Genomic DNA, 71,240 nt, shown 5'->3' on the forward strand with positions numbered 1-71,240 from the left:
CAGTTTGATCCCGGTCAGGGCACATGCCCAGGTTGTAGGCTTGATTCCCAACAGGGGGCATGCAGGAGGCAGCCGATCAATGATGTTTCTATCTCTCCCCCTCCCCCTTCCTCTCTCTGAAATCAATCAAGAAGTATTAAAAAATAAATAAATAAATAAAAGTTAGAGGGTGAAAAGAAGTATAATAGGTGTGCTAATTTAGCCATATTTCAAACAAGTAGTTAATACTGTCTATAAGTAAAAATATGTAGTTTTTAAAAAAGAATGACTTGCAATGCATGCACTTTCCCCCCTTAAGTTTAGAGGTATCTTTTAGGAAACCATACTCCCAGGGATAAAGAGACATGATTACTTCAACAATTTCTTCATTTTAAAATTGAAGTAATCTATACTTGGCATTTTTTAACACACACACTGATATCGAATGATCACCCATTTCCTGGTAGAACACTACTGTTTAATGCTCCCATTTGAAAAAATTAATAGGCAGGGAACTACATACTTGTTTACTTGTATTTTCATAAAACACTTAGCAAGAGTGTTTACCTCTGAAGAGATACTTGGGGTTTGGGGTCAGAGAGTCATATTTACTCCATTTCTTACAAATTTGATTTTTTTCAGATTGTCTGAATACTTCCATCATTTAAAGAAAATGAAGAAAAACCTAGCCCAATAAAGAGGGAAAGGGGTGAGAAAGTAGAAAGTGTACTTGTGTTTCACTATGAAGGGGAACAGAAAACCGAGAGTGTGTTTGGATGCTGATGTGAACCACACCGTAGAGAGCTGGGGAATGGGCCAGGGTCCCCGGAGAGTGAACAGGATGTTTATTAGGAAGTGCCCTTGGGACCAACACCTGTAGAGGGGGGAGGAGGGAGCAGGCTTGGGCAGGGGGAGAAGCACAGCTGTGAGGCAGGCCCAGCGCTCATTGCCAAGCCCACAGGAAGCTCTGGAATGGGCTTGCCCTTCAGAGATGTCTGCAGTTGGCTGGGGTGACCAGGCCTTTCCCCCTGCATCTGTCAGTGGATGGATGAGGCCACCTGGGGACGGAGCCTGAATGTCAGCCCCTGCAGTCGTGGACGGGCTGACAGCTGGGGACTGTGTGCTGACAGCACCCCAGCAGCTGAGCCAGTGTGCCCTTCACCGAAGGGGTCTGGGTGTCACATCACTGTCCACCAGAGGGAGAAGCGATGGCTCAGAATCAAGGGGGTGGGGGAAGAGAGGTCCTTGAGGAGAGAACAGCTGGAATCCTGAGCACAAATGGGGGTCACGATGTGTCCAGCTGGCCTGCAGCTTCCTGCACGGTGACAGCAGGGCAGGAGGAGGGAGCTGGGGCGGGTGCGAGTCAGCCTGGAGGTTTGGTGGAGGGAAGGTGCAGACAGTCCCCTGTCGGCATGTGTGTTCTCAGACAAGCTTTGAGAAATGCTGTGTCTTGTAGGAGAGAAGGTATGAAACACTTGCCTCTGGGATGGGAGAGTGGGCCTTCTGGAGACATTTAAGAGAGTTGCAGAGCACTTTTATTTGCCTATAGGAAGTTTGTGGTGGAAAATTAAGGCAGGGCCAGTCTTTTCTATGGCAGAATTTCCTCCCGCAACCCTGTGGCTCAGGCCAGGAAGGTGAAAGACAGGATTGGCCTTGGAGAGTGTAACAGAGAAGAGGCACTGAAGGCATTGGTAGGAGAGGAGCACAGATGGCGGCTCCGAGGCTCAGAAGGGTTGTGTGACACTTAATGTCGCACAGCCAGTAAGTAGTTGGGGACCAGATGTGGAAGTAATGCAGGCCAGGGCCTGGCAGGAAAGACACGCACGCTCTGACTGGGCGACAGGAGTGCATGGAACAAAAGAACTACTTGCAAAGCCGCCAGTGGAGGAGAGAACACACGGAACATCGCAGGGCCCGCGCTGGTAAGGCCGGCTGTCTTTGCCATCTTAGGCCTGGAGGTGACCGGGTCAGGCACCGCAGAACCTGGTGACGGCAGGGCTGTGTGGAGAAGACATCCTGGGGAGGGCAGCAGCCAGCCTCTGATGACTCAGCCAGGGGGGAACCTGGGTCATAAATTCTACTCAGTCTCCTCGCCGTTTCCTGGGGACACAGGAACCTCTGGCCCAAAGCAGGGGCGCGGTGATGCACAGGAGGGATTTGGAACCAGCCCAGGACGACCTTGACGCCTCAGGACACAAGTCCTCCCCGAACCAAGGCGGGCATCAGACTGCTGTTGTCTGCAGGGTGAGAGCAGCGTCCCCGCGGAGATGTGCCGAGCGCTCCTCCTGCGCGCGTGGGGCCGTGGGTGCCGCTGAGGCTGGCGGGAGCTCGTTCCCGCGGGCGCAGCTGGGGCGCAGCTGGGGCGCAGCGCCGGGCGGTGTCTCTCCTCTGCGCAGCCCTCCAGCCGTCCTTACAAGGCATTGCTAAGCCCCGCGGTGTGTTCGGCCGCCAGGGGCAGCCGCGGGGCCAGTAGCTCCCCACGCTCCGAGTGGTTCCCTCGACTCCCGTGAGTGGCACGGCGACCAGCTAGACATCCCAGAGACTTGGGAGGCCACAGGGGTTCCGGGACGCGCGGGGGCGGGGAGGCGCCGCAGAAGCCCAAGCATACGGGCAAGTTTCCTTCCCTGTGCGCTGCGGTAAACCGCTGACCCCCGCAGCCCGGGTCTCCGCCTCCGGCCCCCTGGCAGCTCTTAGGGCGCCCCCTTGCGGGAGGGCATGGGGCCGCGGTCGGAGGGCGCAGCCCCTGGCAGCTGCTAACCCCCCCACGGGCCGCCTGGCTGGCAGGAGGGGCTGGGGTGGGTGGGTGCTGACGACAGGAACTGGAGCCGGCCACCGGCTCCTGCAGCCCAGGAAATGGGGCCATTGCGCAGGGAGCCGTGGTGAGACAGGGACCGGACACGCAGGGGTCACCAGGCGGAGCTGGGCCTCCGCTCCGGAGCCCAGCATCAGGAACTCCAGGCGGAAAATACCGCCGGGATTGTTCGGCTCAAGTCTCCTATTTTACACTTGGGGAATTTTAGGGTCAGATAGTGGCGCGCCTGGGGGAAGAGTAAAAGGAGACGACCCACCCAGGCGGCCCGGCCCTCTCCACAGGAGCGGGGCTGCCTGCGGATTAGAGCCCCCAAAGGCTCCCGGTGAGCAACCCCATTAGCTAATCCCAAACCAACCAACCAACCTAACCCATGCACCTTGCAGGTGCGCAGGAACTGAAGTCGCTCCTCTCTAGATCTTACGAGTGCAAAGATTTTCAATCAGCTTTTCAAAGCTAAAACTTGCTCCGGGTTTGGGTGGCGGCGCCTTCCTGCTGGCCAGGCTCGGGCGTGGGGGAACCCAGAGGTTGGGGCAGAGGCTGAAACTGTGTCCCCGGGGAGCTCTGTGCAGGGGGCAGCCTGGGGGTCCGTGTCTGCAAGCACGGGACGGAGGGAGTGGAGTTTCTGCCAAGGGCAGAGCCTGCAGCGTCCGCCGCGCGTGGGTATTTCGAGGCTCCGTCTGGGGCTCGAGAGCTCAGCGGGCGGACCAGCCAAGCGCGCCGACGGGCCCGGGCGTCGGGCAGCCGCGCGGTCCTGCTCGGGGCGGCCTCCCGCTCGCCGGGCGCGCTCAAACCCCCGGCGGCCGGCCGACCCCGGTCAGCAGGAGCCGGCGCTGCGGGCCGCGAGCTCGCCCATTGTTCTCGCCGGTGGGGACCGAGGCGCGCGGGGCGGGCGCGGGCGCCGCTGGGCTCGGGGCGCTGGGCTCTGCGCGCCCCCCGGGCGTTTCCGACGCCCACGTCTTCGTTTCCGCTCCTTCCCTCCCTACACCCCCGGAGAAAGGCCTCCTAAATATATCCGGCGGCCTCCATTTGTAATTGCTTCCTTCCCCCCCCTTTTGCATAAGACTTTGCTAACCCTCCAAAGTCCACTTTCATTAGGATTATAACAATATTTTTAAAAACTATAAGGTGCACACCCACCCAGGCCTGAGGTTAGCCAAATGGAAGCTACGATTCTCCCGAACACAGCCCAAATCATAAGCCACGACCGCCCTCTCCCAAACCCCACAAAAGCCCGCACACAGCCGCCTGAAGATGGGCGATCACTTCATTTCCCCAGAAACAACGTGACTTTGAAGACACAGTCTTCGGAGACACTCATGTTTCCCTCTCATATTTCCAAAATCAAGAGTTGGGCTAATGCTCAGAAATATACTCTGTTTCAGAAATTATAACTACACACACACACACACACACACACACACACAAACACACACACACAAACATACAAACACACACAGAAACACACACACAAACACATACACACAAACACATACACACAAACGCACATACAAATACACACATACGCACAGAAACACACACATATACACACACATACACACACAAACACACATACACACAAACATACACACACAGAAACACACACATACACATAAATACACACACATACACATACACACAAACACACATACACATACACACATACATACAAACACACAAAGCGGGGGGGGGGGGGGGGTAAATTCCTTCTCACAAAGAACAAACAACATCCCAGCGACAGGGGTAAAGAAAGACTGGAAAGAAATTCCCTCTGCGAATAGAAACGGGAGGAAAATCCTTTATCCAGCTTGTTTCTCCCTCGGCGGGTCTGTAGGAAAATAGCTACAAAGAGGTGGCCCCGGGCACCGCGGGGCGCGCGCCCCTCGCGCTGGCCGCCGGCTCGGAGCCGCCCGCGTCCCCGCCCCGTCCCGCGCGCTCGAGCCCGAGGTGCTAGCGGCCTGCTGGCTGGCGGGAGGGTCGGGACCTGGGGCTCGTGGGAACATCCACTCAGAAAACAGCGAGTGCGCGGGGCTGGCGGCCGGAGGCCAGCGCGGACGGCGCGGTGAGCGGCCCGGGCTCAGGCCGGCGGGGACGGGGAAATGCCACGTGGGAGGCGGCTCTCGGGGAGTCGCCTCGTGGGCGACACTCAGGCCCGGTTGCAGCCCGGGGGCGGCGTCGGAAGGCACGTCGTGCCCGGGAGCAGCGCGCGGCCGGGCCAGGCCGCCGGCATCTACAACTTTACCTTCAGCACCGGGGCGACCTTGAGCATCCGGCGCCTCGGGATTGCCGGACCTGGGCAAGGACGCCTCGGGGTGCTGCACCCCGCGCCCCGAGTCCCGGGCGGCGGCGAGGGCTCCTCCGCGCCCCTCCCCAGGAGGGTATTTTTCCAGGAGAGACGCGGGAGGGCGGCTTCGAGTGGACTTTGTGAAATAAATGCAACTCAGTGGTCGATTTTTAAAGTTTTGACTTAAAACTTGGTGAGGAAAAAACAGCCCTTAATGATCGGTGTAACAGGTCATCAAACCAAACTGTCTTCTAAACGGAGGCGAACGTCGTCTTTATTATTTTCTCAGGGAAGAGGGAGGGCTGGACACTTTCTCCCACTTAACGTCCCCAACACACTCGTGTCCGGACAAAACTTTCTGCACGTGACCTTCACACTCACTTTCCACCAGGAAACACTTTATCTCCCAGGTAATTTCCCCCTCCCCCTTCACCCCCATCTTCCTCCAGCACTTTGGGGGACAGGGGAAGCTTTTTCCTGAGGACAGTTTGTACCCATCGCAGCTAACCGGCGGAGCTAGAGAGATCAACTCCTGGCAAAGGATTAGGAAGACACTTTTTAAAAGAGTTGACAGCAATTTCCCACTTGAACTTCCTAAACCAGCCCCCCCCCCGTCCCTGGATCTTCGGGAGCTGCACGCACGTCCCGCCCGACTATCGCTTCTGCAAGCCCCTCTCTCCCGCCGCTCACGACACGCGCATCACGAGCCCCCCGAGAGCATCTGGGAGGGGCTCGAGGCCCGGCACAGGGGCAGCTACAGCCAAGACTGGCCCCGGGGAGCGGGCGCGGAAGTGCGCGCGGGCGCCCCAGTGCACCGCTCGGTGGGGTCTGCCCTCCTCCGGCGCCGGGTCAGGCCAGCATCCCTCCTTCCATCTGCTCCTGTCACCAGCCCCTGGCTCCGCCCTCCTGGCCCCTGAGCCAATAGAAACCCCCGACAACTCTCCTCCGCCCCAAACCCTTTCCACACCCCCACGTTCCGGGAGCCGGTTGGCCGCTGAGCCCTGGGCGAGGCGGGCGTACCTGCAGGGTGGTCCCGGCTTCTGGTAAGCGGAGCGAGCCGTCACTCCGGGCGGCCGGGCCCGCCCACTCCTCCCCGTCTCCGACTCTTCCTGCGCAGTTCTCCTCCGCAGCCTCCGCGAGGAAGTGCCGGGGCTGCGCTCGGGCCAGTTCGCCGGGCGGCGCGGAGGCGGCCGTGCGCGCGGTCCCGAGGGGCCAGGCGCGGGAGCGCAGCGTTCCCCTGCCCAGAGAGGGGCGTCGCGCCGCAGGAGCGTCCTCCGGCCAGCGGTTGCCGCCACCCGACTTTCGTTCCAGTTGCGGCTCCTCCTGGGCAACATGTCAAACGCCGCGGCCGCTACAGCTGCCGCCGCCACCTGGAGAAGAGCAGCAGGAGCAGCAGCGGTGGCCCCGGGCGCACGGGTGCAATAAACCCAACCACCTGGCGTCGCGAGGGCCGAGGCACCATCTCCGCGCTCGCGGCTCCGGCGGGACCAGCGCCATGTGCTGAGCCATGCCCCTCGCCGCGCCCGCGGGCAGCGCATGGGGCAGCGCCTGAGCGGCGGCCGACCCTGCCTCCATGTCCCCAGCGGGCTTCTGCCGCAGCCGCAGGCGCCCCCGCCGCCGGTGAGGAGGAAGCTCGCGCTGCTCTTCGCCATGCTTTGCGTCTGGCTCTACATGTTCCTGTACTCGTGCGCCGACTCGTGCGGCGCCGCGCCCGGACTGCTGCTGCTGGGCTCGGGGTCCCGCGCCGACCACGACCCGCCAGCCCCGGCCGACGGTCCCGACGGGGCTTTCCCCAGGTTGCCCTTCCAGGCGGCACCAACCACCCCGTGGGCTGCGGGCGAGGAGAGGGCCGAGGGCGCCGCGAGCGAAGAGGAGCAGAATCCCGAGGCGCCGGACTCCCCCAGCCCCATCTCCACCTTCTTTAGTGGGTCCGGGAGCAAGCAGCTGCCGCAGGCCATCATCATCGGCGTGAAGAAGGGCGGCACGCGGGCGCTGCTGGAGTTCCTGCGCGTGCACCCCGACGTGCGCGCCGTGGGCGCCGAGCCCCACTTCTTCGACCGCAGCTACGACAAGGGCCTCGCGTGGTACCGGTGAGTTTCCCCGTCGGGGCCGGGGCCAGGGCCAGGGGCAGAGGCACCGGCTGCTACCCAGAACGGGAGAGGGAGGGAGGTGTGGCTTGTGCCGGGGAAGTGACAGGGGTAAAGTCTTGGACCGCCGCGGGCGGGGAGGGGCAGGGAACAAATGCTCGGCGCTGGCCCGAGGCGCCCAGAATCCCGCCCCAGCGCGGTACCGAGTGTTTGGGGGGGGGCGGGGGGCGGGGAGCTATTGCCACAACCCGTAGAAACTTCTCGAGGAGCTCTGGCAGGGACCCACGACAAGAAATAATCAGGAGAGCTCTCCGCAAACAGGGGGCACAGCGACTGAGATGGCGCTCAGGGAAGCACGCACACCTCCAACCGTGGCCGTGTCCCAAAGGAATCCATTCAGTGCTGCTCGTATTTTGTTCTCGGAGCCCGGGACGTTCCGCGCCCCGCCGCCCCAGGTCTCCGCCCGAGACCAACTTACAGAACAGCTTCTGCTCCCCAGATGGGGATGTGGGGTGGGAGTGACGGTGTCCTGCGCAGGCCGCGGGGAGTCTGGTCACGTTTTTGTTACAGTCCTACTTTTGCTGGAACCCCAACCCAAAGAGGGTCAAGCTCGCTTCGCTGGAGAGCAGCTGGGGCTGGGAGGGTGGCCGGCGCCTCCGCCTGGCGGGCGAGCGGGCGGCGGGCCGCGCGGCTGGCGGATCGTGGAGCGGTGCTGGTCCCTGTCGGGCAAAGGCGCGCACTGCAGCGGCCCAGCGGCGCGCGGCGGGCGAGGCATTCCGGCGCCCCGGGCGCGGCCCGCCCGTTTCCGCCTCCCCGGCTTGGGTGTTGGGAGACCGAGAGCAGGAACGCGTGTCTCCGCGGGCCCTTTACACGTTGGGGCGCAAAGAATATTGGGGGGCCATTGATTAAGGAATGTGAGTTGGCCGGAGGTCAGGTTTCCGGAAACTCAGTTCTCGAGTCGGGCTGTGGGTCCAGTTCCAAAGGGACAGCGGTCCCCAGGGTTGTAACCACGACCTCTGCCCAGCGCGTCCTCAGCTGCCTCTTTTTGGAGAGGTTGGGTCGGTCGAGCTTCCCGTGAAGCGCGGGCGAGCCGAGGGTCCAGACTCCCGCCTTCGGAAACCTCTTCGCCAACTATCCTCTCCGCACCCCGCCCTTCGCCAGCAAGTCGTCTCCCCGGCACCCCTCTAGGCCCTAAGAGCCTCCCAGAGCCTCGAGACTTCGGAAAACCAAAGGGGAGAGTCGAACCGAACTTCACTCCCTGCGCCCAGCCCCCCTTCAGGCCCCAGCAGAGGGGAGAAGATAAAAGCGGGCTGACCAGCGGATTAAAGCCGGTCGGTTCCCAGCCTCGCCCTCGCCCTCCCCCCTCCCTTTTGCCCTTGATGTTTTTATTGTCAGCAGTTGCCCAAGTCCCGAGGCTTATCCAGCCGTGACAGTCGCCCTTCCCACCGTCCCCGGGTCGTGGACACCGGCTTTTAAGAATGGGGCCTCTGCAGCCGGACACCTGGACTCGCGACCTGGCGTTGGCCGGTCGCTGTGGGGCCGAGGCTCGGTGCTCCCCGAGGTGCAGGGGGTCGTGCGGGGCTGGGAGGCGGGGTGCCGCGCGGGCAGGTGCCGGGCTGGCGCGCGGGGCCTCTCTAATTGTTAGCTATTGTCATCGATTGTAGTGTTGCTGTTACTTCTACCACCACCCCTCCTGGGACGCCGATCCCGGGGCCCGGTGGCGGGCGACCACCCGCGCCCCTCCGGCTGGACCCCCCCCCCCCCCCCCCGAGGCCGGAGGCAGCCCGAAGTTTTCTGAGATCAGAAGTACGGGGCCGGGCTGGGAGGAGCTGGCAGGGAACTACCTGACTCTTGCACGTCTGGCGGCGTTTAAAGCACCCGGGGCAGGCTGTGGAAATCCCCGCAGTCTGAGGCGGCTGCCCTCCACCTGCCGCGTTCCTCTGGATTGACTCAAAAACCTGCGCTAAAGAACCGGGTCGCTCTGCAAACCCTCGCCGCGCGCCCGCGGCGCAGCGCGCAGCCCGGAGGCCGGGGCGGGCGGCCGTGCGGGGCGGCGGCGCGGGGCCCGGACGCCGGAGGCGGGAAGCTCCTCAGCCTCCCCAGCCGCCTCCCTGAACTGCTGAGCGGGGCTGGCGAGGCTCCGAGGCGCAGGGCCCGAGGCGGGGCCCCCGGCCGCGCGCGGGAGGAGCAAACTGCGAGCCCGCGGCTCCCCCAGCGCGGCCCCCGGCTGCGCGGCGCCCCTGGGTTAGTGGGGACTTTTAAGGGGGAAAAACCCCCCTATTTTAAATGCTGTTTAATTAACATATTTTAACTAATGAAGAATATTCTGGGTGTCTGGGCAAAAGTGTAGGCTTAACAATTATTTTGAAAGCGGCCGTTTTAACTTGGACTACTCGGGAGGAGACGTCGGGCCCGGGCGCGTTCGCGCAGATGCCGAGCCGGGGAGCCCCTGGCGCCGGGGGAGGCGCCCCCGGGACGGGTCCGACGCTCGCCGGCCGGGGCGCGTCCCCGCGTCTCCCCGCGGGCCCCTCGGGCAGCAGAGTGGAGGGAGCCCGAGCAGTACTAACCAGGGGGGCTGCCGTCCAGGCACGTGGGTAAAACACGTCTTCCTGGCTAGAGAGTAGGGGAGAGGGGAGACATTTTGAAAGCATTTAGACATTTTGAAGGCATTAAAACCCTATGGGCGTGGGCGGTTGAACCCGCGTGTCAGCGTCGTGATTCGCCGGAGGAAGATCTTGGCTCGGGCTGTGCGAGCCCTCCCTGGGCTCAGCGGCTGGCGCGCGCCCGGCCGGCGGCCTAACCGGTAGCCCTGGGCCTGCGCGGGTTTGCGCGAAGCCTCGGAAACCGATTGCAGTCCCTTCCCCGTGGCCTAAGAAACGCCGTCGGCCCGAACCCGAGGGCCCGTGGTGGGATGGAGCCCACGTGGAAGCGACGCGGGCTGACCCTGCCGTGGGCCGAGGCGCGGCAGCTTTCCCGCCGCTGCCCTGTCGGCTGCAAAAATAAACCTCGGGGGTTCCCGCGGCCCGTCTGCCGGGAACCTGTGCGTTTCAGCCTGGGACTGAGGGTTCCAGGTGGTTCTCCAGCTCCCTTTCTCCAGCCGGCCTCCCGAGCGCCGCCCGTGCGGCGAGCACCCCGTGGGGGACGCCTTCCCCAGGTTGCCACGCTGTTGGGGAAGCGCCTCGCCTGGGCCAGGCCGGGGAGGCGCGCACCCTGTACGTTTCGGCTCCGAATACTGATTTAAACCTAAATGGGTGCATTCTTTAATAAGTCTCTTTCTGATCTGGTGTAAGTTTGGTAGATTTTCACAAATTTTAATGATCTCAGTTTGGGAATTAAGTTAGCCAAATAGTGTGATTAATTAATTTTATAGAGAAATACATCTTAGACCTTCCAAGAACAAAAACTCATTCCCCACCTTGACTGTTCCTTCCATTTTGGGTTGTACAAAATAACCTGACACAAATAATGTGGCCACGTCAAAAAAATGAAGTGTGGGTGTGGGTGTGTATGTGTGTTTTAAAACGTTGTTAGCTAACATCCCTGAATGTTTTCCCAACGTGCCAGGTACTGTTTCAAATGTCACAGGATTAGCGAATTTAATCCGTATTACAATCCTATGAAGCAGGTACTTTTGTGGATGAAAAAACGCAGGCACAGAGAGGTTAAGCAACTTGCCCAAGGCGTCCCAGCTAGAAAGTGGCAAAGCGAAATAATACTAGCCCAGGCAGTCCTGCCCCAGAGGTCACTCTGTGCCATGCTCCCTTGCTTAAGTGACCAAAAACATGATGTCGGTGATATACGATGCGTTCAAACCTGGGTTTGCTTTAAAAGAGCTTGCCTTTTCCAGCACTCGGTGACCTCAGTGTGGGCTGCTCACTTTGTCATTCACTTTAAAAAGAGTATCAGCTCCAGAACAGGCTAGTCGCTGTGACCAAAGCTGGTTTCTGACTAGAGTGAGGATAATCACATCACTAGGGCAGTTTCGTTTCTCCGCCCAGACTGGACAGTTAGAGTCAAAAGAGTCATTAAAATGACAAAAACATCCCTCAAGTATAAAGGCTGAGAAAACAGCAAAAGTCCCCACTGAGAATAGATTCATTCTCTTTCCTTGGCCTGCTCTAAGGCTGGGAGGTGTGAAGGACTTGGGGTTAAAGGAGATGCTCCAGAACTTCTCCAGATGAACTTAATCATTTAAAAGAAGCACGGTGCCCCAGGCCAAGGCCGGAAACGTACTTAACTAGAAGACAAGTGTAACTCAAACTTGGAGCACATTTCCTTAGAATACGGTTTTGAAACCCAGTAACTTCAGAAAGTCTCCCTCCTGAAAACTAGCTGAAAGTAGCAACTTTTCCTACATTTTTAATTTTGTAAATGCTGAGAAGTCTAATTTCTCCCCTATTTTCCTAGTCTGTTTCTGAAAACTTGGTGGCAGACTGTTTCTGTCTTCACTAAGGGGTATTTGAGATAAGATCTGATTGGGGATAATCCTTTTTGAAGTAATTGTACTTTCTCGGTCCTGGAGCTTAAACCAAGAATGTAACTCACTTCAAGCTCCTGGGTGAAGATCAGAATTCTCCATTTATATGCAACAATTTGAAATACGAACCGTCATGTTACAAAGCTGTCAAGATTTATTAGCAAGATGGTGTAGCATGTGTTGAACTCTGTTTTTAATTAGGCACCTAAATTAGACCATAAAATGGTTGATTAATCTTTTACAAGTTGAGGGGAAAATATAACATAAATTAACCTAATCATAATTGTTTTCCCAGATGCTCTCAGTTAATAGTCAAATTTTAATAGCAACCTATTTATTCTAAATAAATAAAGTGATGAAATGTATGAATTACGCTTATCTTCCAAATGATGTGTTGTTATTGAACAGGTTTCTAAAAACTAGTTTGTGCCCATGTTTTAAAAAACATTTATTAAAATAGAATACTACACTTGACTGAGCTGACTGGGATAGATTTTGCCTTTTTAATGGAGCCCGATTATTGAAAATTTACAATTTAATATCGACTAGAATTTATAAAAAGACATTTCCAGCTAAAGTTTTGTTATTTGAAATTTTAATGTGGCCTGTGCCACAGCTTCTGTTTTTCTAGTTTGGCGTTTTATCTTTGTCTGAAGAAAACCTTTTAGTTAATTTGAAAAATCAATTACGTCACACAACCTCATTCCAAATATGTGTGCTGATTTACCTTTTTGTTTAAAGCATGTGGGACATGGGGGTTTTCTGATTATATAAGATGACCCTTAGAATCACTGAAATTATTTAGAATTTGAAAGTGCACCAGGAACTTCAAAAACAAACCCAGCGGTCAGCTCCCGCGATGAATCAGGGAAGCGGCATCTATTTAAAGCTGGGGCTGAAATACTACTTGACTGGACGGCCTGTCTGCTGCTTTCTGTCAGGCGTTTCTGAATACTTTATGTTCTCAGTCTATGAACATGGAAATTAAGTGGGTTGACAGAAGCACAAAATGTCCACTTTAAAGGCAGAGCATAATGAACATTTCTTTTGCTGTGAATAGAGTTAGTTTCCAAAGAGGGTGCTGCGGTCCCTGTGGTGCCCCAGCCTGTGATTCCCGACAGTCAGGGGCATGGCATCTGGCTGGGGGAGTCAGGAACCCCAGCAAAGTGAATTCCCCGAGTGCGCGGCACGTTTTCAAGGGTCATGAATGCAATATGCTGCCTACCTCCAGTGAAACCATGTCCCAGGATCGAAAAGAAAGGAGATTCCGGTATCTTTGAAAACTACTTGTAAGCAGAGCATGAAACTTTCCAAAGTATCTTAAACATTACCTGCTAGAACTCCCGTGTCCTTCTGAGAAACAGTACCAAGGTAAAACCAGCAACAGGAAAAACTCGTGTTCGTGTGTATTGATTTTTCTTTCTGATTTTAGATTTGGGGAGAAGTTGAGGATGCGAGGAGCGATTACCAGCTGAATAACGTGAAAATAAATGATTTTCATCGCAGCCAAGAGGCTCTGTGTTAAAGTACTGCCAATGCGAATAAAAACCCCCGTTAATTTTCTTTGTACCTGGATAAGAGTGATAGTAATTTTCTGTAAGTTATGCCTGTATTTTTAATTCTCCCTTTATTATTTTTTAAATATATCTTTATTGATTTCAGAGAGAGGAAGGGAGAGGGAGAGAGAGAGAGAAACATCAGTGATGAGAGAGTCATTGACCGAGCCCGCAACCCGGGCCTGGGCCCCGACCGGGAATCGCACCTGAGCGCTGGATCCCAGGTCCACGCTCAACCGCTGAGCCACGCCGGCCGGGCTAATTCTCCCTTTAAATGCCCCACTTCTGTGACTTCAAATATATTAAAAATAGCGTAAGTTCCTGGGTCATTAAAAAAATGTGTGTCGTGGGTGAAACCTGTTTAAAGAGCAAAGCGTTTGTGAAGGACGCTGCTTCTGGGAAGCGGCCGGCGGCGAGCGGGCCGAGGCGCGGGCCACCCGCAGGCCGCGCGGCGTCGGAAGGGTGCGCGTTACCCGCGCCGCCCGGAGCCACTGCCGCTCGGTCCACACGTTAGTTACCGCGCGTGAGCTCTGGGAGCAAAACGTTCTTCCTGACACAGCAGCTGTGTTAAAACAGGGCGCCGGGTTAACACCAAGCTGACTGCTTGACGCGAGCTCGGCACCCCGAACCCCCTCGGCCGGGGTGTGCGCGGCCCCACGCGCGGTCGCCGGGCCACGTGGGGGCCCACCGCGCAGGACGCGCCTGCTCCCCGCCCCCGCCCCGCCCCCCACGCGGCCCCACGCGCTTCCGGGGCCCTGAAATGCTGAAAGATCGGCTGGGCAACGCGAGGCGTCGGGAGCGAATGGAGGGGGAGGCATCGGGAAGGGAGGCGGGAGGGGCCGGCCTTTCCCGCCTGGCCCTGATTTACTGACGGGAAGAGGGGTGGCGACGGAGTGTCCAACATGGCCCCGGCGGGCCTCGGCCGGCGCCACGTGGCCGCCGCTCGCGGCAGCGGGACGGGCGCTCGCCTGCACCTTTCATTGTGGAGGCGACAGAGAAAATGGCTCCGCGGCCGGCCGGCTCGGGGACCAGCAGCACAGCCCCGGGTCGCGTGGGGTCGCTGCCTCAGGTCCCCGCGCGCCCGGGTCGCAGCCGGTGCCGCTTCCTCGCGCTGGTGCGCGGGTCGCCGGCCGCAGCCACGTGACCAGCGCCAGCCGCGCGCCCGGCCTCACCTGTTGGGCTGAGCCCGGGGTAGCGGCCCGCGCTCCCAGTGGGCGGGGCCGGCGGGTCTGGCCTCCACTGATTGGCCCCGCGGCTGCCGGTAAGCCAATGGTGTCCCGTCTGCGCGGTAGCCCCGCTGTCTCCGGGCCGAGCCGATTTCCCCGCTGCCCCTCGGCCGTGGACCGAGCCGAGCGGGCTCGGAGCCGAGCGTACCGGGGGTCTGTCGTGCTCCCTCCCTTCCTTTCCCCCGTCTTTTCTGAGCCCCCTGCACTGATGCCCCTGCCCTGCGGCGGGGAGGTGTCTCCTCTGCAAGTTTGCTTCTGTGGGGCAGGGCAGTGAGGACTCAGGTTCCCTTCCGATGCTGGAATCTCCGCTGCGCTGAGACTCAGGGGCCATTTCTCCTCCCGGCACCTCTAGTCTGCACTCCAAGGGCCCTTCCAGGGCACACACTCCCCTGGGCCCTCCTCCCCTCAGCCCCTGGCCCACAGTTTGCAGCTGCCCCCTCCTGGAAGCCCCTTCCTGCTCCCCCAGCCTGCAGGAAGCCTTCTCTGGGTACTGACCAGCTCCCCCTTCTCTAGTCCTGTCAAGGAGGAAGGACAGCCTGAAAAATGCCTCCAGTGGGGATGGGATTCACAGGTCGCACTGAGAATTAATTCTGCTGTTGATTTGCACGAGGCAGTCTTGCTTTCTGGAAGGTTTTGCAGAGGTGCAGGCGATGGCCTGTATTAAAAGGGCAGGAAGCTCCCACAGGACACTGCCTACGGCCGGAGGAGATGTTGCAGCAATGCAGGATTTGGGCCACACAGCCATTAAAGCAGTCTCCCCCAGGAGACGACAGGCTGAGCCAACAATTAGAGAACAGTAATTCACCGCCAGGTCCCCCTGCTCCTGGTACCTTCCCTAGCTGAAAGGGGGCTCCTCCCCCCTCCTTGAGTCTGGCTGCAGACTCACCCTGGTTCAGCCAGCCATTCCTCTGATGTGTGCTGTTCATTGGGTCCCTGGTGCCCTCCTGTCTGTTTCAGAGTCTCCAGGCACTTAGCATATGCTGTGCTGCCAGTTAACACAGATACACAAAAAGTAAACATCCTGTTCCCAGCCAAGAGCTTTTTACAGAAGACCCAAGCCAGTGAGTGGGTGTGGGTGTGGGTATGGGAGGGGGGAGAGAGTAAGGCAGGGAAGCTGGTCATTACTCTGTCATTGGCCTGAAATGCTTAATGGAGGAAGCGAAAGGTGACCGTTTCAAGTCGTTTTCCTATAGTTAGTGAATAATACATTTTTATAAATCACGTTGACCTGTTTTTTCTCTTATCTAAAAAGATTTATTAGCACTTACTCTTTAAAATATATAGACTTTATTTTTTTAGAGTTGTTTTAAGTTCACAGCAAAATTGAGTGAGAGTATAGAACTCCCATATGGGACGACAGCCCTCACAGCTCCCATATAGGCCCTGCCTCACATATGCACAGCCTCCCCCACTATCACATGCAGGATCAGAGTGTAACATTTGTTACCACCCATAAACTTACCGTGCCCTGTCCTTATCATTTAAAGTCTATAGTTTGCATTAAGGTTCACTCTTGATGTTGCATGTTACTGCTTTTGACAATCTATAATGGCAAGTATCCATCACTATGGTCTCATAAAGGACAGTTTCACTGTCCTAAACTTGCCCTGTGTGAGCACTTGTATCATGTGCTCTGCCAGGCAGCGCTTGAGGTGCTAAGGAAGTACAAGAGTCATGATCTTGTCCTTCAGGGGCCTGTTTTAGTCAGTGAACTAAAATCTACAGGCTCAAAGAGGTCTCAAAGCAATTTAAGCACTAATTAAAAAAAAAAAAATCATTAGTCCTGCTGAATCACTAATAAATCTAATGACCATTTGAAGGAGAAGAGGAAGCATATGATACAATGATAAAATGTACACATAAGAAATGTGACTGTATTTTACTTTTCCAGGAGCTTCCAAAGAGAGCTAAGGAAGTAAGATGAGGGAGAGGGGGTCCCAGTTACTCTGTGATGCAGTAGATGAGTGAGGGCCTGCCGTGTGCAGGCTAGTGGGCGCTGCTTATGTCATCTCAGCAGTGGTCTTTTCTGGGTGATTTCTCCCCTTTTGCAGAGCAGCCAAGGGAAGCTCCCAGGGGTTTCCTGGAGTCAGTCAGTCATACAGCTGTATCTACAGGTGCTCAGCCTCTTGAACCTAATACCTCCCCGAGGGCTTTTCTAACTCCACAACTCAGCATAAAAGTATTCCCAAGATTATATTTTTTCTTGTTTTCTGTCATTTCCTTTAGTTCCCCACACTTGGTCTCAGCCCCCTCTGTTGCTATGACATCTGTATTGATGGTGCAGCCTTCATGTGTGTCATCCATGCACCAACCTATCTCTGGCATCATCCCTGTTGCACTCGCTCCAACAATAAGATCTGTATATCTGACGTCCCCGTGGCGATCAATGCCTCCTTCCATTTCCTCATCTGCCAGCCCACCTCTTCTCTCTCACCTGTTCCTTGAAGCCGCCCACCACGCCTATGCTGCCCAGATCTCAGGGTCACACTGAAACCCTCAGCACTCACCCACTGGTGGCTCATGGCTGAGTTAGCTGACTCCTCAACACCCTTGCCCCACCCTGTGGAGACACCCTGTTTTGTACCATCCGGAGCAGTCGTGCAGGAGATCTTGTCATAGAACACAACTGGCCCACCCCAAGTTGTATCTTTGCCCAACAACTTGGCCCTTACTCTGCAACTTAGCCCTGCAGGTCACCACCCTTACCCAGGCCAGGCCACACAGTGTACGTTGGCCCTTCTGAGTGGCATCCTTTGCTTTTAAGCACTGGTTCATAGACCTCCCTCCACACAGGGAGAAACTCTGGCAACATCCAGCATCTCTAAGAATACCACTCTCTTAACTGCTTCTCAACATGGCCCTATTTCTGCTTTTCCCAAGACTTCCTCCCATCATTTCTTAGAAGTTTTGTGTTCTCTCTTTTCTGTATTATTTGAAGAAAATCTCAGACATCATATTTTACTTAAAAATCTGACCTGTGGGTTTGAGCAGGTCACTTTATCTCTTTGGTGTCAACATTCTCAGGTGTACAGTGGAGATGGCCATCAGTGCCTCCTAGATTGGTGCTCAGCAAACTGGTACAGAACCACATTCCGCCCCCTCACGTGTTGTTCTCCTGCGGGTGACTAGGACATACACCGTGCCCTATGCCCCCTGCCACCAAGTTTGCAACACCCACACTCGTCTGTACTCTGACTAGTGAGCTCATTGATCAGAGCCTTGGATGTTGGAACGATGTCAAATTCCTTATGGTAGCTTTAAACGCTTACTCCCGGGCTTTTATTTATCCCCCTGAAGACAGTCTGCAGGTAGTCTGCAGGCCACACCTTGAGAAGCACAGTCTCAAGTTTCTTAAGTGAACAAAATGTTCTAAAAAAATTAATAAGTGATTTGTAAAAAATAAATAAATAAATGGTTCTGTGTTAGCATGATAAAGGCCCCGAGAAGTGCTATAGCTCAAAACAAGGCAAAAAAACCTGCTTAATTTGTTAAAGTTGCCTGTTGAGAACAAAATCCCTTTTCATTCAGCACCTGATGATCCCTGGGGGACCGTGTTCGCCCAGATGCCCGCGTGGGCACGCAGCTGAGCAGTCGCCAAGGCGCCTTGCGGTGGAAGACTTGACCCCGGCCCTGTGCTCCCTCTGTCCCGAGGCCGTGGAGCAGGCCTGAGACATCATCTCGGACCCGCTGTGTCCGCACCCCCTGGGCCTGGGTGATTGCGCAAAAGGAGTAGAGGGAGAAGTCGGGGTGGGCGCCAGGCCGAGGGGCTGCAGGCCCGGGCGTGCAGCAGGCCCCGGGAGGGGGCCCCAGGCAGGCTAATTGCCGGTTCAGCCTTCCCCCCAGAAGCAGTGCCTGTGCAAAGGTGAGAGCTGCGTCTGCAAGCCGTTTACAGAGCAGGATGTCTGGTGCGCTGGAGAGGGCGAAGCTTTGTCGTCCCCCCCCCCAGCGGAGCCCCCAGTCTGTGCGGGTTCATCGCAGCACCCAAGCGACTGCTCCCCGCGTCCACACAGCCGCTGCCTTGAGCCGCACACCAACACCATCACCTTATTTCTTTAAACACGCGCTTTCCCTTTTTGTGTCTGGGGCCAAGGGGCAACACTTAGAGTGTCCTTTAGTCACACAGCACCGGAAACGAAGGAAACTTTTGGATTAGGTGTCGCTGGGAAAGGAGGCTGAGTGGAACCTTTTACAGAGATAGGGGATTCATTTACCTATTTGTACAAAACTTAAGTTACAGGAGTATCTGGGTTTCCCTTCCGAGCTCTCCAAACTTGCTATAATGATCTTATTATATCCTGATACACTTACCGTGGACTCCTCATATTTGGCGAAATTCTAACACCTGTTTCAATGGCCCCTCACCTGCCCTGAGCCCCCACTTGCAGGGCAGGGTTGGCCAGGGCGTTTCACAGGGTCTGGAGGGGAACAGTTTCACACCAGAGTGGGGTCCTGTACTGTGCGTACCTGACTAGCTTTTCTTTCTTATCACACTTCCCTTCCTATAAAGTTACAGATCTTTTAACGGGATATTTAATACTCACCCTCTCTTTCTGTGGGCCTTGTGAAAGTCAGGCAGTAACGATGCAGCCTTATCGCCAAGTCATGACCAGAGCATCCAGTTGGCACTGCCCAGGGGATAATGTAGAGTCTGCCATTCATTCATTCATGACTCGATTTCATCTACCAGTCAGTTGTGGAACACCTGGAATGGGTCAAAGGGTATGAAAGCACTTGGGGAAATAAGATGTTAAGCAGTTATTAGAAGCCTTAAGGAGATCGTTATCTTGGTCAAGGGGCCATGGTGAGAAATAATATAGAACAAAGCAAGAAATGCTGTGGGAGCCGAGAGAAGGGTGCTCGAAGGGGAGGCTTTGAAGTATGGGTAGGAGTTTGTCAGCCGATTGTCCCAGAAAGCAAATAAAGGTGTTCAGGACAGCACTGTGGGAAGAGCCTAGAGAGATGCAGGGCAGAGCACGGGGGTTGGTGGAGAGGAAGTATTGGGATTAAGAGAAGGTGGGCCCAGAGGAGGCCAGCTCAGGTGCAGTGTTAGGTGGAGGGCGTGGCCTTCATCTCACTGTCCGAAGGCAGTTTTTTGGGCCAGTACTGCCTCTTATACCAAAGGAATTCACAGACTTTACATGAATTATGGATTTGAATTCTTTCCATGTATTTTTGAGAAAAAAATGAAATAATTTGGTGTTTTAAGGTAGAGAAAGCAAGAAAATGTGTAGGTGGTTTTCTAAGATGTACGACACAGCCCCACTGGGTGATTTGTATGTGGCTCTCAGAGTTCCAGAACGAGCATTAGTCCCGATGGGCTCACAAGAAGGGAGGACACGCTTCCTCCCTCATCACAGAACCCACGCCACCCTCTCCCTGCCGCCTCTTTGGGTAACTTGGATGATATCCCGAAGGACACAGACTGTCCCTCTGGGCTTTGAAGTTTTGGAGGAGAGAGCCGTTCTTCCCCAATTCCCAACTAGGCTCCAAACACCGGCTTCCCAGCCCAATGCCACAAAGACTCAGATGGTCGAAGCCTGCAGGCTGGGCTCTGCCAGCCTCCTCCTCTCCTAACTACCCCCCCACCGCTGGGGGAGGAACCCTACTGTTCCTCAGGAGGGGCTTCTGAGCAAGCAGAGGAAGCAAGGTGGAGAGGGGACCCCGTGTGACCACCTTCTTCCGGCCCAGCTGGGCAGGGTAGGGAAGACCTTCCCCTCTGTCTCAGAACCTGGAGCCAGTAGAGGGAAACCACGTTTGGTTCATGGTCGCCAGTTTCCCGAAGCGGGCTAGTTTCTTCCCACTGCTCGCTGTGGAGGAACTCAGCTCAGTTCCATGTGGGGATCCTTCCACGAGAGCATGTAACAGTGATCACACTCATTGCTAAAATCTGGCTGAGAACCGCATCAGCCTGCTCCAGAGCCCATTTCTTTTTAGAAGAGACAGAGACAAGAGGCCAAGAGGTGTTGGGCTCAGGAGAGAAGAGCCAGGGGCTCCCAGTTGCGGGCAGCCCCAGAGCAGGGCATGCCCTGTGCGCTGGCCCGTCTCCTCCCCATCTGTCTCGTCTGATGAGACGTCCAGTCACTCACAGTTATTTTCAGGGTTGTGTTTTCTTCCTGACCCAGCTGGGAAGAGAAGCACAGGAAAGGCTCGTGGCGCTTCCTGTGTTCTGTAAAAGAGCATTTGCCAGGAGCACACGTGCCAGCCCCCTCCAGACCTAAGTGTTCATTCATTCTCAGGACCTTGATCAAGGCCAGCTCACCTTACCAAATGGTGTCCTCTGGGGTGTCAGTTTGGGGGATGGGACACAGAGAGGCACGTCACCTATTGGTATGTGTCCTCTGTGGTTGCTCAGCCCCCAGGTGTGGCAAAGAGTTCGTAGGTCCCAGGAGCTCAGGGTGTGGACCCAGCACTAGCAGACAGCTGTGGTCTTGGCTTCAGGTAAAGATACTTCCAAGTGAGTGGACCAGTCAAGGTCAGCAGTGGGTTTAGGTCCTGAAGGTCGGCCCCACTCATGTTTTAACAGGTGAGCCCCGTAAAGCATTTTCCAGCTGCTGGTTGCTTGTCATTTACATTTGCATTTGGATTTGGTGCTGTTTTGCTTTGATTGTAAAATTATTTGGCTTCTCTCTACTCAGTGGAGTGTATTGGGAGGACAGTCAGGAGGAAACGGGCATTAGGGACCTTGGAGATGATAATGTCCATTGGAATTCAGCAACAGGGACAGAGCTCTGGACAGAAATCTAGTTGATTTCATTTAGCTCTTGGTGTCCCCTGTATTAGGATGTCCACTGGTATCAATGTTGTTTCTCGTGGCTTCATACTGATTTTATTAATTTATCAAGCATCTATCCTGTGCCAGGCTCTGTGGATGCAAAGATTTATTCATTTCACAAATATCATTGCCTATTTTATTAGCACTGATCCTGCCCTCATGTTGTTCACATACTACTAGCGAGATGGGCAGGAAACAAATAAACAAGTAAACTATGACAAATAGAAGGCCTCACCGAGTGATGGAGTCATGACTAGAAGTAAAACAGAGGGAGGCATAGGGAGTTACAGGGGAGAGGGTCACGGGAGAAAAGGACTGTATTAGGTAGGAGGTCTTGTTAAAGAGGCGATGTTGAGCAGGAGCCTGAGGAAGAGAGGGATATGTGGAGGGCTGCGAGATGACACTGTGACCGAAATAAAGACCTCAAAGGAGTGGGGCAGAGAGGCAGTCCTGTGTGTTCTTCTGTGAAGGGAGACCAGTGGGGCTCTGACTGCTTTGTGGAGATTGGCTCCAGGGCGTGAGAGTGAAGGCAGGGTTGAGATGGCTGAGTACACAGGGCATGGCACACAACAGAGGGAGTTCAAGGCAGAGATGCTGCGGAGGAAGGAGTGATTAAATGTCTGGGAAGTCTCCCCTGGGAAGGCTTCAGAGAGGAGGTGACACTCAGGTTTTAATTTTTTTTAATCCTCACTTGAGGATATATATGTGTGTGTGTATATATATATTTTTTCCCATTGATTTACAGAGAGAATGGACAGAGGGGGAAGGAGAGAGAGGAAGGGAGAGAGGAGATAGAGAGAAATATCGACTTGGGAGAGACACGTCGATTGCTTGCCTCCCACAGGTGCCCCAACTGGGGCCAGGGGTTGAACCTGCATTCCCAGCTTGACGGGGAATCGAACCTGAGACCCTTTGGTCTGCAGGCCGATGCTCTAAGCACTGAGCCTAGCCGGCCAGGGCCCAAGCAAGGTTTTGGTAGATGAGTAGGAGTTCATGTGAAGACAGGTGGGGAAAGGGGTCTTCCTGGCAGAGGGAATACAGGTGGCAAGGCAAGGAGGTTTGCACGGAGCAGCATGGTGGGTGCCGGGAAGGGCCAGCAGAGAAATGCAGGCGAGGCCGGACAGCATCAGGGGGACTGGTGTGTTTTGTGAGTGAGCCTTGACATCATGACTTCGGAGGGTAGCAGTTTATCCTGCACCTTTTTTCCTCTCAAGTACTTCAACTTGGAAGTGGGATTTACAAGATGCCGTTGAATAGCGTTAAACAGGAATTGCTTTTGCTGGTGATCAGAAAAGATACCACCCAGAAAAAAAGGCAAGTGCTGGAGAGCCTCTCAGGATGTGTTCCGGGCCCGCGTCCTCCAAGCCGATTGCTTTTTGCTTGCCTGGACGGAGCCTTTCATTAGGGTAAAGCCTAAAGCCATGTAATTAGAAATTCCACTTCTCAGCTCTTCGGACCTACAACAAGGAACAGCCCCGTGGACGCTCGTTTCAGCATTCTTAGAAGCTGAGCAGGGCAGGCTGCCAGTGCCAAAATGCCCAACCTGGTAATTAAGCGGTGGCTTTGCAGGCACCCACCTGCTCTGAATGTGCAATTAGTGCCTGCTGCCCTTCTTACTGGGGCTTATGCCTCTGTGCAGACCATTCGCAGGGAGGGCGTGTGTGTGTGTGTGTGTGTGTGTGTGTGTGTGTGTGTGTGCGTGCATCCCTCCCCTTGCTCTTCCTCCTTGTGCAGAGGAGAAACGGCCAAGAAGGGACCAGTGCGGAGGACCAGAGGACGGCTCTTGGGAGGGTGTGCACTTTTTCCCCAGGACTGCTCATCAGATACTTTCCACCCTGCGTTCCTGGTCTACAGCCAGGCTAATTTAATTTCCAGCTGCGAGGCTACTCCCGCTGATGGTAATCTCAAACAGTTAATGAGCTAGAAGAGGAGGCAGCCTGTAGGATTGATTCTTGGGGCTCGGCTCAGTGGCTTCGCAGTGCCAATCTATCAGCCTGTTTGTTCCTTGGTGGAGGCTTGTTCAGCCTGGCACCTCCATGAATCTCCCCTCTTCCAAAGATGGATTGAGCTGTGACTTCTGGCCTCTGCAAATGGAAAACCAGCTCTCTCTTCCTTTTGCACACCTGGCTGATTTAGAGGGAAGAGGGAGAGCTGAGGGGCAGCCGCCTGTCAGCTGTCTGCCCATGATACCTGTATGCACATGATGAAACGGTCTGAGTCCTTCACTCCAGGAAGGACTGTGTGTCACCAGCAGGTTCGCGCTGGGCCTGCCGCGTTGAGCAAGGCTGGTCTATAACATGGGCCCTGGGGCTGGGGGCAGGTGCTTCCTCCTGCAGGAGACTGGCACGGTGGAGACAATGAGGGCTGAAGCGTGCACACAGTAGGGATAGTGACAGAGGAACTAGGGCTGTGGGTGGAGGGCTAACCTGATTATTTCTGTCTTGCGATCGTTTGTTTCCGCAGGGCTGGGTGGAAGATTAGTTCCTGGAATGAAGACCAGAGATTTAGTTCCCACGTGCTAAACTAATCTTTCTCTATATGCACGTTTACATGTTTATATGAAATTTATAAAGTATGTTTATTTCAATGTAATTATACCCCATATAGTTCTCCAAATTAATTAAAACCAAATCTTTTTATTTTTATTGTCAGAAGGGAGAGAAGGTGAAATTTTCCCTGGGAAGGAGGCGGTGGTAAGGGTGGGCTGGTGGGAGGGTTATTGTATTGGAGAATGTGGATCTCCGAGGTTCTTACAGGTGTTGAGAAACAGGATGAACATGAGACTCCATTGAACGTTCTGGAGTCCGAGTCCCTGCTCTGCCATGGCCTCACATTTGATTTGGGGCAGTTCCAGCTAACCTCCCTCAACCTCACTCTCCCCACCGTTAAAATGGAGCAAATACCCCTCGAGGCGGTTGTTACAGTGAGCCAGCGAGATCCTGGGTGCTCAGCACTTTCTCGTGGATAAAGTGCTGGGAGGGTCTTAGAGTCGACCTCCTTACGGCCAAGGAAGAGGGAGAACCACCTTTCGATATGACAAAGCCCTTTGATTCTTTGCCAGAGGCAGACCTCTTTCTGTCGCGTGGACTTGGAGTACTGGTGGGCAGTGGCTTGGTGGCCTCACAAGGCCCCACGCGGACCGGTTACTATGCCGGCTCACTCAGTGTTTCCCAGCATAGTGCCACGTCCTGTTTGTAGCTCAGGCAAGGCGTCTGGAGGTGAGCAAAGCTCGTGGGGCCTCCTTGTGATGCTTTCCCCTCTGTGGATGGAGAAAGCCTGTCTGCTCTGCTCCGACCTCCTGAGGAGCCATCTCGCCAGGCTTCAGGCCAGGACAGCCCGGTGCCTGGTGAGGCTGAGTGCAGCCAGGCTGTGCGCCGGTCAGCTGCATCGAGGGGTCCCCCCTCTTCTCAGACTTCCCACAGTCCCTAAATCCTGCTCTGGGGATTTCATGCCTGTTTGTAGTCGGCGAGGGTATCAGTCTATTATGATATTTAACAAACCCATTTCTGTTCTGAATATGAAGAGAACTGTCTCTCATCAGAGAAAGAGGGGGCCCGGGGAAGGGGTCTTTCCTTGGACAGACACGTATTCATCTCGTATTCATCTCGTAGAGAGAAATCTCGGAATTCCTGGTGGATTCACAGGGACACCAGCTCTACAGCATTTCAATAGCCATTGATTCCATTCCTCAATGTGTTACCTGGTGGTCCTGCTGGCCTCCAGGCTACTGTTGAATCTGTGCATTTAGCACGCCCAGGAAAACTGTCACTGCAGGGTCTGAGCTGATGTCCCCAGTGTGCTCATGGGGCAGCAGAGAGGCACCCCTTGCCCTCTCCTTTAGAGGCTTTTTGCTCAGGGGCTTAGGGCTATGTGTTCCCAGCTCCAGGACTTGGGAGTGGACTCATTTGGGGAAGTAGCAGCTTAAGGTCTTTATTTGGCTTTGTCAGTGAATGGAGAATGCGGCTGAACATCTTTGAGCATCTCCAGGAGAGGCAGCCATTCTTCTGGGCACCCTGCCTCTGATGGCCTCCCACTGCCCCCCCCCCCCACCTCGCACCCTTACCCAGGCTCACCGGGATAGGTTTTCCAGCCCTGGGAACCTTTTCTCACCTAGGATCAGGTGCTCCTCTTCCCCCTGTTTCTGTTTACACTCAGGGACAGGAAAACCTCAATCTTCATTTGTTTCTGACATCTTTTGGATAGGCACCTAAACTCTACCGCTGACCTCCACCCTCAACACCGTGGGAAGCTACAGTTTACGGGGCTGATTTCCGACCACTGGTAGTGTCATGCCCACAATCACCTGGGCTTAGAAACTGAAGCTGGTCCTTGTTCTTCTTTCCTCGCATCTAACCTGTTACCAGCGGTGCTTTTTTCCTTCCTTCAAAGTGTTTTTGAAATGAGCTGTCTGTCATAGCCACTCCCACTCCCCCTCCAGGTCACATCTCCAGAATGGCACTGATTTTGTATCCACCTTTTTGAAAAGGTACCTAGGGTGGTTTTTAAATGCTATCTGAGGGGCCACAAATACATCAAATGTGAGTGTCAAAGGCGAGAATGAATAGTGGAACCGTAAAGCGGAGCCAGGAGTTGGCCTGAGAAATGGCTCTCAGCTGGCCGGCCAGGATCCTCAGCTTCCTGGCAGCCGCCACCAAAAGGCCGACCTCAGTTACACATCGCAGGACTCGCTGTGCGAGCACAACTGCTTGGTCCAGGGGCCGGGCTCGCAGAGAGAGGTGCTGGGGCCACGCCCCTGGTATGGGGAGCACCCTTCCAGGGGACGCAAGGCTATCCAGCCTTTTTGGTACAAAATCGTTTTCTAAAAACAAAAGGTAAAATTATGACTCTCACCCAGATATAATGATGAGGAATGAATTTCCTTAAGGATCACGTGAAGGGTTTCATTTCACTCGTCATTAATGAGAGAACCATTGGTTCAAAGGAGAAGTCAAAAGAACGCAAGTTTACTTGGAATAAAACAATATCGAGATGAAGATAAAAATAGGCAGGAAGCTCGAGAGGGGAGGTGGAGAGCCAGAGCTACAGAGCCTCCACCCAGAAGCACTTATTCCAGTGCCTGTGGTCAAGAATTTTATTGCATTGCTACATTATCTATAATTTACAGAGTTCCAAAATATCTCAAAGGCAGTAAAAGGCTAGAGTCAGAGATCCAGCGAGGTCTGCTTTCCACAGTGCACGGGTTTCCGCTAGAAACACCTAGTAAAATTTCTGTGTATTTTCTTGTGTCAGTCCTCGGTAGGCTCAGGAAGTTTATAATCAGCTAAAAGCCAAATCTGTTTTGTCTGTGGGGCTGGGAAGCAGTGGCTCCCCCGCTCCTAATACATTTTCATGCCTCTCGCCTCCATTCCGATGTGGCTTCTCATTGCCTCTGAGATCAAATTCAAATCCTGTCTTGCTCCATTTATTTGTTCACCCTTCATTCATCCAACAGTCATTTATTTTTGCCACAATGCAAACGAGACCCAATCCAGTCCTCAAAGCCTCCTAGAGCTGTAACAGCGGATAGATAAAGGTGGTGCTAACTCTGTGTGTGTGCGCGTGTGTGCGCGCTCTTGCACGAGATGGGAGCGAGGACTGCCAACGCAGAGTGAGAAAGGGATGAGTGTCATAGAAATCTATTAGATGGAGAAGGGCTGGAAGGATGTTCTAGGAGAAGGGAAGGGGGGCAGGGAACGCCATGACCCATTTGGGCAGTTGCAGGACCTTGTCCACAGCTGGGGCGACGCAGAGCTGGGTGCAGAGGTGGGAACTGAGAATTCCCTCGAACGGCACGCTCAGCGTTAGGAGAGGCGGTGAGGATGTGGCCTGTAGGCTTTGCTTTTGGAACGGTGTCTGGGGAAGCAGCGGGTGGAGGGCTGGGCGCTGTAGATGGAGGGCAACCCCAGCCTGTTTCCCAATCTTCCCAATATTGCCCACCATTCCTAAACAAACAAACAAAACTCCAGCCCTGGCTAAGTGGCTCAGTCACTGCCTTCTATTCATAACCTGAGGTACATTTTGTCCTTGACGCCTTCATTGCCACCTACCCTTGAGACTCGCTCATGGAAGCTTCCGTTGACTCAAAGGACACAGCTCCTGGGTGCTTCTGCTCCACACGGCTCATGTTGAACCAAGTATACGATATCTATTGGTAAACTTCCCACGTGCGGAATTTCTTCCTAAATACACGGTGTCCCGGAGGGCAAGAATTATCCCTGTGCCGATACAGACCTGCCGTGGCGCCGAGTCCATGGTGATCCGTGCTAAAGATGCCATCCACACTTCTAGTCAGCTTTCCCCTCGCTCCCTACGAGCGAGGCATCGGGGTATCTTACCCCATCATCGCTTGACAGATGCCTGTGAATGCAGATAAAGTTTAATAATAATTAAAGCAAAGTAATAAGTAAAATAACAATTAATATAAATCAGCTAATTAAAGTCATTTTCTCATTATTATTAACTGCAAGCACTTATTAGTGTGAATAAGGAAAGTGGTTTGTTACCTGCCACCAGAGGTGGGGCAGTCAAGCTTCATGAGTGAGGTGCCACAGCTTGCTGCTGGCCCACAGGAGAAATGAGAAACACTGGTCTTAGCCATGCTTGTTCTTTGCTTTAGCTCTGAATTCCAGTTCGAGACCTTCTTTATGGGTAGGGCCTCTTAATGTAATTGTGTCACTTAATGTAATGGGTGTGATGAGACATGAATGTTGCTCTAGAATTAACTCATTTGGGCGTCGGGGTACTGAGATCATCACCATTTTCAAAGCTGGCCCAAAAGGCAATTTATTGTTCCAGGTTGCCCCCAATTTTCTTTGCTGTTGCACTGTGATCCCTGGTCATTAGCTTTATGCATTGCTCACGCATTCCCTTTCATTCACTCATTTATGCCTTCATTCGGCAAATGTTTTTAAGTGCTTCCTATGAGTGGTGTTTTGCTGTTTTTCTTGTATTTCTTTCGAAGACAAAAATATTTTAAATTCACAGTGCAAACAGATACAGAACAAAATGTAGAAGATAATACATTTCAGCCAAACGCTTTGTTCTTAGAAATAGTCATTAGGCTTAAAAGTAGTTACAGGGTTAGTTTTTCATTTGGGCTAATGCAGGGTAAAAGGCTAATCTCACTTGTAATTCTTAGCAGCTCTCTCATTAAGCATTTAGTTATTTGATCTCCTTGGTGCTTACAGTTTTGCTCCCTTGGGAGTTGTGGGGTGGGGAGGGAATGCTTTGTCTAAGCACAGAAGACTTGCTGGAAATTTTAAGACTCTCCAGTCAGGTAGCATCACCTACCAAAGAGTTCTCAGAGCATGTAAGAAATAACGACGGGATGTCCTAAAAAAATAACAGAGCATTCTGCCATCGCTTCAGCCCCCAGCACTTTCCATCTCTTCTATCTTTGGAAATGAAATACACAAGGCGAGTACTACTCTGTTGCAAATGCATTGTTTTTATAAAAAATAGTTGACCATACAATGAATGGATGAGAATTTGGGGAAGTTAGTCTCGCTTTTCCCCTGCTGAAAGTAGACTCTGAGAAGCTCCCATTACTTCCCAAGCTGAGAATTCCAAAAAGGGTTTGAGAGGGGGGACTTTGACGGATGTCCTTGGGGTTTCCATTGGCATTGCCGTGTCGCGTATTTTCTCATGACACCTTTTGGTCAGCTTCAAACACTAGGTCAAGCCAACTGGGAAGAAGTAAGTACTGATGACAAAGGAGTGCGAGATAAGAGACAGCAGCTTTTCCAAGTTTACACACCCCCTTGGATGTTCTCTGGGTAGGAAGTACTTCTTTTAGTCTCTAAAATGTTCTTGAACTATTTAAAGCCTGTGATAAGAGACGTTTATTTGCACTCATTTCCCTTTGTTTTAGCTTAACTCAAACTTCTGTCTCAAGATTTTTATTGACCTAATTTACTTTATACTGTTTTCAGTTGATAACCATAAAGTGGGGCTCTGTTTGTTGAGGAGAAGGGAAGCCGAGAGCAGGCCGGAGCCATTATCTTGGACTTAAGTCAAGAGTTGACTGGGAGTTTTCTTTTCCCAAACTCCTACAGGAAGGCAAATGATGATATCAAGTCTTCACTGTGGGTCTGGTTTCAGCAGTTGTGTGGTTTCTTTTCATCAGTCCAGGATGGACCTCTTCCCCTAAACTGTGGGGGTTTTGCTCCTTGTAAACCCCATTCTCTGCCATGTTAAAAAAAAAAAGAAAGAACCTTCCAAAGTAGGTGTGTTTGTACTAAAGATTGCCTCGCTTCCCATCCCTCTTTGGCTTGTAAAGGGGACCACAGTTTTGCAATCCCCAAACTGTGCCTGTTGTGGTATCGATTTTTAGGCTGGTTGTTAAGAAATAAAACACTCAGAAAGAACCTTGAACCCTCCCGCTTTCCTGCCCAAGGGATTCAGATGGAAAGGCCTGTTCCAGGAAGAGACTCTTAACACATTCACCTCGGCATTAAATAGGAAGGCTCCAGGCAGGCCTGGTGGCTAGATTTCTTTCACCACCACCTCTACCATCCCTACCACCTAACCCTCCACCCACTGTGTCCCATTGTTTCTGGGTTGTCTAGCAGGGATTTGCCTTCCACAGGTGTTCTGTTCTTTTCAGCTACCAGTAAATCGCCTATTTTTTCCTTCTGGAATCCCATCACTGTTCCCTTTTCTTTTGTCCATATGGCATATTAAACTTCAATGGCCTGATGCCTCTCTGGGTCTCACATCTTATGACGCCCCTGGCATGTACATCTATCTGTAATAAACTTGGTGTGTTTTCTCGGGTTAATTTGATAGATAGCCCAGCCAGAACTTAGAAGGTGGGAGGACTTAGAAGGTTTTCAGGCCCCATACTTGGATCATCACATACATTCAGTGACATCAACCCAGGAGAGGAGTTCAGTTTTCTTTGTCTCCAGGACCTACCAGGGTACTAAGAAGAAAGGCCCAAATGTGGGAGTCTTCATAGCACAAGTGATGAATTTCAGGAAACCGAGACTCTTTCAAATACTTGTTTTCACATGAAACTTTGAATTCAAGAACGAATTTGGGGTTTCTTTTTCCTAGCAGTGTTTCCCTAGAAATATTCCTTGTATCTAGAACCAGATGGCAAAGGAGATGACAGGGGATATGAGGGTTCATCCCACCTTACTCTCAGGTAGGGTTTTGCTGCTGTAGAAGCTGATTCACCTACAAACTACATTTGAATCTCAATTTTTTTTTCTTTCATAAAATAAGCAGGACAAATATTTCCATTTTACAGATGAAGAAAGACAGCTCAACGATGTTAGGCAACTTGCCCAAGACCACACAGCCTGACCTACCCACTCTTCTTTCTACTCCACCCAGTACCAGGCTATTTAACAAATGGGTGTATGGTTTTAGGGTACACTTGACATTGATCCATATCTGAATTATGCTCTTGGGATTGGTCTATACCAATGCCCCTGAGATATAGTTTGTACACTTTCTTTTTTTTTTAATATGTTTTTATTGATTTTAGAGAGAGAGGGAGAGAGAGAAGCATCAATTAGAGAGAAACTTCAGCATTGATCAGCTGCCTCGTGCACGCTCTTGCTGGGGATTGAGCCCGAAACCTGGGAATGTGCACTTGTTAGAGGCAGAAATATTAGTTATGCTCTGTTAACCAGGATTTTAGCTATAGTTATAGGAAATATTAATCATGTTCAGTTAACCGTAATTGTTCTGTTCTGATTAGATGAAGCACATTCAACCCGACTGAGAGCTGTATGCCTGGGGACATTCAGAATGTGGTCCACTCTCCTTAACAGCCTATGATCATGGAAAGATTAACAACCTTGTTGCCAGAACAAAGGGGTCCCAGAGGTGCCCCACCCTTTTGCAAACCCCAGCCCGAATTTCCCGTAATCTGTAAACCATTATACATTCTGATTCCTTTTGCCCACTTCCCCATGTCATCTTTGTCCTTCTACCCAATATAAGCAGCTGGCTTATGGGGGGAGGGGCAGTTAGAGTAGATTTTAGGTGGATGACCCTGCTGCTCTCCCATATTGCCAGCATTATTGGAATAAACACTCATATATGATTTAACCTTGTCTCTGCTTAACTGGCTCACGTAGTGACAGGCAGCCCAGACCCACTGTATCCGGTTTCACCCTAACCTGGGATCGAACTGGCGACCTCCTAGTGCATGGGTCGATGCTCAACCACTGAGCCACACAGCTAGGCAGTTTGTACATTTTCAATCATCAGATTTTATAAAGGTTCTACTTTAACTCTGCCAACTTGTGTCAAACTACTGCTGGCTGAAGGAGGAGGTGGAATAGGGAAGGTGGGAGAGTGAGATTGTAAAAGTCATAAAATTTTAGAGCCAAAGAACACCCTTTGAACCAATACATTAATTTTTATATGCAGGGAAACTGAGTTCAAAGCTCTGAGTGTTCGTCCGAGGTCTTAGGGCCTTGTCAGTGGCAGGCCAGGAACCAGAGCCCACAGTTTCACCCGCCCAGTGCCCACTGTGCTTTCGCTGAAGGTCAGGGAGCGCCCCTGCGGGTGCTGGCTTCCCTGTAGTGGTTTTCATTCACTCTGCGCTGACTGGCGGTGCTGAGTGGTTCAGAAGCTCTTGGGTGAAGGCCTGTTTACAAACATTTGCACTGAGTTACCCAGGGTGCTGGAGAGAAGGCAGCTTTTCTCAGGCTGAAGCGGGAGCTGGGGGAGAGGACAGGAGCCTGTGAAACAGGGGAGTGCAGCTGTGCAGGGGGAGGGGCGGGCCCTTGGTTGCCAGGGAAGCAACCTACACAGTGGGGGCTCCCACCACCCCCAGGGAGAAGGAGCCTGCTCCTGACCAGAGACCCAGAGAGGCCTGGTCCACACGGGAGAGAATCTGTCCAGGCAGGAGCAGGGGTGCATCACCCGTGGCCCTTCCACAGCTGGAGTTTGGTTCCTGATTCTCCTTATTTCTTGGTCCTCTGCTCCACCCCTCTGGCCTAATGGCAGGGCTGATTTTACTTTCTAAAGTCTGCTTCTCAGAAGACTTTTTTCTTTCTTCCTTTCTTTCTCTCTTTCTTCCTAACGATAAAAAAATTTTTTTTTTTCCAGGAAGCGGACACAGATTACTCTGATTTCACTGATTTGTCCTGGCGCAGTGATGTTCAATAAACATGAGCAATGCCCCAGAGAGCTCATACACAAAAGGCTATTAGCTTTTAATTGAAACCCTCCCTCCATCCTGCCCCCTTCCCCCCCAGCCAGGCTCCTTCCAGGAACAGGAACTCGGGCCTTTGTGAAGCAGGGTCTATAACAGAGGATTCTGCCAAAATGAAAGGAATCTTGAGTTGACCCAGAGGAGCGAGATGCTCTTTTGTGCCCCACCCCTTTATGGCATTCAAAGGCTTTTCACTTTCTGAGCAGTATTGAAATTCTAGGACAATGGAGGCCAAATCTTTGTGTTGGAGGTTGGGGGCTGGGAGTAGAGAAAGAAGGGAGGGCTGGGAGAGGAGGAGGCCTGGGGGAACCCATCCTTTGTTATTTTTCTTCTTTCCTACCCATTACCTTAAAGGGATGGGGGCGACCCTGCAAAGTTTTAATGAATGATGACATCACTTCCTGTGGCCCTACTGCTCCAGCTCCAAGACCAGAAAGACATGGGGAACAGACTATTTAGAATTTCATTTTAAATTATCTTAAACCCTCCCAAAGGAGTTCTTTGATATGCAAACATCTCCCCCAAATGGAGATGATTATTGATGGAGATGTAGCCCTTTGAAGAGGAGCTCAGGACTGGTGAGCTTTAGTCTTCCCACCACAGGAAGGAGGTTCCAGATAAGGAGGGGCTGTCCCGGGACACATTTTCCTCCTGCCTGCCTCCTGCTCCTGCCTCCCGGGGAGGAAAGCTGTTTTAAGGAAGAAACTTCCCAGAGTTACAACTTACAGTTCCAGGGCTGTGTGTCCGCAGCCATGGCCTACAGTCAAGCTTTCCAGGAAAAGTGTCTTGTCCCCGGATGTCTCATCCTGTAGGAGGAGAGAGCAGGCTGTGGCTTTTGTCTTTTTGACTCCCGAAGTCCGCTGTAATTTATAAGGTCATGAGGTAGAAAGACATCAAGGAGCTTTTGGGGTCCCGATTGGGGTGGATATTTAGAGTTGGCAACTGGCTTCCACAGAAGATAAGGGGCTCGTCCACACTTGTCACCACAGAGACTCCTGTGATTGGAACTGAGATGACCGTGGCACCCACTCTTTTTCTTCCCCCGGAATTTTCTTTTGAAATAATTCTGGCCTGGAGTACCGAGTGCCCACTGAAACCTGAAGGAGACGCCCCCTCCCCACAACCTGCCACGTCTTGCCCCTCTAAGACTTGTCTGGCAGTTGCAGAGTTCACCTCTTGGGAGTGTCACCTCCCCTCCACGTCACCTGTCCAACTCACCTTCTTTCCATGCCTCCAGCTGCCCTTTCCACTCCTTCAAGTGTCCACATAAAAAACATACAAACCTGTAGAGAACTTCCATGAGTTTATTTGAGCCACGCTGACGACAGTTGCTGGGAAGCAAATCCCAAGAGGCTAAGAAAACGCTCCTGAGAATGGCAATTTTGCAGCTTATTTTATTCACTGCAATCAACGGAGGACAGTTACATGAAATTCACTGGTGGTAGGTAGGTTAGGGAGGCGGCAGAAAGCAAGAAGGGGAAATTTCTCACATGGATCAAGAGTAAAACAGACACATGCTAGGTACAGATAGTTAACAATGAGCATTTACAGCAAGTGGAGATGGTATTTGGGCAACAAGACAGTGAGGAGGGTCCTGTGGTCTCTTGCTCTAGTGGGAGGCTGTGCCCTGAGGGGTCTGGAAAAAAGGAAATTACCCTGACATTCCAAAGGCATGTTATTATAGATGCAAGAAGACAATAGACAGGCTCAGTTAAGGTAGAGATGGAGCTTTGTCAGGGGAGGTATGGGCCTAGGACGTGATTACCCACCGGACTCGATTTTAGTTGGGAAGGAAGTGTTAGTTCCAGACCGTCCTCTGTGGTTACTGTCGGTCTCTGAGTGTGAAGCCACCATGCAGGCCTCCCCTGAGCTGTGGGGGTTAGTGTGCAGCCCCTTTTTCATCCACACAAGTTAGCCAGCTCAGTGGGTTTCCTGACCTCCTGATGCTGGGGAGACTGAGGCGCTCAGCTAATGCTGAGCCCCAAATATCATCCAGGTCTTGGGTCCCTCGCTTCCTGCCCTGGGGACTCCACAGGGTGGCTCCTGAGGAAGAGAGGCTGAGGGAAAGGTTTGAGTCGCCCCAGTTCTGCCAGATAGAGAGCTTGGTAACCTCTGGGCATCCTTTCATCAAATAAGACTTTTTCTTTACATTTTCAAGGCAGAAAGTTTGGTATTTTGTCCCTTGTCTTGCATGTCCTAGGTTAAGACACGCTACCTTTTACAAATCTCAGTGTCACCCAGCGAGGAGGTTTTCTTTCCTCCGGAGTGGCTGGGGGAAGGGGCCAGTGTGGGTGCCGCGGGGCTGCTGCCCCCAGAGCTGAGCCGAGCTGGAGCCCAGGCCGCAGAGGAAGCCGAGTGCGGAGAGATTGTGCGTGAGAACGGGCCACTTCCTGTGGTGGCCTGGCTAAGGGTGCGAGGCCCATCCATCCCCAAGGAGACACCAGAGTTCATAGAAAAGATTTTATTTTTTAGAGTAGTTTTAGGTTCACAGCAAGATGGAGCAGAGGTTTCCCGAACGCCCTCTGCCCCTCCACAAGCACAACCTCCCCACATCAGCATCCCCCCAAGTGGTGCATGCACTGTGGCTATAGTGCCTACACTGATACACCGTCATCCGCAAGCCCCACGGTTCACGCTAGCGTTCGCTCCTGCTGCTGTGCACTCTGAGGGTTTGGCCCAGTGTGTAATGACCCGTGTCACCGCTTCAGTACTGCCCCCGAGCCCTCTGGGCTCTGCCTGCTGAGCACCCCTCTCACCCAACCCCTCGGGATTCCAGTATCTTTGAGTTTTGCATTTACTGTGATACTTGTCTGGTCAGGTTTATAGGATCCTCAAAAAAATAGCACTTTCTTTGTTTTACACTTTTTAAGGGGGGGTGCTTATTTCCTAAACCATTTTGGGACTGTGGATGCCCGGAACAAGTTTGGTGGCTTTGTTTGTTTGTTTGTTTTCGTGGGTGGGGAGAGATGTAACCCCCTAGAAACCCCCATTCTGCTGTTTGTGAAGACTTTTCCTTGCTGCACTCTGGATTTGGGAATTCTTAGAGGCTGCATTGAGGCTCTGCGCAGAAGCTAAGGGGGACGCTGCACTGACTGGCCTGAGCCCGCGGGTCACCGCCAGAGCAGCCCATCAGAACTGGCAGAGCACGGCCCTCCCCTGCTGAGCCTCAGCGGGCATCTGAGGCAAGGGTCCAGGAGGTGGCCGGGGACACGCCCGTGGGGAGCAGAACTAGAAGTGGGGGACTGACAGAGACTCATGAAAACAACTTGTCCTTTTGTTTTTACACAACAGTAAATAATTCTGCGTCAAAATTTCTAAGTCTGTTCATTGTTTCATTTCAATCATTGTTTTTCCCAAAACAGTGATGCTTTGGGCAGCCTCTGGCCAGTTGTAAGAGCCTCTCCTGTGGAAACAGCTTACTTTAGGATCCTTGTTGGAAGAGCCCAAGGGAGAGGTTTGGGACTGATTGTGATGATTGTTACACAATTCAGTGCATTTATCAAAATTCATAGGACTGGATACCAAAAATGATTACTTACTACGTAGTAGTAAAGTATGTTAAAAAGTAGATTTCTAAAAAGAAAAAAACAATCTTTGTAGTCCAGAAAATATGGGGTCTTTCTGCAACCAAGCAAAGAGGCCATTCTCCCAAAGGGGGAGGGGAAAGGGGCAGAGCCGGCGCTGGGCCTGCCCCAGCCCAGTGTGCCTGCATCTTGGCCTCCTCTGACCTTCACCCCCTCCCTTCGTCAGCTTTGTGTCCCTGTCTCAGCATGTTTGGCTGGGGTGAGTTAGGTTGCACCCATTCCTGCCCTTTTTTGTTCCTGGTTGTGTAATTTTTCGCTTCAGAGTAACAATCCCAGTTGCTGGACCCTGCGAGCAGGCATGTCCGAGGGAAGAAAGCAGCAGAAAGAATTAGGGCAACATTCTCTACTGGAGGACATCAGAATTACAGGGCGTTTTACGTCTTCCCTGGCTCATTTGAATTTCCTGCTCACTTAGGCCTGAAGGTTTGTATCTAACATTCTGCTCCCAGCAGCCACACCTAGGGCCCCTCGGAGACCTGGGAGGTTCAGTTGTACACTGTGCTTCTCTGAAGCCCTGTGACAGCCAGTCCCCAGTGAGAAGTCTGACTCTGTAGGCCATGGGCTCAGGCCATGGGCTCAGTTCCTCAGCTGGTTTCTCCAGTTTGGCAAAAGCACGGGGAGTGAGGTGTGCTCTGGGACCTGAGCTACGGGACCTGAGCTTGGAGGTTCTAAATCCTCAAACCCGATTCTGGCCACTCTCCTTACCTACCTACCTCGAGATGAGGAAGGGCCCAAAGGGCATTTTTGACATCAGTTGATCATAGGTTCATGAGATCTTTTTAAAAAATGAATTGAGTTTCATTTTAAGCCACAGACCTTGGCAAAAGCATAAGTCAGATGGTCTAGTGCTAGTCCGCCCTCCACCTGTGTGTTTTCCTCTCCTCTGTTTACGCTGATGTTATCTAACTTTGATGATGAAAGAATTAGGTGCATCTGGGAGCCTTTCATTATCAGGAGAGCGCAGCTGGCCTTACCTTTCTTCAGGCTCCTTCAGTGAGCCTCCTGTGTTCTGCTGGTAGCTGGATTTGTATTGGATAGCTGTGTGTGTGTGTGTGTGTGTGTGCGCGCGCGCATGCACACACGTGGACTCATTCACACTCCCGTTTAAGGGCAGCACACACCCTCTTCTCACGTTAAACTGGCCGCATTCACAGTTTGCTCTGGTTATTTGTTCTCTGCAGTTTGTGGACCACTGGGCGTCCCCCTCACTCCCTCTGGGACCTGGTCTGCTGTCAGCTGAGAGAGTAAGACCTTTACTCCTTTGACTCAAATAATAAGTCTTGGATTAGCTGAACAATTGTTTTCTCATTTTTTCCCCCACGATGGTCTCCTCTTAGTGGCCATGGATGTCAGCAGAATAAACGCCTTCACTACAGGGCAGATACCACGGGACAGTGGTTTCCAACCCTGGCTGCACATGAGAACCCTCTCAAAGAACCTGTGTGGGGGCCTCACCCACACGGGCCTGGCTCAGTTGGGCTGGGGCAAGGGCCAGGCACATAGTTCAAACGCCCTATGTTCCAGGGTGCACAAAGGGGGGAGGCCGGCTGCGCAGAGGGCCGCCACTTTCGTGAGAATATCCCCAAACACGCTGTCAGCCTGAGCACCCCGCCCGCATGCTCCTGCTCCGTGGCCCTGCTCTTTGAGATCTGGTGTTTCTGGGAGTCACTGGGCTTGTCATCCACAGGCCAAATGGGAGGACAAGTCTGCCTCACCTGTAGGTCTCACTGAAGAAGTGGGAGCTGTCTCACTGTCTGTCATGGTGTCGTCACCTGCATTGCTGGTTAGTCTCTCTGAGGCTTGTCCTAGGGGATGCTTCTCATGGGGGGACTGTGTGTCTTCCTCAGGGTTGCACTAGACGAACTGGCTTCACAAGAACTCATTGGTCATACGTGCCAGGTGTCCCTTTCTGCACACCCGGTAGAAAGGAAGGAGGCCAGGGCCAGCCGCTGAGATGCCAGGCCCCACAGAATGTGGGAGTGTGTGAACCAAGAGGTCTGTTGTTCCGAAGTCCGACTCATTTTCAAACAATTATGATCACAGTCATTTGAGTCTAGCACTGAAATGCCTGTTATTAAGATCCTAATCTGTGAACAGGAGATAAAAATAGAGGTATCTATTTAAAGAGAGGACAAGTATGTGGTGCTGTGTGCTTTTCCTCATATTAAGGAAACCCAGGAGGCTGAGGGGAGGGGCTCGTGGCAAATGGAAGGGGACAGGGGACGCATCCCACAGGTTGGCTCTAGGTCCCGGCTCTTGACATACAGGCCAGTGACCTACCTCTAAGCAAGTCACTCCCTCTTGTTTAGCCTCAGTTTCTTCATGAGCAAGTTGGGGACTGCAATACCCACCTCAAAGGCTTGTTGTGAGGGGTTAAATCAGATAATGTCTGTGAAAAGTCCTCTGCAGGCTCCAAGCACTGCATAATTATTAGGTATGACTATCAGTTTGAGAAATTGGCTTTCCTAATGAGCAGCTCAATTAACCTGCAGCCTCCCTGTTGGCTCGTTCAGGAGGCCCACCTGAGGCTGGATCTGCTGCTGGGATGGGCATGCCAGGGCCTACATGAGTGGTCTCGCCCTCGGCCACATCCTCAAACTTTCTTCTCTGAGTCACTGTTGTGCTCAGACGGATTTTGAATATGAGGACAGGAGAGTGTGGCCAGTGAAAGGAGAGGAAAAAGGAAGTGGGTTCAGGAAGCCAATAAAAAGGGATTTGCTCCAGGCCCGGGTGTTACGGGTAGGGTGGGAGGGGGAGAGAGGGGCTTGTCTGTGACAGTCCAGAAGGTTCTGTGCCAGGAGCTCTCCACATACCTCTCAGTCTGTGCTGTGCTCCCCAGGGGTGTGCTGGGGAGACGCAAGCTCCTCCTGAGCCTAGTCCCTGTGTTAGGGGAGGAAAATAATTTCCTCTTTACCCTGCTGGGTTCTTGACTGAGATTCCCATGTAATAAAAGACAGATTAACAGGAGCACAAACAGACTTTTAATAACAGGTATACCTGCTGTACATATAAGAGGCCCAGGAAAACTGAGCAACTCCCCAAAATGGCCCAAACCAAGTTAAATACCATCTCCAGCTAAAGACAAGAAAGATATAGGCGGGAAGAGAGAGGCCATTTTTGGGAAGTGACCAGGAAAAACAACAAGGGGTAAAGTTGTTATGCAGATTTCAGTCCCTGCCTTCTCTATTGAGGAGATTGCTGAAGATTTATTCATGTCTTCCTGGCACAGCCAGAAGGGTACCCTCACAGATGGATATTTCCCTTCTAAATGTAGATGTCTCTTGCAAAATGACAACTTCTCCTTGGTTTCTCAGAGCTCCTCCCGTGTCTGCTGTTTCTTAAACACAACCAGCCGAAGCTGACCCTGTGCCTAAGAGACAGATTTTGGGGAGGCATATACTCTGCTCCACTTCACCTGCCAGGGAGGTGCCCAGGGAAACCAGCAGAGAGGGCTCAGGAGGCGTTTGCTGAAATGGTGGAAACCTAGTTGTGCACCTCCACGATCATCAGCCACTCATCTGCCACCAAGCATGCCAAGGGGACAGTGGCCGTGGCCTGCAGTGGACAGGGGCTGAAAAGCCTTGGGGTCACACCGTGGTTCCCTGGCTGTTAGAGTGACAATGAAGGAAAGTCTTGAGTCCCCGAGTGCTTTCGGATCTCCGTGTGCAAATGCAAACCATCTTGGGGAGAGGGGTCCCCTGGAGCTAGTATACAGAGTGGCTTGGATGGCGAGCAGGCAGGCAAGCACAGGAGACCTGCCCACAGCTCGGAGAGGCTTGGCTTATGGCTGAAAAGGCGTTGCCTTTCGACTGGAGGCCAGTGAGGCTCTCCCGTGTCCCTTTTACCAAGCCCATGGTGTGGTTCCTTACAGCTGTTCGTGTAGCTATTGTGTGCAGTCCCACCAGACTTTTCCTGACGATGCTGAGGAAACGCAGGCAGCAATGGTCCTGCAGTGGGTCTGGAGCCCAGGCCAGCTGAGGGCAGAGCCAGTGTCCTGCACCTCTGCCTCCCTGGGCGCCAAGCCTGCCCATGGCCCGTGTGTGGGCAGAGCGCACGAGGGACCCGTGTGCATACCTCGCCTCCTTACTTGCTGAGATCCTGCCCGCAGGAGATGACTGAGAATGTTTTCTAGCACCAACTAGCCACCAGGCCTGGTACCAAGGTTAGGTTCACAGTTGTCTCAAAAACACTAAGTGGTGGACACCAAAATTTTTCTCATGGTTCCGATGGAAAATCCATGGTATGGACAGATTAGTGATCTGTGACCAGTGCAGGGTTACACACCTTCATCAATGCTGAGAGTCAAACCAGTGGCTGGGCTTCAAACCCCACGCTGGGTCAGGTGGGCTTTCTGAGGACTGACCCGAACCCACCCCCCAGCAATGGCTCTGAACAACTTTGGGGGTTGGGTTCCTTCAATATGGTGGTAGCACTTTAATTCTGAGTATTAAACTCTTGAAGACTGTCCAGCTGCAGATGGCTTAACATGGGGGAAAAACTTGGACTTTATTTGAATCACCCTGCTTTTGAGTGAAATGAAAAATAAGCTGAGAGCTGGGACTCTCTCTAACCCTCCATCACATTAGCCTGATGCTCCTGCTGCATTAATCTAAGGGGTTAATGGGCAAAGTGGGTCAATCAGCTTTAGCTAAAGCCAGGCGGGCCAGGCAGGGCGCCTTCAGGGCCAGCGCCTTCCGCTGGCTGGGAGGAAGGGACGCCCTCCAGGGAGTTGCCCTAGCTGGTGGGTGTGAGGGTTTTATATCACCATTTCCGTAAATGTGCGCAATACAGGAGTTGGGTCTCAGTAGATTAAGAGGGGCTTGAAGCTGGAAGTTTAGAATGTCCTGCTGAGAGGCAAATATTTGCTCAAAAATGATGTGGAAATTGTCTGTCTCGTCTTTTCCTTCCTTCCTCCCTTCCTCCCTTCCTCCCTTCCTCCCTTCCTCCCTTCCTCCCTTCCTTCCTTCCTTTCTCTTCTTTCTTTTCTTTCTTTTCTTTCTTTCTTTTGAATTCCTGGGCTCAGGTAGGAATCATTCAGAAATATCTATCTCATAGCTAATGGAAAATTGTACATCTGTGACTAAAACTGAGTATCCACTTAGTTAACACATCTCCTTTGGATGTATACACATGAGCCCATTCACACACATGCTCAACTGTGCTCCTACCATGTGCTATAAACTGTGTATTGAACGCTATAATAATGATTATATATTAAATATATACCATATGTCCGGCATGTTCAAAGTACTTTGTGAGCATTAATTGCTTTAATTCTTATTAAACTCACATGAGGTAGGTATTAGCATCTCTATTTTTACAGTTGAGGAAAGGAAGCCCAGAAAGATTGAGTAAGTTCTTCAAGGTAACACAGCTTATAAGTGGCAGCGCTGGGATTTGAACCGAGGCAATCTGACTGCCAAGTCCACATTCCTTAACTGTTAAGCCAAACTGCTTTGGTTTTATAAACCTTAGAACAACTGAATAAAGTAGGTGGAATTATTCCCACATCACAAATTAGGATGCTGAGGCTCAGAGAACATATAAGGTACATACAGTGTTACAGCACCGAGTCTTATTATTTTAGTGCTAATTGCCACCACAAAGCTGGATTTTGGTCCAGCAGTCATGGCCTGTATCTGTTGTAGGCTGTAACAATTTTTTCTACATACTTTCGCTTAAATTAGTGCTGCATTAGATATCACACAAGTCCTTTTTTTTTAATGGAGTCTATAGTGTTTTTGGAAGCTTCTAGACTTGTGTCTTGGAAATTCCTTCTTGGCAAGTTTGTACCAGTTTACTCTTCAGCTGATGTCACCCAGCATTTTGGCTGCTGCGTGCTTTGCTGCCTCAGGTATGCGTTTCACAGAAAAGGTAGACGCTGTCAGTGGCCGCTGTGATGAAGCCAGTGCAACCTGGCTGGGCCAGGGGGACGTGTCCCCGCAGCACGTTTGCCCAGGCGTGTGGAGCACCTGAAGGCAGCCAGTGCAGGCGACGGGCAGAGAAGGCTCTGGAGCCCCAGGTGCTACTACTTAGGAAACTCACATACCCAGAGGCCAACATCCTTCCGTCTGACATCAGATGCTTGGCACCGTGTAAAAACAGGATACCCTGAAAAATAAGGGAGGTGACACCCAGGAGGGGGTCTTGGAGAAACACGCCTCTTCCTCTTTGTACCTTCTAGAAAGCTGCCTTTTCCTTTCCAGTAGATAGTGTCTGGCCCCCAAACTTCAGGTGGGACGTTAATGCACCTTTCAGCTCAAAAATTCTGCTTGCATTTTTTTTTTTTTCTTCATATTTCTACAACTGTTGCCAATGGGGAGGGAGCCGGGGTTAGAAGGGTTGACACTGAGAGGCGTCACCCGCTGACCCGCTCGGTCGGTTCTCTTTGCGCAGGGACCTGATGCCCAGAACCCTGGACGGGCAGATCACCATGGAGAAGACGCCCAGCTACTTCGTGACGCGGGAGGCGCCCGCGCGCATCTCGGCCATGTGCAAGGACACCAAGCTGATCGTGGTGGTGCGCGACCCGGTGACCAGGGCCGTCTCGGACTACACGCAGACGCTGTCCAAGCGGCCCGACATCCCGCCCTTCGAGAGCCTGACGTTCCGCAACCGCAGCGCGGGCCTGGTGGACGCGTCCTGGAGCGCCATCCAGATCGGCCTCTACGCCAAGCACCTGGAGCGCTGGCTGCGCCACTTCCCGCGGCGCCAGCTGCTCTTCGTGAGCGGCGAGCGGCTGGTGGGCGACCCGGCCGGCGAGCTGGGCCGCGTGCAGGACTTCCTGGGGCTCAAGCGCATCATCACCGACAAGCACTTCTACTTCAACAAGACCAAGGGCTTCCCCTGCCTGAAGAAGGCCGAGGGCAGCGGCCGGCCGCACTGCCTGGGCAAGACCAAGGGCCGGCCGCACCCCGACATCGACCGCGCGGTGCTGCAGCGGCTGCGCGACTTCTACCGGCCCTTCAACCGCAAGTTCTACCAGATGACCGGGCACGACTTCGGCTGGGACTGAGGGCGCCGCCGGCCCGCGCCGCGTGGCGTATCTATTGAGACACAGAGAGAGTATATGTATGTAAAATGTACAGAAATATATTTTATAATAATTTATTTTTAATTCATGAGCAATTAATTCACTAAGCTGCCTAGCCACACTCTTTAGGGAGTTAGCTTCACGGTCTGTTAACATTCCAAAGTGTTTAACCCTAATATTCGGTTCTTTTTCTCACAATCGATGGTGCTTCCGTTTCCCCCTCCCTGCCCATTCTATTTAAAAAGAAGAAAAGCACAACTTGAGATTTTTGTTGTTACGGGTACGCAGCCCTCGATCGCTGTCTGAACTCACCTGTCACCTCCCTGTGTGTGGGGCCTCCCACCCCAGCGTCCCTTCTCTTCCCGCCTGTGCCGGGCGGGAGCACTGAGGCCTCCTCGGAGCTGCACCGAGAAAGGCGGCCTCCTGGAGCAGCTTCCCCGTGATGCCACTTCCAAGGATGCAGATGCCAGGCCCCCCGCGCTGGGTTTTCCCGTGTGCTCGGCGCATGGGGCATTCGCTGCCCCGGCAGGGACACCCGCATCCTCTTAGAGCCTGCGTGCCAGGGCCCGTGCACTTCAGATTTTGAGTCTGAAGGATGGCCCTGCATCCTCTCTGCCCTAGTCCCTGGTTCATTAACCAGCTTGAAGTGTATGCAAATGTTTGCCCCCTCTTTCCCAGGCCACGTGTGTGAGATGCTTGGGTGCTGCTTTAGAAATAAAGAAATAAAAACAGTCTCTTCTAATTTGCATGAGCGCACCTCGCTGCGTTCTCCAGGCAGACAGTTCTGCGTTGACACACCAAAGAACCCCCTAGGCTAGCAGAGCCATAGGCACAAACCAAGGGTGCCCGGGTGTCGAGACCCAAAGGGCTCAGGTGCATCCCACGCCATCAGCGTCCACCAAGGTGCTGCCAGGTGCAGAGCCAGCCGTGTGGGGCCCATCCCAGTAGGCCGACAGTCTCGGTGGAAGAAAAGAGAAGGGCCCTCAGAAGGCCAGGTGGCATGGCAGAGGAGGGGAATCCTTGCCCCCCTGCTTGATGTCTGGAACTCCTCTCCTTGGAATTTCTAGCTCATCTCAGATTGAAAGTATGGTCTGTTGTAGACAACAGCCAAACAACGAGAAGCAGGAGTGGCCTTGTAAGGACAGGCGGGGAAAGCCGACCCCGTGTTGCCTGTGAGCACGTGTGCAGCTGCTCCTTGTTTTAGCCAGGTCTTGGCAGGAGGGCTGCTGGAATTGTTGCTGCTGATGCAGAATGCTCTCCCCCTTGCCTCTCTGTTGAGAGAGCAACTGGGGATCTTTTATGATGACTAGTTAATGGTAACTGGGTAACCACATAGCGTTATCACATAATGACATAGTCACGTTATCCTCAATTTTCTAAACCAGAATGCTTCCACTATAAAAGAGTTGTTACTTGAGTTACACATTCTCCAAGGCATACGTGGGAAGATACGCATACTGTCGTAATGGTTCGGTTGTGATATTTACAATGGACATTTTTGTATGTTGTAAGGGATAACTTGCCCGATAGAGTAAGAAAACTTGTACGAAGAGAAAATAATTCATCTTTAGAAACTGATCGGAGATGTCACTGGCCTTTAGGTGATGTCCTGTTCATGACCTAGCCCAGATCTGGCTAGATTATGCTCAACAGCAAAACAGTTATCATGTAGGTGCTGTGTAGGAGGAAGGGGGTTGGGGGCCCTGTGCATTCCTGAGATGTTCTAGTCATTTCCTAGCTTTGACACTGCCTCTACCAAGTAGTGCAGAACCTGCACTTGGTACGCCAGGAGTCTTAGCATGGTATCTGCATCATCAAAGATATCTGCATAGGGTGCTAATTGGTTGTGCATTTTTCTAATCAGAAGACTCATTTGAGGCCTGCCCGGTTAGCCCAGTGGGTTAGAGCGTCGCCCTGATATGCCAAGGTTGTGGGTTCAATCCGTGGTCAGGAAACATACAAGAGTCAACCAATGATGCATAAGTAAGTGGAACAACAAATCGATGTTTCTCTCTGTCTCTCTCTCTCCCTGTCTCTAAAAATCATTAATAAAAAGAGATGGCTCATTTGAAATAAAACTGAGAATTCCTTTCCAGTTAAGGTATCAAGTAAAAGTCAGTATTCACATCTTCCACCTAATTCCGTCCTGTCCAGTTTCTGGCCCCTCCCGTGATCTGACCAGCTCATGACGTAGAATCGCAGGAAAGTTCAGAGGCGGGTCTGCAACAAAGTGGCTTGAAGGCGGGCACAAGCTTTTCTCCAAGTCCCTGCCCTCTTTCCGGCCTCGAGGAGTTTTGATGAAGTTATTTGTTCCCTGCCTTAAAACTGAAACAGGAAATTTTCGGATAGAAGGAGGGTCCTTTAGTCATAAACACTGAAGTGGGTCAAGATTCTATTCTGGGTCAAGTCCTTGAATCCCAACAGATGTGGACAATTAGCACTGAAGGGCTAGAGCAAGTTTTTCTGTGTAAAACAAACAAATCAGACTTCCTGTGCATGTCCTCACAGGGCTCTGCGAGCTCGGGCTCTGACTGGCCCGCAGGGCAGCTGCCCCAAGGCCGCACCCCGCCAGGTGGGAGCTGTCCCCGGGCCTGAGCCTGTCGCCCTCCTGGGGAAGTCAGGCAGCATCCGCTGGGTGTCTTCCCATCCCAGCACTGCGAGGCCACCGCTTCACTTTAGCGGCTAGGAGACAGACACCATTTCACTGTTGGGCAGTTTGTCCTGGCCTGTGTCTTATGTTTGTTCCAGTTTACAGGGAAAACTGAGAGTCATTGGAACACCTTACTCCTCTCAGTTTTGTTTCCTTTCTCATTAAAAACAAAATTGTTAACGAAAAAGTTGGAGGGTTTTATTGCTCTATCTACCCCATGCTTTGTGTTCGTACAGTGGTCTCCTGACCGGGTAGGTGGTGCCTGGTGAGGCGGTGACTTAACTGGACGGTGGAGGAGTTGTCTTCTCATGGGATTCGCCTTGAGTGACAGATACAGTTCAGACCTTTGGAGAAACAGTTTCAGATCCCGCCAGGGTATTTTCATAAGAACAACGGGAAGTTCCATTTTAACATGTACCTGAAATGCTGACGCGAGTCACTGGGTTTTCTTTTTCTTTTCAGTTTATCAAAAAGGATGGTCAATAAAACTTAAAGGTGTGGTTAGATTTTTTTTCACTTTTGTAACGTTAATTTATGACTGAGTTTCATTCAGCCTCGTAATCTGAAATACTGTGCAAATTCGAGCAGCGTATGATGTTATCCCTGGATGTTAGAATAGCCAGTCTGTGCAAAAAATTAAATCGAGTATTTTGTCCTATGTATAACACAAATTAATTTTACACAGAGAAAGATGTTTCTAGGAAAATGAACTTCTGGTAATTGATACTATTTCTTCGTATGAACAAATAAAATATATTTTACCAACTTGGGGGTACTTCTGTGTTTTGTTTTGTGTTGCAGACGGACAAGGAAGTGATGTTTTATTCAGTAACTAATCACATGCGTACACACACATACACGCCACACAAAGGCATTCTGCAGGCAGGTCGGCCTTTCAGATTGTAAAGCGCCCAATCCAGAATCCAACTAATCCATAAACATTTGGGGCACGTTTTTGTAAATGAAGGATACAGGATGGGAGACAAGCCTTCTGCCCCTTGGGGGAGCATAGCTCCCTAGAGGAAGTGCTGTGCACTCACGATTCCAAGAGCACCAGGGCCACCGTGTGGGGCAGCCTTCCGGTGCTCAGGCTCTGGCAGGGCCGTGTACAGCCGGGTGTCACGACAGGCCTGATGTAAGCGAGCACTGTGGCTGTGACCTGGACAGCGGTGGGATACCCTGCTCACGTGTCTGTTATTTAGAGACCCGTATCCTTGAGATAGAGTAGAAAAGGCCTGCACAGCTGTGCATTTCTGTATCTTCAGCCCGCCTCAAACGACCCTCTGTTTTCATGTGTGTGTTTTTCATTTTGCATACCGTCTTCAAGATTATTACTCAATATTTTAACACTCTTTCACTTAATTTTTTAAAAATTTTAATTGAGATTTACTTTAATTTGGTCCATTTCTGGTTGAGTTTTAAAGTAGCTGACACCACATTAATAAATTAATGCTCCGACCCAGGAGTTCTGACTTAAAAACACTTTATTGAGGTATGATTGGCATACAAAAATGTACATATTTAATATATACAACTTGATGAGTTTAGAGAGAGGTATACACCCATGAAACTATCACCATAATCAATACCGTAGTCATATCCATCACCTCCAAAAGTGTCTTCCTGCTTTCTTACTTGTTTTTGTGATAAGAACACTTAACATAAGACTCACCCTTGTAGTAAATTTTTAAGTATAAGATACACTATCCTCAACTACAGGTGCCATGGTGTACAGTAGGTCTCTAGGACTTAATTCATTGTGTATAATTGAAACTTCATTTCAGAAGGAAACATTATAATCTTAGGTGAAAAGCATTATCTCCGGCCAAAAAGAGGAGATGAGCATGAAAAAGTACCATGAAATCAAAGCAATGCTATTACTTTCTAGCTAGATACAGCTTAAGCTGTCAGCCTTGGGCTCACCTGCTGCGCCTGGCGAAGGTCACCCAGCACTGACCTGAGATCTGCCTCTTGCCATGAAGATGGAAGAACTGAAGAGGGAACGCCTTGCCCGGTGCTATTTGGTGTCGAGGCCACCGATGCCCGCGTAGGAGCATCACCTCTGGTAGCACTGTGAGTTTTCTCACATTTAGGGAGACTGTGGTCACATTAAGAAAACATTTTGGGTAGAGACCAAGTTGGAAGTGAGCCTAACGTTTTGGGAAGGCCATAGAGAGAACAGCCTGTGGAAACAGGCCATAGGGAGACCAGGGAGAAACATCTTTGTTAACACTTGGTCTTCAGAAGCCAGCATTATATAGAGACTGTTCCTGCAAACCTCGGAACGTGCCACCAGGTGAAATACCTGTGGGCCCTGAGTGCTGACTTGGTGTTGCTCCCCATCGGTTTGAAGTTTTTTCCACAGAACGGTAATAAAACAAATGTAAAATCTACTTGTCAACCTGATGGCACAGGTTAGAACAGTAGTTCTCAAGCTTGGGCAAGTACTGGAGTGACCGGAGAGGTCTTAAAAAACGCTGAGCCCTAACACACCTCAGACCTTTACATTAGACTCTAGGGGACAAGGCCCAACATTGGTACATGTAAAAAGCTCCCTGAGCATGGACCTGGAGGGCGTTACGCTAAGTGAAATAAGTCAGACAGAGAAAGGCAAATACTGAATGATCTCACTTACATGTGGAAGCTAAAAAGGCAAACTGAGAAACAGAATAAAATGGTGGTTGCCAGGGGCCAGGGAATGGGGAGATATTGGTCAAATATACAAACTTTCAGTCCTAAGATGAGCAAGTTTGGGGATCTAATCTACAGCATGGTGATTATCTCTAATAATTCTGCATCATGTATTTGAATGTTTCTAAGAGATAAATCTTAAATGTTCTCACCACAAAAAAGAAATGTCATTATGTGACAGGATGGGGGTGGTAGCTAATGCTATGAGGACCATCATTTTACAGTTCATACATGTATCCAATCAACTCATTGCACACCTTAAACTTATACAATGTTGTGTGTCAATTATATCTCAATAAAGCTGTAAAAAATTTTGAAAATAAAATAAAAAGCTCCACAAGTGTTTCTAACATGTAGCCAAGACTGAGAAACTTGGTTCTCACAGTGTGGTTTCTGGACCACATCAGCCTCCCTGGGAACCTGATAGACATGCAGATTCTCAGACCTACTGACTTACTGAGCCAGAAACTCAGTTTCACAAGGACTCCAGCTGATGGTGATTCACGCTAAGTAAGGTGCTAATGGACTTTAGAACATTTTCCTCTGTAGCACACTTCACCAACAAAGTCAGGTGCTAAGCAGCCACCCCTCATCACTCTGGGTCTCCTTTAAGGAAACCCAGACACAATCTTAGTGTTTCACACAGTGGCCACTTGCCCCCATCCCTCACTCCGCTGGGCCCTCTTTTTTAAGGCAGCCCCCAAGGCACCATCCGTAATGTGCTCCTGAAACTGCCTGACTGTGGAACGATAGACTTGGATACCACAAGGGATTTTTTGGTAAAGAGCTAAAATCCTTCAAATCCCTAATTTTACCTCACCTTCTAGATTCAATCTTCAACACTATATTTTCAGCACTTTGTATGTGCTTGATAATTATTTTTTATTATCCTTCACAACTGAATACACAATGGACTCCCTAGGGTCCACTGATGGGCCATTCAAGGTTAAAGATTCCATCAGCCATCATTTCCTCAGTTATAATAAGCTCATCTGAACCCACGGTTCCTATCACTAGCTCGTAGTTTATTTTTTCCATTCTCACTCATTCTCATTATTACTAGGCGTGAAAGACAATAAAATTGTTGTGTTATTGCACAATGTCTGTGGGCACAAAGCCTGCATTCCTCCTTTGAGAGTTTGAGATGTTTTTACTCCCATCTATTTTCCTGTGAACTAAGAGTGGCTTAAGGATGCCAGTGCATGGTTCCCGAAGAAGGTAACTAGAAGGAGCCAATTTGTGCTAGCACATCAGAGGCTCCTTATGTCTTCCCTTGTAGTCCCTAGTGTCCCCCTTGCTGTGTAGAAGCTGTTTTAGTTCCTCCACAGAATCCTGACCCAAAACATCTAGGCCTCGCAAGCTTTCTCTTTCAATACATTTAACAAAAGAAGAGATAATAGAGGACTCAGACCTCTGTTGGAAGCAGTAAACACCAGGAAGGCTCCGGAAGTTCTTGAGAAGGGGAGTTGTCTGATGGGAGAGTTCAGAGAAGCTGATTTGGGATATGATATTACATATGAATGGGAGCAAGAAGAGGCCGCAGCCGGAGATCAGTTGAATCATCCAACAAATATTTATCAAGTGCCTACTGTTGCTAGGGACACAGCCCTAAATAAGACACATTCCTGCTTCAAGGTGTTCATATTCTATGGAGGAGCTGAGGATGCCTCCCGAATGAGGTGTGACAAGGGCCATGGCAAGGTGCTGTGGGAAACCAGGACGGCAGCACCTAACCAGGTTTGGGGCAGTGTAGGGTAAGAGTAGGGCCAAACCTACAAGTCTGGGAGAATGTAGCCAGGTGATCAGATGGAGGCTGGTGGGGGGCAGAGGGAGAGAATCACGGGCCAAGATCTAGATGTGAATAAACACGGCGTTCATGTGGATGAGCATGGGGTGCATGGCGGGGGGGTGGGTTCTGGAGGGATAAGCAGGAGATTGTACTGCAGACACATTCACAGCAGCCCAGCTGCTTCTGAGCTCAAGACTCTTCAATCCAGTTACTACCTGACACTCCTATTTGGACATATCCATAAGCATCTCAAATGAAAACATGCCCCAAACTGGATTCTTGGTTCTCTTTACTAAGTCTTCTCCCCTAATCTCACCTGCTCGGGGCTGCTCAAGCTATGAAACTTGGAGTCATGCTTGGCCATCTCTTTTTGTCACATTCTTCATGTCCAATCCGTCACTGAGTCCTGTCAAGACAACTTCTAGAAAGTCTCCCAAGTCCATTCACTTCTTTCTGTCTCCTCTGACACCCCCACCTGGTACAAGCTACCGTCCTGTCTCGCTGGACTCCTGCAGTGGCCTTACCTGGCCTGCCACGCATTTCCTCCTGCTCCTTCCAATCTATTCTGCTCACAATAGTTTGGGGAATCTTTTAAAAACTCAGATTGGATTGCACTTCTCCATCTAAAAGCACTTAAGGAGCCGCCATTATGTTTCAGATAAATCCTAACTCCTTTATTTGTCTTGGAAGTCCGGCCCAATTTTATACGCTCCTCTCCTTGGTCCCCATGCATCAGCCACAATAGTCTTCTTTCAGCTCCTGGGAGGAACTACATTCTCTTTGTGGATGCCTTTCTTCCAGTCCCTTGCCTGGCTAACTTACACTTTTCTTTCAGATCTTAACCTCTCCCTCCCTCAGCCCCCTGCATGAATTCCTCAGTGAGGTCTTCTCTAACTGCCTGTGGTAGATGGTTACTGCAATGAACCACACCTCCTGGGATTTGTACTCTTGGATAGTCCTCTCTCCCAGTGACTTGGTGCTGGGACTGGGACTGCTTTAACCAATAGAATACGACAGAAACAGGGCTGTGGCCATTCCAGAATAAGGCCACTTCTGCTTCCTCTCACTGAGACACTCACTCACTTTTGCGATGCTCCCCCTTGGAACCCAGCTGCGTCCTATGAGTAGCCCAGAACACTTGGAGAGATCATTTTAGCCAACAATCTCAGCTGAGCTCCCAGCAGACAGGCGGCCTCAACTGCCGGCCACATTAGCCGGCTGTCCCGGGTGCGTTTTAGCCGCTCAAGCGCCCAGCCAGCTGCAGCTGCAGCCAGCATCACATGCGACAGAAGAACCACCTAGCTGAGCCGCATCATCCAATGAAACAGAAAGATTAAAACTGCCTTTTGTTTTAAGCCACTAAGTTTCGGGGTGGCTTGATATACAATAATAGATAATTGCAACAATCCCCAATCTAAGTGGACTTTTAGCTCAGAGAATCCAACCCCCTTCTTTCATTGCCCTTGCCACACTTTATACTTAGCCATGTATTTGTGTTTGCTTGTCGCCCTGCTCCACCCCTGGGCCGTCCCCATGAGAGCGGGGACCATGGCTGCTTATCCCCAGCACAGGATCTCCAAGGCAGCTTAATAGTTCTTAAGTGTCTACTGAGTGAAGAACCAGGGGCTTAGATGACGTCCTGAGGGGAAAGGATAATGCTAAACACATGAGTGACAGCACAGTTTTACGTGAGAAAAAAAGGTAATATTTTAAATTCTAGCTTTTAGAGAGGGCGGAAACCTCCTTAAAGAGCTTTTCTTATGGTTAAGAAACAATTAAGACTTTGGGCTTTGAAAAGAGAAAGCTTTGGGCTAAATCTGGGTGAGAGAACATGAAACAAGGGAGTTTAAAAGTTACTGAAAAATAATGTAAAAGGTGACTTCCTTGGACAGAGGAAAAAATAAAGGATTTTAATTTTTTGAGATGGGCTCTAGAGAGGCATTTAAGAAGACGGAAACCTAGACTGGGAGTCAAGGAGGCAAAGTTGGTTCTGAGGATACCTCCAGGGACACGGAGAGGGGCCCGGTCCCGAGGGAGAGGCGTGTGGATTCCTTACGGTGGCGGAGTGGTTAAGATGTGTATCAGCTCCCTGTGGCTGCTGTAACAGTATCACAAACTGGGTGCCTGAAAAAGAACCAGACCAGATGTGCATTGTCTCACATTCTGGAAGCCAGACGTCTGAAGTCTGCTTTTGGTGGAGGACCCTTCCTTGCTTCCTCCAGCTCTGGTAGCCCAGGCGTTCCTTGGCTTGTGGCAGCAAAACTTCAGTCTTTGCCTCTGCCTTCCCATGGCCGCTGCCTTCTGTGTCTGTCTTCTCTTCACATGGCATTCTTCTCTGTGCCCAAATTTCCCTCCTCTTATGAGGACCTCAGTCATATTAGACACCACCCCGAGGACCTCATCTTAACTTGTTTACTTCTGCAAAGACCCTATGTCCCAATATGGTCACATTCACAAGTACCAGAAATTAGGATATCAATATACCTTTTGGGGGACATAGTTCTACCCTTAAATTGTTACCTGATTTAAGTTGTTATTGGGAGGTGCTCTAATTCCTCTCCCATATGCAACCCCAAAGCCTTTCTAAGCACTATGGGCTTTGAGAACCTTTACAATGGAATATCAGAGACCTTGGGGAAAGAGGGAGGGTTTGGGGAACTGAGTAAGAGAGAGAAGGCATGCACCACAATGGGCCCTCAGGATACGCGAGCCTCAGAAATAAGACTTCCTGCAGTTATGTTCTACTTATCTTATTTGGCTATGAAAGAAAAGTGTGAACTTGGAAAGCTATGCAACTTGGAAGAAAATCAAGTTACAATCAGATTAGCACTTTAGAAGATGATGTTGGCTGCTGTGTGGAAAATAGCTTGGAATGAGGCAGAAGGACCAAGCTGCAGTGACTCAGGTGAAAGGTGGTGGTAGCCAAGCCAGGTGATGGACTGGCGGTTGGGGGGAGTCAATGGGAACCACAGAGGGTCCACTGAAGGAATTCAGGGGGTGAGAAGGCATCAAGGATAACAAACAGGCCTATGGCTTAAACCCCCGGGTGGACATTAACGCTAAAGCTGAGCTGGGAAACTAAGAAGGAGGGGCGCTGTGCTGCAGCAACTTAGATGCTGAAGCTGAGGGCCTGGGTGGGTGGTGGCTGGGGCAGGGCTCTGGCTGGCTGACTAACCCCTGCTTTTCCAGTTGGCTGGCTTTCCCAAATGTCACAACCTGGGCAAAGCCAGATTGAATGAGCTCCTTTAGCACCTGAGAGCGTAGAAGGGGGGGCTGAACTGTTGGAAGTCAGAGAAAAATCTTATTGAGTTCTTAATAATTGTTTATTGCTTATAGGATTTTATTTCAATATTATGCCAATTTAGCTATTTTTTCCTTAATGATCCATGGATAGAAATACATGTCCATTGATAACTTGCTCAATAGTTGCCAAACATTTTCACATTTTCTCAGGCTTCTGTGTGTCAAGAAATAAGTGTTTTAAAAATTTTTTATTTTTTAAAATATATCTTTATTGATTTTAGAGAGAGGAAGGGAGAGGGAAAGAGAGAGATAGAAACATCAATGATGAGAGAGTCATTGATTGGCTGCTTCCTGCAGGACCTCCACTGGGGATCAAGCCCACAACCCAGGCATGTGCCCTGATCGGGAATCGAACCTCGTTCTCCTGGATCATAGGTCAATGCTCAACTGCTGAGCCACATCGGATGGGTGAGATAAGTGTTTTAAACTCGTGATTGTGACTTAGTATAGTGCAGTTCATCATTAAGTTAACCCTCATTACAATATGTTAATTGTAAAGCATCTAGTTGGTAACCATTAAAATCTGACAAGCTCATTCAATAGGATGGACTATCATATATCTATATCATCTATATCTATATCTATATCATCTATATCATATCTATATCATCTATATATCTATATCTATATCTATATCACCTATATCCATATAATCTATATATCTATATCTATATCATCTATGTCATATCTATCTATATCACCTATATCCATATCATCTATATATCTATATCATCATCTATATCATCATTTATATCTATATCATCTATATCTATCTCTCTCTATCATCTCTATCTATATCTACCTCTATATCTAGATCTATATATCTATATCATCTATATCTAATCATCTATATCATCCATATCTATGTCTATATCTAGATCTAGATCTATACCTATAGCTATCTCTATCTGTATCACACACCAGGAGTATTGAGCTCTTCAAGACCTACACGTGCCATTTTAATGATCCTGAATATAAAGGTCCATATGGATCTTTGTCTTCTGCCCAGATGACCATTTGCTCACGTCTTGTCTGGGTCTGACCTTTGTTTCCATGAGGAGACAGGAGAAGAGGAACCTAGAGGCTTGTGAGGCTGGGGACTAATGTACAGTCACAGTATCAGATGCTTCTTGCCTCAGTTTCCACAACTGGAGTCTCTTACACCTTCTATCAGTGGGCTCACCCCATTCCACTTCAGGTTTGGAGCTCTGTGGCACTGCTTACTAGCTCTGTTGCCTTGGGGAAATTACTAAGCCTCTCTGAACCCAAGATTCCTCAACAGCTGGAGTGTCTGACACTGGCCTAACAGGTTTATCAGGATTAAAAGAGATTTTATCTGTAATATACTTAGTATACCATCTGGCACAACTAATATTTGACAAATTCTGTTTTCCTTCATTCATGCCTCCTGAGTTAATTTTGGCACGGTGGGTCGAATATCTAAAGCCTCAGGTTCGTTTTTGGTGGCACCAGAAAACAGTCCCCTTTGTGTAAAGCTGGCCTTTTGTGTTCCAGGGTGAGTCCTTTAAATCCAGTGACCTCAGAGCTGTGGGAGGCCCTCCTGCCCCATCGGCCTAGTCTACCTGCGTCCGATTTCGTATTTGCTCTGGCGTTAGAGGCTGCCCTGGACTCCGCTCTGTTCAGGTAACGCTCACACTCGCTCAGCGCTGTTCCTCTCTCGCCTGGGGCCCAAGCCCAGCAGGGTCGCCAGTCTGCTGGAGTCTCATCCTGCTGCTGCGGGGCAGCTTGGGGCTTTTCTGGACGTCTGGTCCCCATGCACTGCCCCTCTTGGGATTAAACCCCCAGGTGAGTTGGTGTGTTCCTGAGTTCTCCCAGCCCCGACCCCGTGCTCAGGCGCCGGGGTGTGAAGAGATGACGTCAATGCTGACTCAGCCTGTGCCTGTGAAAGTGGGAAGATCTGTGTTCAATTTGTGGTCAGAGAGGAAAAACTTACTCAGGTGATGACTGTGAGGCACTCTAATCCGTCACCCTGGGCACTTCAGTTAATCCCTTACCCTCCACAGGAAATGCTCCCTCTCACCCCCTCCCTCACCTGCAGTTTCTTGCCAGCCCACCTGGAACCACAGCCATCCCTACCCCCTTCCTCCCTGCCCCTTCCTCCCTTACAGCCCAGCTCAAATCCCATCTTTTCAAAAATCTACTTTGGAAGATTAAAGTGCACACAGTCAGCTGCTTTCTTTGACCGTCTGCTGCCTACTGTCCCAACAATACACCTTTAGCACTTTTGAATGCGGTCCACTGCTGGTCCTCTGCTCACACCCTTCAGCTACAGCCTCGGGCGGTTTCCCCTTCTAGGGGTCTGTAGCCTCTCCACCTGAGCGAGCCCGCGTCATCGCGCCTTGACTGCGGGATGAGCCTCCCCCGGGGCCTCCGCCCCGTCCCACCTGCCCCAGTGCCCAGCACAGTGCACCTGGTGGAAATTTCAGGTTTTCTGGAGGTTCCCACCATCTGCAGGAAACATCTACATTCTGTCATGCGATGGTGCACAGTTTGTCATGATCTGTCCCCTGCCTGCCTCTTCTCCTCTTTCCTAATGACAAGAAAAACAGTTCTGTGATGTTTAAATTAAAATTACAGCAGCCAGCGAGAGAGAAGCAGACAGAACAGCTGCTTGCTAACAGCCCGGGTGGCTGAGTGTACGCTGGGACTCTGGGTGAGCTTCTGGGCGGCTGTTCTGTGGCTGATCTACAGGAGGAAGGGGCAGGTGCCTTCCACCCCCAGGACCCTCTGCTGATTTAAACATGAACTTCCCGGGCTTGCCCACAGCCCGTCCAAGAGGGAAGCACTCCTTCCTAGGACTCTGGGCCTGTCCCAGAACAAGCTCCTCTCTCCTTCTCTGGCCCCCTTTTTCTGTAGTGATGAAGAGAACTGGGTGGGCAGGAAAACACAATCTGTCTGGAGGGCTGAGGAAGAGCTAGGGCTATGGAAGCCTCATATTCGAGAGAGCCCGAGCTCTCTACGGGGACAGTGGCTCTAACTCCCTTCCCCTAACTCCCTTCCCCTAATTCCCTTCCCTTAACTTTCCCTTCCCTTAACTCTCTCCCCTTAACTTTCCCTTCCCTTAACTCCCTTCCCCTAACTCCTTTCCCTTAACTTTCCCTTCCCCTAACTCCTTTCCCTTAACTTTCCCTTCCCTTAACTCCCTCCCCTTAACGTTCCCTTCCCCTAACTCCTTTCCCTTAACTTTCCCTTCCCTTAACTCCCTCCCCTTAACTTTCCCTTCCCTTAACTTTCCCTTCCCCTAACTCCTTTCCCTTAACTTTCCCTTCCCTTAACTCCCTTCCCCTAACTCCTTTCCCTTAACTTTCCCTTCCCTTAACTCCCTTCCCTTAACTTTCCCTTCCCCTAACTCCCCCCCTTAACTTTCCCTTCCCCTAACTCCCTCCCCTTAACTTTCCCTTCCCCTAACTCCTTGCCTTAACTTTCCCTTCCCCTAACTCCCTCACCTTAACTCCCTTCCCTTAACTTTCCCTTCCCCTAACTCCCTCACCTTAACTCCCTTCCCTTAACTTTCCCTTCCCCTAACTCCCTTCCCTTAACTTTCCCTTCCCCTAACTCCCTCCCCTTAACTTTCCCTTCCCCTAACTCCCTTCCCTGAGACAAACACTCTCCAAGCTGGCCCAGGCCGGAGAGTGAGCGGCTCAGCATGTCCGTGTGCACTGGGTTGCAGCCCTTTCTTTTTCCTGAATAAATCCTCTTTGGTGACTAAACACCTGGTTGATATTAATTTTCAGTTAACAGTAGCTAATGTAAATCCTTCAGAACAGCTGACATCTTCCTCCCCCTCCCCTACTTGATGTATAAAACTACAAAATACGCCCACAAAACTCCGGGACACCGACCTGTCCTGCCTGGCCTGCTGCTGCTGCTTCAGACTCCACGCCCAGGACCGGTGCCCTCTTCCTACCCTCCTTCTCCCCCAACTCCCTTTTCCTTTTCTTTTTCTAGGGATGGCCTAATAAACCCTTTCTTTTAAAAAGACTTTCAGCCATAAAGTTGAAGTTTTGTTTAGCCCCGTCTTCACCAGCTCCACCCCTGCTCGCAAGCCCGGCTGGCTACCCAGCCTTTGTCTCCAGAATGCAGGAGGTGCCTTCACAGCTCCTTGCTTTGCACGAGCAATTCCTCCTTCCTTTCTCCAGTGTTCCTATGCACTTGCATTCTCTGTCCGGGTCTACTTTTTTCTTTTTATACATTTTAAAATTTGTGAAATATACCCACAGACAAATACATAAAACATCTATGGACAGTTTAACAGCTGTCCCACTTATATTTACTCAGATAGGGAAACAGACCATTGTCAGCACCCCAGAGGCCCTGAATGTCCCTCTCTGATAGTGTCCCCTCCATTCCCCTGTAGAGGTTACCAGTATCCTAACAACTGTGATAATAATTTTCTGACTCTTGAGTTATGCCCCAGTGAATACGGGTCCTTAAACACTAAGGATTAGTTTTATCCATTTTTCAACTTTATGTGGCTGAAATCATATTCTCTCTCTTCCTTTTATTAAATTTATCTTTATTGTTGATAGTACTATAGATATCCCCTATTTTCCCCATTGATCCCCTCCACCCCACTTCCGCCACCCACCCCCAAGCCTTCACCGCACTATTTTCTGTGTCCATGGGTTATGCATATAAGTTCTCTGATTAATCTCTCCCCTCCCATCCCACCCCACCTTCCTTCTGAGACCCCTTGGTCTGTTCCATGCTTCTATGTCTCTGGGTCTATTTTGTCCCTCAGTCTATGTTGTTTATTAGATTCCACATTGGAGTGAGATCATGTAAAACTGAATCAGGAAGAATCAGAAAATGTGAATAGGCCAATAACAACTGATGAAATTGAAGCAGTAATAAAAAAACTCCCAGCAAACAAAAGCCCTGGTCCAGAGGGCCTCACAGGGGAGCTTTCTAATTTTTTTTTTTTTTTTTTGCCTTGAGTTATTTTTATTATTTTTTTTAATTTTATTTTTGTTTTCAAATTCTTTAAGTTATAGGGTTAGATGGTTTACTAAAAATGTTTCTTGCTTTTTGAGGGAGGCCTGCAGGGCTATGAACTTCCCTCTTAGGACTGCTTTTGCTGTGTCCCATAGATTTTGGGTTGTTGTGTGTTCATTTTCATTTGTTCCCAGGGAGTTTTTGATTTCTTTCTTGATCTTATTGGTAACTCATTCATTGTTTAATAACATGCTATTTAGCCTCCATGTGTTTGAATGTTTTTGAGTGTTTTTACTGAAATTGATTTCTAATTTCATGCCATTGTGATCTGAGATGCTTGATATGATATCAATCTTCTTGAACTTGCAGAGACTTATTTTACATTTAAGGTTTTTATTGATAGATACTTATCTATTGCCATTTTAATTCTTTATGCCTATGTTTCTCTTTCTATTTCTACTTCTAATTACAGCAGTTCCTTTAACATTTCCTGCAATGCTGGTTTGGTGGTGATAAACTCCTTTAGCCTTTTTTTGTCTGGGAAGCCCTTTATTTCACCATCTATTTTGAATGATAGCCTTGCTGGATAGAGTAGTCTTGGTTTCAGATCCTTGTTTTGCCTTACCTTGAATACTTCATGCCATTCCCTTCTGGCCTGTAGAGTTTCTGATGAGAAGTCAGCTGGAAGCCTTATGGGAGCTCCTTTGTAGGTAACAAATTGTTTTTCTTTTGCTGCCTTTAATATTCTCTCTTTGTCTTGGATTCTTGGCATTTTAATAATAATGTGTCTGGGTCTGGGCCTCTTTGGATTCTTCTTGCTTGGGACTCTCTGTGACTCCTGAACTTGTGTGACTTTTTCCTTGATTAGGTTAGGGAAGTTTTCTGCCCCTTCTGGTACTCCTATAATGTGAATATTGTTATATTTCATGTTGTCCCACAGCTCCCTTAGACTGTCCTCCTGTTTTTTAAGTGTTTTTTCCTTTTTGGATCTCTGATTGAGTGATTTTTTCCTACCCTGTCTTCTAATTTGCTGATCTGATCCTCAGCTTCCTCTAATCTGCTGTTTATTCCCTCCAATGTATTTTTAATTTCTGCCATGTCATTCTTAATTTCCTTCATACTTTCCGTATCTTTCTTCATGCTGTTGAGCATTCTTACAATCAATCTTCTGAACTCTATATCTGATAGATTGCTTATCTCCATTTCATTTAGTTCTTTTTCTGGAGACTTCTCTTGTTCTTTTATTTGGAGCTTGTTTTCTGGTCTCCCCATTTTGGCTGCCTGTTTGGGTTTGTTTCTATGCATTAGGTAGATCTGCTAGGACACAGTCTTTTTGGAGGATCTCTGGTGCAGGCCAATGTCAGACACAGTTTGTGACTGGCCCTGAGTACCCTGTTTGGAGCTATCAACAACCCTCAGCTTGAGGTCTCCTCTGCTGGGCCTGGGTGTGTTTGAACAGGGCCAAGATGCACACCAAAGCCTACTTTCCAAGGCCTGGGTCCAGAAGCAGATCAGGCAAAGACTCAAAGCACTCTGAGGTCTGTCTTTGCCTGAAGATTGATTAATCTGATTCTCTTAACGAGCCTCAGGTTGTAGAAACTCCACAGGGTTGGGTGGCTGATTGCTATCAGTCTCTTAACAAGCCTTAGGCTTTAGAAACTCCTTAGGGTAGGGTGATAGGTTTTCCAGCAGGGTGGGGCAATTCCCCCCCCCCAGGCAAAAGCAACAAAATGTCTGCCTGTGAAAGATGTCCTTGCAGTATAGGCGGAATGGCTCAGCACAGGAATCCAGAGGGGTGCCCTCTGAGCTCTATCTCCAGAGCCCACAATCCTAGATTCTCCTCACCCAGCTCCAGTCCACTCTGCCCTCCCTCTGCTAGAGCCCAAGGTCAGTGGCTGCACACGAAACTTTGTGTGTTGGCTCTTTAAGGGGGCGCCTGCATTTCCAGCTGTCTCTCCCTGGCAGACAGAAACCTGGCTGCTTTTCACAGCCAGACGTTATGTGGGCACCTTTCTCAGTTCTGGTGCTCTGGGCTGGGGAGCCCAGCCTGGGGTTTAGGCCCCAGAGTCCTCAGTGGGAACCCCCACAGCTGAGATCTCCCTCCACACCTTCAGCTGCTGCCTGTGGGAGCCCAGCCAACCCTCTTGGGCCTCCACCCTTCCTACCCGTCTCTATGTGTTCTCCTCTTTTCTTCCTTGGTTAGGAGGGTGCTCTCCAACTCATCTTCAGTGGCAGTTGATTACTCAGGATGGTTTTTCTATATTTTAGTTGCAATCCCAGTTCTGTTTCGAAAGAGTGTCAATGTCACTTCCACGCAGCCCACTGCCACCTTTAATCTCCAAATCATGTTCTATTATATCTGCTTCCTTCACTCCACACTGTGCTGGGAGTGTCAGCTGTGTTGTGTGTAGCTGTGGGTCTTTCTTACCCTCCTATATCTTATTCTATGCCAGGAATATACCATGTTTCATTCCTGTCACTGTTTATGGGCATTTGGGGTCTGTCCCTTTGACTTGTCCTTCTTCACAGTGTTTCTCTACCACTTGGCATATTATTTAAAGTCCATTTTCCTCTAATTGAATGTAGGCTGGACGAGAGCCGAGACTGTTGCATTCAATATTGGATTTCCAGAATCTACACTGAGCCTGGAACACAGTAAGCGCTCACAATAGGTGTTGGATGTATGAATGTTGACATAGACTCTCCCTGGTCCCCTGAGGTGCTGTTCCTCATGCATTTCCTCCTCTTCCAGGCCCTCATCAACCTCTCCAGGCAGACTTTTAGCAACAATAAGAACAATAATACTCTAGTGGTTGAGGCTTAGTGTGTTGGGCAGCATACTAACACGCATGATCTCAGTTACTGCTTCCAAACTCTCCTGAGGTAGGCAGTCCTATTATCCCTGCACTGCAGAGTAGGAGACCACAGTTTAAGAAAGTGGTTGCCTGCCCAACGTCACACAGTTCAGAAGGGAAGAGTCAAACCAGTGATTGATTTCCCAGGCGAGATTCTTCGTCCCAACAACGTACAGATTCCCACTAGGCTAATTCTGTCCATAGATGTGCTCATCTTGGCTCACCAGGGTTTTGACATTAAAAACACAATTTTATTGCAGATACTAAAGAAAGTGGAGATTTTTCACAGGGCTGTTGTAAGAATTCTTATCACAATATCAACAGTAGACCAAGGCTCAGAGAGGTGACCTAAATATTTAAAGTAGTTACAAAGCTTCCTGGTAGCTCAACCAGGACATACACTGCAGTCTGACTTTCCAGGTGGATATCCTGTCTCAATACTTTTCAAGCAATGAGAACAAGAACAGTGCCCCCTGGGACATGAACTCCTTCCTCCTCAGTGGGCGGTTCTCCCCATTCTATTCCCTTGCTCCCCTCTCTCCCAGGGCCTGTGGGCAGGGCTTCTCCTTTGAAGCTGTCCTACGATTAGGAAATCTATTCAAACTCTTCATGGGCCATTAACATCTTTTCTTCTTGCGTGGCATTCTGCCCTGAATAGACTGCCCTATTTTAGAGGAAAGAAACATAAATACGTCCTTGAAAAAATAAATTTTGGCCTGAAGAGTTTGTAAAATTCAATTCTTTATCATCTTGATCATCTCCAGTCCCTAAGTTGCTGAAATAACATTTCAAAATGTCATAAAATAAAGTGGCCTGGATATTCAGTGATTGATTTGGGGAGTCTGACAGCTCTAGTACTTAGCTTGGAATTTATGAATCAAAAGCTTTAAAACTTAACCCAAGAAAGTTTTTTTAAGTACTACTATTTCCACCTAATTAAGAACTGTCATACAAACATGATTTATTTACAGCTATCATTCATGTATAGAGTAGAATTATCCAAGTTTTTTTTTTTTTTAAATTTATAGTGACTTTTGTGCATTAACTCAAAGGGCTTTTTAAAAATATTATCTTTTCATTTCTGGATAAGAAATTAATGCCTACTTATAGTATAAAATTTAGAAACTCTAGAGTAATATGAGAACATAAAAATTACTTGAATTTTACCACCTGAAGATAATCATGGTGAACACTTATAGGATAATATTTTTAATTTTTTCTGTGCACAGTTGTATATAAATTTATATATGTATATTATAAAACCTGGAAGTATACATATATATGTGTATATATGTGTGTGTGTAGTTTTATATCTTGCTTTACTTATTTAACGTTACTTTGTTCCTCATTAAAGATACTCCTAACAATGCACACTGTAGAAAACAATCTTGAATGACTTCAAGGTAGTCCATCTTGTGGACTTACTATAATTTATTTAACTTTTCTCTGTTATTGAAAATTCTGTGTTTCCAATTTTTTACTGTTAAAAATAATGCTTTAAGGAAAATTTTTTACATAAACACTTTTTCATTTTGGATAATTTTCTTAATTTAGATCTAAATATCACTAGTAGGATGAATACAGAATAAAAAGCTATGACTTTATATAGATATCAAAGAATCGCTCTCTCTTTCTCTCTTTTAGCAACAGTTACATGGGAAAAATGGTTCTGTCACGTCAGTGAGAAAAGCAGGGTGTGAAATTATATCTTCATTGTTATCTCAATTATTTTAAACACATTACAAGTATGTGCTGTATAAGAAGGATTTATTTTAGTGATTGGCCCTGAGTAGTGAATTGTCCTTTTCATTTCTTTAGCCTTTTACACTTTTATACAATAAAGATTCCTGTGAAGTCCTCCTGTTCTCTGTCCCCCGTGACACACTTTTAGGGGCCACCATAATAGTAGGCTGTGCTCATCTCTGTCCATGCACAGTTTTCTCTTATTTAAAATTCTCCACTTACATTTTTTTTCTTTGTTGAAGTGGTTATTGTTTTTTTTTAAAAAATGAAGGCCATAAATGCCAATTAGTTCTTCTAGGCTTCTTACCCTATGACCTCATGTCGCCTGCCCCTTCCCACTCCCCAGAGGCACTCAGTTCCCACTCACTTTGTGGATGTTTTAGAGTTTATGTCCTTCAAAGTCTCCTGATACCAGATTACTCGAGATCCATTTTATTTGTGGACACACAATTGATACTGAAGTCCCAAATGTTTCTTGACATTATTCATGTAAAAAAAAAAAAAAGTTCAAGGTAAGTTAAAATGAACTTTTCATGGGTTGGACGCACCACCAGGATTAGTTCAGTCCATGATTAAGAACCATTTAATTTTAAAGAGAAAAGTACTAAGTTGTATGTAAGTACAATCATAATCACTTACAATTGTATGTAAGTACTAAAGAGTTTTTAAGAATATTGTCTTTTAAAACGTTTCTTTAAAAATTATCTTTATTGTTCAAAGTATTACAGATTCCCCCTTCCCCCCGTCCCCTCCACCCTGGACCCAGCCCCCTTAAAATGTTTTAATCACTATGTTTATTCAGAATATATTGTTAAAGACCAACCTAATTCTTGAGAGTGAGTGTAGAATGCTAAGCAGAGAGGGCAGGTGCTGCTCTATTGGGAGGTAAAATTATTCTGTTATCAGTGGGGTGCTCTCTGTGTCCCTACCTGTTGCCAGTGAAATAAGAATTCCTTGGGGTGGGAATAAGAATTTCCTGAGACCCCCACAGGAGAATGAGGTATCGTGGAAAGTTTTATTTCTGTGGAATTAAACTCCTGGGTTTCCAAGGTTCCATCTCCCTCCGTCCAGCCAAGGAAAAAGTCCCACATTGTCTTTAGCAGGTCTAAGATCAAAGCCACTGCCCAGAGCTTCCGCTCCATGTTTGCACAGTTCAGTTCAATATCTGGCTAAGTTAGCTTGTGTTCCCAGCTGCAATCCATTGCATGTGGGGTCTGCATGGCCATGGGCCATGCAGTTTCTAGGGTCACATGGCTATGGAGGTGACAGATTAGCACAAGGAAGCAGTAGTGACGCAAGGGGAACAAAAGAGAGAGAGAATTCCTTTGTCCGGGGATTACGTATTTCCAAATTTTCACGGGCTTGCATTGGGGTCCGCCCTCTTAGCCAATGATCTTTGTTCCTAGGTTAGACTGACAATCAAGCACATTCCCTATGTCACCCCAACTTTACTGTGCATGCATCCATCTTGCCCTCTGTTAGACCCCCTCTCCTAGTGATCTGTGGGGAATGGTGGTTCCCTGGGGAGTGTAAAGGTGCAGCTTCCTGGTGAAGGTGCCCAGATGACTGCGCTTATAATGTCTGGTCTTCCCTTTGCTTTCTTCCTATTATTAATAATAATAACTAGTTAATGACAATGGTAACAATTCTAGCACCAATTCTAATGTGTGGGTTTTCCAACACTATCAAGAAATTAACTCTATTCTGACACTACCTACCAGATCCCACAGGTGAAGGGCTCACTCCTACAGGACTGCCCTCCTTCCCTTCTCTGTCTTCAGACACTAACTGCAAATTCAGGTTGTCATGTAAGCTTTTGATTGGCTACAGAATCTTCACTGTTCACCCACCTGGATAAAGATACATTGATTACTCTTGGTACAGAAAATTCCAAGGATTTTGGAGCTCTGTGCCAGGAATGGGGACAAAAATCATATCCATCTTTTTTTATTATTATAAATCACAATGTCACAGGAGGAAATGGACATTCATGGGAAAATCACAGGTAATTACAAATAAATATGCAATTACAAAATGTGATAAGTATTCAGAAAGCAAGCACAGGACATTATGAATAGAGGAGCATGATTTCATCTGAGGAACTCAAGAGAAGCTTGTGAGCAAATGAAACAGATGAAGATGAAGAGGGAAGGAAAAATAGAAAACAGTGTTGCAGGTGGGTAAGCAATATGTGCAAAGCCCTTCATGTCCAAATAATACTGACCAACCCGTGAAATGCAATGTCGGGGCCGGGGAAATTGTCCCTTGCCCCTTTAGTTCTTCTTGCTGGCCAAATAATTCAAAGGAGGCCTTGGCTGGTTAGCTCATTGGTTAGAACATCATCCTGATAAGCTAAGTTTTTGGGTTTGATCCCCGGTCAGGGCACTAAGTAAAAAAATTTAATAAAAAAAACAATTCAAATGACATACAACAGATTAACGGGAGAAAATCATTTTTTAATGTGTGCACAAGGAATTCACATAAGCATGAAGATTCCAAAGACTGAGGCGAAATGAGGTCCAAATGTCATTTTGGACTGAGGAGGGGCAGGCTGGTAATTCACAGGTAGACGAGAAAGAAACATTTGATAAACAAATCCCTGCAGGGCCGCCCGGGAGCAGCGGGACTGGAGGGGAATCCAGCGAGCAGAGTTCGGCTTGGATGCTTCCTGTCTGCCACACTCAATTTGTACATGCTAAGGTGAGCATACAAAGGTCCTCTTCCTGAAACAGGTTTTTCTATCTGAAGCTCTTTAGGTTTAAGTGGGTAAAAAACTCTTCCTGAGTGTGTTGGGCTTTAATTATTTTTGGCTCAAAATCATCTGCATGTCAGAGTGGCGCATTTCTGGGGAGCCTGGCTCCTGGCCCCCATAGCAACTATACTGTTATAGGTAGGCCAGCATTTGTGTGCAAATGAGCAACTTTGGCTCACGGTCCCTTATCCCATAGATAAATGATTTGGGAGAATTTTTCACAAAATAACCATATTTTTACGGAATATTTGAGATAGGCAGGCATACTACCTTATGTTTCTTATTAAAACCTAGCATTCTAAGCTGTATACTTTTTTAAAATAATTTTTATTTTTTATTACAGTTGGCATACAATATTATATTAGTTTCAGGTGTACAACCCAGTGATTAGATATCTATATAACTTACCACCCCAATAAATCTAGTACCCATCTGACACCACACATTGTTATCACAATATTATTGACTGTATTTCCCATGCTGTATTTTAAATCCTGTGACTATTCTGTAACTGTCCTTTTGAACTTCTTGAAACCCTTCACCTTTTTCACCTGTACCCTCAACCCATCTCCCATCTGGCAACTGTCAAAATGTTCTTAGAATCTATGAGTCTGCTCCTGGTATGCTTGTTCATTTATTTTGTTTTTCAGATTCCACAAATAAGTGAAATCATATGGCATTTGTCTTTCTCTCTGTCTGACTTATTTCACTCAGCACAATACCATCAAGATCCATCCATGTTCTTGCAGATAGCAAGATTTCATTCTTTTTTTTTTTTTTGGCTGAGTCATATTTCATTGTATATACATACCATTTCTTTCTTACCCATTCTTTATCCACTGATGGACACTTAGGTTGCTTCCATATCTTGGCTTTTGTAAATAGTGCTGCAACGAACAGATGGAGGCATATGTCTTTTTGATTTGGTGTTTTGGGTTTCTTCAGATAAACACCCAGAAGTGGGATTGCTGGGTCCTTCACTGTTTCTTTTTATAGCCTTTGTTTTAAAGTCCATTTTGTTTGGTGTAAGTATTGTTACCCCAGCTTTTTTGTTTGTTTGTTTCCATTTACATGAAATGTTTTTTTCATCCTTTTATTTTTAGTCTGTGTGTGTCTTTTGATCAGAAGTGAATGTCTTGTAGACAACATATGTAAGGGTCTTGTTTTGTTATTCATTCAGTCACTGTATGCCTTTTCATTGGAACATTTAATCCATTTTCATTTAAAGTAATTATTGATAGATATGTAGATATTGCCATTTTATTATTAATCTTTTTTATTTAAAAAATTTTTCTTCTTGAAGAAGACATTTCTTGTAATACTGGTCTGGTAGTGATGAACTCCCTTAGCTTTTTCTTGTCTGGGAAGCTCTTTCTCTGTCCTTCAATTCCAAATGATAGTTTTGCTGAGAAGAGTAACTTTGGTTGTAGGTCCTTGCTTTTCACTTTGGATACGTCTTGCCAAGCCCTTCTGGCCTGCAAAGTTTCTGTTGAGAAATCAGCTGACAGTCTTATGGGAGCTCCCTTGTAGGAAACTAACTGCTTTTCTCTTGCTGCTTTTAAGATTCTCTCTTTGTCCTTAAACTTTGGCATTTTAATTACGATGTATCCTGGTGTGGGTTCCTTTGGGTTCATCTTGTTAAGGATTCTGTACTTCCTGGAGTTGATTTCCTTCACCAGGTTAGGGAAGTTTTCTGTCATTATTTTTTCAAATAGGTTTGCAATTCCTTGTTCTCTCTCTTCTCTTTTCATCACCCCTGTGATGTGAATGTTGGTGCACTTGAAGTTGTCCCACAGGCTCCTTAAACTATCCTCATTAAGATTTTTTTTCTTATTGATGTTTTGATTGGGTGTTTTCTGATTCCTTATTTTCCAAATTGCTGATTTGATCTTCTGCTTCATCTACTATTGATTTTCTATAATGTATTCTTCATTTCAGTTATTGTATTCTTTATTTCAGACTGATTGCTTTTTATGTTTTCTATCTCTATATTTATGTTTCTTATCTCTTTGCTAAGTTCTCACTAAGTCCATTCATTCTTCCCCTACGTTCACTGAGATATCTTTATAACCAGTGCTTTGAACTCTGCTTCTGATAAATTACTTGTCAGCATTTTGTTTATTTATTTTTTCTGCAGTTTTATTCTGTTTTTTTCATTTGGGACATGTTTCTTTATCTCCTCATTTTGGCTGCCTCTCTGTGTTTGTTTCTAAATATTAGGTAGAGCTGCTACAGCTCCTGGTCTAGGTAGAGTGGCCTTATGTAGTAGGTGTCCTGTAGGGCCCAGTGGCCCAGCCTCCCTGGTCACCTAAGCTGAGGTCTTCAGGTATGCTGTCAGCATGGGTTGTGTGTACCCTCCTGTTGTAGTTGAGCCTTGATTGCTGTTGGCACATCAATGGGAAGGATTTATTCCCACTCCAATTAGCTTCAAGGAATGGCTGAGACTACAGTGGAGGATCAGCCATACAGGGGCTGACCTCACAGAGCAGGAATGGGGCTCTGATGCCCAATGAGTTCACCTCTGAATGTGCCACTTGTGGAGGTGGCTGAGTGATACTCTGGAGTGGTCTGAATCTGTCCATTGTGTGTGGTGGCCTTGGGGCCTTCTGTGCCCTGCCCAGGCCTACCTAAAAGAGCTACAAAGGAATCTGCAGATGGCTGCTACTTTGCTGAGCTTGGAGGTGCTGGGAAGAGGCCAAGCTTCAAACTGAGGCTGTCTGCCACTAGTGCTGGTTCTGGGGCCACTTAGCAAGAGGCATGGGGCACATTGAGGCCAGATGCTGTTTGTTTGGGGTTTGTGAACTTTTTAGAGATTTTAGGACAGTCCAAAGCATGAGCCAAGATAAACTGTTTGTATCAAAAAGCCAGTGGAAATGGCTTGGGTGGGCCTGCAAGTTGGGTGGGGTGGGATCTCTGGGAATCACCAGGGCTGGGTGAACTGTGTTAGGTGGATGGAGACTCAGATATTTTGTCAGCTTGTGCATGCAGGGGAAGGGCTCAGAAAAGGAACAATGGCCTCAGCAAGCCCTTGCCAGACAATTCAATTCTTCCCATGTGTCCCTGGTACTGTACAAACAGCTGCCACAGCTCTGGAGCTCAGAGGGAGGGAGTTTGAGTAAATCTATGTGTGGACCCTTTAAGAAGCACACCTCTGTCTCAGTCCCCACTGGTTCTCACAGCCAGAAGTTATGGGCACCTCTCTTCCCAACACTGGAACCCTGGGATGGGGAGCCTGGTATGGGGCTGAGACTCCTCCATCCTTAGATGGGATTCCTGCGGCCAAGATATCCAGCCAGGTTTTTAACTGCCACATGTGGGTGTGGGACCAGCTCCCTCATGTCTCCACCCCTCCTACCAGTCTCAATGTCGCTTCTTCTTTATACCTTAGTTATAGGACTTCTGTTCAGGTAGATTTCAGGGGGTTCTGAATGATGGTTGTTCTGTAGTTTAGTTGTAATTTTGATGTGGTTGTGAGAGGGGATGAGTACTGCATTTGACTGCCGTCTTGACTGGATGAGCTGTATACTCTTATTATGAAGGGAACCAAAGTTTTGCCACTCTGAAGATGCTTTTTGGGATATTGATTTTAAACTGTTTGTTAAGAAACAAGGCTCAGAAAGAAACTTTGGCTCTCCCCTCTTTCCTGTCAAAGAGATTCAGACAGAGAAACCTGCTTCAGGAGGAGAGCTTAGGATGTCGCCTTAGCCTAATCTGAATTAACTGTGGTTAATAAGAAGACTTCAGGCTGGTGTCTGTCAGCTAGAACCCCCCATGTCCCATTGTCTCTGAGTGTCCAGCAAGAACCTCCCTGCCATGCGTTTCTGCTCTCCCTCACCTACCTGTAGCTCACCTGTTCTCACATCTGCAACCTAAGGCCCTAGCCCCCCCTTTCTCCTTCATCCACACTGTCTTATGTACCCAATGCTGCCTCGCTGTCTTTGGAATTTTCATGCTATGTGAATTCCCCATGTGCATGTATTAAAACTTGATTTTCTCCCATTAACCTGTCCCTGTTAATTTGGTTATTAGCCCAGCCAGGAGAACTTAGAAGGTGGGAGGAAAAGTATTAAGATTTTTTTAGCCCCCACACTTACTATGTCTATTTTACAGACAAGGAAATAGAGGCTTGGAGCATTGAAGCAACTTAGCCAAATACCCCTGGTGATAAATGGAGTAGCATTCAAGAACTGAACTGGACCATCTGGTTCTAGAACCCTCACTCAGCTCTTGTGTTGCCCTGCCTCCCACACCTGGGCTGTGGCCACCTTTACGTGCACCTGTTCAACAAGATAGGCAAATTGGCTAGCTGAAAATGCATATTATTGGCCTTTCCCCACTCTGCTGTATTTTTAAAATATGGTATGCTTATGAAAGCTACAAGACATGGTTTACCTCTAGAATGCAACATTATGTATAACAATAGCAGTGTCCTTCTTAGTGCTACCAATTAACCTCCAGGAGTCCCTTCGCTGCCTCAGTGATGACACTGGAGAAAACCCTGTTCAGGTGCCTTGTGGGGCACCTGCTCACATCCTGAGAAGGCCCTTGGCCGGTGGGTGGGAGCTCCACTCCAGTCTTACCTCTCCTGGCATCCTTCTTCCCATCTGACCTTTGCCCTTGAGGTGCTATAATCTGAGAAGTAAAGCAGGGTCGTTTGGAGGAGCCAAAAGTGTTAAAGTGCGTTTTTTCACCAGTTAGCTTTGTTTGAGAAGAGCTCAGGCCTTTTCTATTTACAAATGTGTTTTTATAGACTGTAGAAAGAAATAGAAAAATTGCTATGCACTTACTGTAAAACTTCAAACAGCAAAAATCATTTACTGTCCCTCCATTTTTACTGCTATTTTTCTATACACACATATATATGAAGTATGCATACAGTTCCATAAAAGAGTGATTGTTCCCTAAAAATCACTTTGTTAAATATTTGCTTTCCACCCAACAGGATATTATGAACATCTTTAATAACAATAGAATCATGTTTAATAATTACCTAGAATTCCACGTTCCCTGGTTTTACTTGACCATTTCTCTGGTGGTGAATTTTTGATGGTTTCCAACATTTAATAGAATAAAAATGCTGCAGTAGATATGCTTGTACATATATGTTGCATAGTTTCCAATGATCTCCTGAGGGTAAATTCATCAATATGGATTAAAGATGTAAACACATGGAGATGCTTGATCTGTATAGTGAATCTTCCCTGCAGATAGAGCACACAGATGTCCCCCAGGAGTGCATGGGAGAGCACCTGTTATCTCACATCCTTACCGACACTCGGGGTCACCAGTCTTTAGCTCTCCACCACTCTGATAGATTGAAAATGTTCCGTGTTCACCTGTTGTCAGCCCGGCCCATGTGGAAAGGTTTCAGAGGGACCAACCAAAGAGAAAATCTGGCTGGCTGAAACAGGCTTTCCTTTCCAAGATCCAGAATCTCACTCTTTTCCCGCCCTCACAGTGATCAGCTCCCAAGAAACTGACTTGTCCCAACTAAAATGCACAGGGGGCGAAAACGATA

General features: G+C 49.3%; 1 protein-coding gene across 1 annotated transcript; it reads left to right on the forward strand.

Annotated features, from left to right (window-relative positions):
- Positions 1-5,720: 5,720 nt before the first annotated feature.
- LOC308568681 (heparan sulfate glucosamine 3-O-sulfotransferase 3B1) lies at positions 5,721-45,078 on the forward strand. The gene is made up of 2 exons (XM_081161911.1): positions 5,721-7,162; positions 42,347-45,078. Exons 1-2 carry the CDS (start codon positions 6,609-6,611, stop codon positions 42,963-42,965), a joined length of 1,173 nt encoding a protein of 390 aa, XP_081018037.1. The 5' UTR covers positions 5,721-6,608; the 3' UTR covers positions 42,966-45,078.
- Positions 45,079-71,240: the final 26,162 nt, after the last annotated feature.

Source organism: Miniopterus schreibersii, assembly GCF_964146895.1.
Source record: "Miniopterus schreibersii genome assembly, chromosome: 16".
Taxonomy (NCBI): domain Eukaryota; kingdom Metazoa; phylum Chordata; class Mammalia; order Chiroptera; family Miniopteridae; genus Miniopterus; species Miniopterus schreibersii.

Excerpts from the sequence above, each read along its gene's own strand:
- LOC308568681 (XM_081161911.1), top strand. The coding sequence starts at position 6,609 with ATGGGGCAGCGCCTGAGCGGCGGCCGACCCTGCCTCCATGTCCCCAGC. Across the intron at positions 7,163-42,346 it reads AAGGGCCTCGCGTGGTACCG|GGACCTGATGCCCAGAACCC; the intron begins GTGAGTTTCCCC and ends CTCTTTGCGCAG.